Raw genomic sequence first — 68,084 nt, forward strand, 5'->3', positions numbered from 1 at the left:
TCTTGCCGGCGGCCGCAGTCGCTGCGGCGGCTGCTGCTGCTGTTGCTGCTGCCAAAGCCAGCTGTCGCGCCAGAAAATCGCCACCCGTTCCTTCCAGGATCAAGGCAGGTTGGTTGTCGTCCTGGCACCCTGCTTGCGGCACCGATGATACAAACGACGAACGACAATGGCGGACATAGTCCGTTCTCAGGGAGACCGTCCGCTTGTCTTTAAAAAAAGGTGATGAATTTGTCACCGCAATTGCTCCTCGTTTGTCCTCGATCGGGATGATCGACGATGTTTCATGAGTCGCACTTTTTTTTACGTTTACATCCTCATTGATAAAGTTTGAATAATGAAAACGTGTCAATAGGCCCGTCGGCACTTCCAAAGGAATCAATCCTATTAAGTTTTCAATGACGTTTCCACGTTTCTCATAAACGACCGTACCCAATAATCCTTCTCTTAGGATCGCTCTCAATTCCGTCTTCGACAGATTTGGTTGTGGACAGTCGTTGCCGACGGATTCAAATTATCCAACAGCGACGCGAGACTCCTTTCACTAGTCACCGAATACGGTGACTCACTGTTCGTTAATCCACGCGGGCCAGTTTCGATCGGTCACCGATTTGATCGAGCGGTAACGGGTACCAGGTTACAACGCATGTATTATCGTCACACGAACGATCCCATCGTTCAAACGGACAGATTTATAAAGCGGCGTCAATCACCATCGTCACAATTAATGCGCGACGACTCCCACTGATCGCGCAAGTCGGGAGCACGTTCACCACGATTGAACTGCTTCTGACGGCGTGTCAGACGTCCTCGCGATCGCATTCCTAAATCACTACCCTCAACGAACGAACGTTGAAGCACGGCGGTGATCACTGTCTGCCCAGCAACAAATAACACGCGCGACACTTGAATTTTATCCCAGAATTGGTGCACTTTGACATTAGGTTTTCACTGTCCTGTGCCCCGGAATGCAAACGGTTATCTCTATCCCCTTCATTTCGGATACATGACAGACCGTGTCTCCGACGGCGCGGGGATGACGAAAGCTGTCCGCTTTGGGAAAGGCACGAGTCGAAACGTGCATGCGGGCTCTGTCACGGTGCTTGTGCTTTGGCGGATATGGCGGTACTGAAACTCCTCCACTACCACCACTACCACCACCATCACGGCCATCAAGAGGGAGCATGGTCAAGAAGGAGAGAGGTCGGGCGTGTGGCAGTGGCTGTAGTTGTGTTCTTGGGTAGGCGTGCGACAGAGAAGCTGCGAAGATTCAGAGAGGAAAATTCGATGTAAGAAGAGGGTGGGGAAAAGAGAATGAGAGAGAAAAAAGAGAAAGAGAGAGCGAGAAAGTTACGAGAAAGAGGAACGGACTTTGTGGGACGATGCGAGATAGAAAGAGAGGCGGATCAGTCGGCAATGGTGGGAAGAATCGTAAGGAGAGAAGGGAGCTTATGGGACGAAAGTTAAAAGGAGACGACCGACGCGACGATGGCGGAACGAGGAGAGAGAACGCGTGTCAGCTCGACAACTCAACTAGCACCAACCGTCCCTGACTCCCACCCTCAGCCCTTTCCGATCTTTCGTCTCGTTCCCGCGGCTACGAAGGGAAACGCGTGGGTGTATCAGAGAAAGACGAGTCATTCTCTCTCTCTTTTCTCGTTCTGTTTTCTCGTCTCTGTTTTCTCGTTTCCTCTTCTTTTTTCCCCAAATGTCCTTTTATTGTTAGATGGAAGTGGACATCGAAAACTATCATGAAATCGTATGATTATCGCACTTTGGCTCTTATTTAGGAGGTTATTCTCGGATGTTATATTATAAACATTTTGTAAAAATAAACTATATTACATTGACATCGTAACTTTGAAAAAGAAATCAGTTCTAATTTGCTTAATCGCGCACATTCGATTAAAATTCAGTTCTATATCTTGTTAATATTTTTATTCGAGTTATTATTAACAACAATGCTTGATTTCTATTTATTTATTTATTAGTCTACCGCAATTGATACTCAATCTTCTTAGGAAAAATTATTTTACAACTATAATTTAATTATGCACAAACGACTATCACATCCATGATTTGTTACTACATAGTATGTATATTAAAATTCAATTGGAAATGTTTTTCTCAACTTGAAAAATTTATTAGAAGAACACCATCGGTGATCGTGTGCAAAACATATGCGTCTGGCGCAACTTACCAAAGTGTTCAGCTTCCGGTGACTCCGCCTGAATTTTCACCATATGCCTGGTATCGAGTGTTTTCTTCTTAGCCGGCCTTGTTTTAGAACGACCGCGCGGATTTCTCAAAATCATAAGCTCGTCGGAAAAAAATTTGGTCACCCGACAGTTCTATAGACTTCGTCCGCCTTTCTTCACATTTTTCGGCCCTTCGGTTTTGTATTCCCGCACAGCACGTGTGAAACAACCGAGAATCTTATACGAGGGTGCGGCTCGCATCTCATCAGTTCTTATAACAACCCATTTTTTCCCGAGATTGATGAGCACACGTCTCGAAAAACCATTTACTACCCTATCTATCTTTATTATGGCGTCAAAGCTTTTTTACACTTATTGTTAGAAGTAGTGCGTAAAGTTTTGGCCATCGAGTCTTCTTCTTCGAAGATTCAAATTTAACAAATTTATTCCAATAATACTAATTAAACTCTCTAATATCCAATTCTCATGACACGATGTCATTTAATATTTATAAAGTTCTCGAAACCAATTATGCATGAATAAAAACACTTGACTATGAAATAATTAACGAACATGATGGAGGTATTTAATAATTGTGATTATTCTCGAAACATGAAAACAAAGATGGCATCTTCATACCAACTTTGAATGAGATTCCATTACGACACTGCGTCTCGATAATCACCGGTGCAAGAGGGATGAAATGCATTAGAGAGTCATTAACTAGCCGTCGACTCGTGGTTGTCCTCTTCAACCTACTCGTCGTTTGTCCCCCCTCGACACGTTCGTGTAATTCTCTGGCGTGGATCCTCCTCATCAGCCTTGAGCCGCGTTATGTTCGCGTTTGCCGACAAACACCCGTAACTGCTCATTATTTTGTTGACTTTGCTGGTTCGCCGTCGTTCTCTCGGCAGCAAGGAGGAGGCGAGATTCTGTTCCGCGGGACCTAATTATCGTCAAACGACCGGCCAATCTACGGTAGGCTTTTAGGTATCAGCTCGAGCTTGCTTGTTCTTGCGAATCAGTGCTACCTTAATCATTCTACTCTCCGACATTGTTGATGGTCCACCGTTCCCTTTATAACAGGCCGAGTGCATAATATTCATCATTTTCTCTGTGGGATTCATAAATTATTAGAATGATATTCACTTTCGAATATTTTCCTTTAAAAACTTTAAAAAATTAGCAGAAACGAATAAATGTTTGTTATGAGTCTCGTTTATTTATCTTGGAAGAAACTATAAAATTAGGAAATATTAATGATTATGTGTCGAGCAGCTTAAAACGTTTATCCGCCCCGAACGTATACTTACTTTAAGATATCGCGCGACAAGCGTGACTTCCTGTCTCCTCCCTTGCCGTGTCCGATCGATATGTTTTGTCGACTTTTTGAATCGCCGTGGCCGACGTCGCCAGCTATTTAGATGGTGGTGAAGTGAACGGACAAGAAATAGAATTGTCAAGCGAGAGCGCTTTGTACGGCCGGCCCGGAGTGAATGGACCGTGCGGTCGTTAAAATCGACAGAGTGCCGATATGCGAGTGCGGCTACGTCCAATCGATCCGTCTTACAGGACTGCTCCTGAGAGAACATGGCAAAAAGCAGTTACCTCGCTTCATGGTAGTCGTGTTATCCAGTGTAAACAAAAAGGGACGCGTGTTACATGCACTATGCGAGTACAGTCAAACTGGCAACAACGCTACGCTCGTTATGACCAGAGCATAAGAGGATCTCCTTCCGTCTCTTTCTACCTTGGATCTCCTTTCGTGGGAGATTCAGAGGAGAACTTCCAGCTCTTCATCTTGCTTTTCATCTTTTTCCATGTCTTGAATATTATCAACAGCATTACCAGTACTCTTCTATTAATCAATATATTGATATTTCCATAATACTTATACTGCTCAAAAATTGTTTACAAGAGATGGAGATTCTGTGAGTGAGATCAGAATGATCAATGACTGCAACGCTCGTAACATCGAAAATTTTCGAATTATGAAAAGTGCTACGAACATGGAATAACAAAATAAAGTAATAGTATCTCGTAGTATCTCAGTCTCGTTATTCACATTTCTATTTCGCTTGGAAGGAGTCTTAGCAGTAAGATGTTGGGTGATTGTAGAAAGGGAAGACTGGAACCCTTTAGAGAGAAAGCCCCCACGTGGTAGTGGGAGAGTGGGCCGAGCCAATGATGGGACTGCTTATGGGGGACCTCACCGGGTACCTGTTGGTCAGGTGTACCCCACTCTTGCTGCATCTTTTCTCTCATTCTTTCTTACTCTCTCTCTGTCTCTCTCTTTCTTTCATCGACATTTCCAATCTCCTTTCTCTTGCTGTCTTATCGTTCCGTCTTGCTTATTCCAACCGTAACTTTGTAAAGATTATTTTCCATGATCGTTATGAACCTTTCGACACTACCGTTCTGAAGAACTTTCTTTCCAAATCGAAAATTTGACGCATTCATCTTTCGACTGAAATAATTCATATCATCTTTGAATATATATCCAATGTCTCTTACTGTTTCTATTTACGCGAATCTTATCGATATTCATTTAAGTGTAATTAAATTATCACAATCATTGTGTACCAAAATACGGTGAAATAGATGTTAAATGACAAAACATCAATCAGAATGTCGACCATCGTGTTCGTTTGATTAAACAAAGGTTGTTCGGAAGTTGCTATTTGCTAGAGTCACAAATAAGGGAAATGGAATGCGTTCGCCGTAAACCACGCGTGCCTTCGGCCTGACTTAACGACAGAAGGCGAAGGCGAGGTAAAGAAGTGGCGGCTTTTACGCGGGAAACGTAACACGAGCGGCCAGGAGGCTGCGATTCGTGACTTCTCAGAAAGCCGATGGAGCCCGTTGCCTCACAGGTCCGTTGCCAAGCCCCCCGTGGTTCTAGCTCATTAACCAGCACCCACCCTCCATCCCCTCCTACCTCATCATCCTCTTCTGCACGTCGTTGGCGTGACGGCTGATCTCACGAACCGCGTGCGTGCGATGTGTGCGTGTGTGTCCGTACGCACTCATCAGGTAAGAAAGAAGCCGCCTGTGCCGACACGCGGGGCGCTAGGCGTTGGGTCAGTTAGTTATCGGGGACGAGGGACGGTTATAGATAGAAGAAGATAGCGATATTTCGTTGCGAGCATATGGTGAGATGTTCCGAGTGGAAGAAAGACGGCCAGAGAAACTGACTTGTAGGTGAGGGGTCGCGGGGGGGAGGACTTTCTCGTTCCCTCGACGCCCCGAGCCAACGAGCGATCCTCTCGTCGCTTCAAACCGGTGTGCGTCCGTCTGACGAGATAATTTGTTCCTCGTTTCCTGGGATTCCATGAGCTGGAGGATTCGATACACAACGGAGGCAGAGCGCGGTGGCGGCACGACGCGGCGGTGGGGCCCCAAAAGGGTCCCCACGAAACGAGCCGTCGATGTACGTTCGCGGTCGGTCGCAACGCGGCGGCGCCTCTTTATTATTACAGGGCCCCGCCGACACTTGGGCGTGGGAAAACGACAGGATCTGCACGCGCTACAGATGACTCGGGGATTCAATGACGATTGAAGTCCATTAACTTCAATACAATGGCGTTTAAGCGAAGCTTTTTTCTGGCCTTTCTTATGCAAAATCTGAATGTTCTAAAAAAAATGTTATTGAAAGAAAACTTATAATTAGTTCGATTGACTCTACAAAGAAACGAATATTCTTTGACGACTACAAGTAAGATAAAGGAGGATGAAGAAAGGGCGATGAAGAAAGAAGCGAGAGGCTAACCCCGAGAGGATCAAAGAAGAGGTGGCGTAAGGCAGATTGGTCTGTTCGCCACCCGGGGGCGCCCCAAGGTGGCCGATGCTCGCACGCCGAGTCCAAGAAGAAGATGAAGCGAATGGATCCTCGTTAGAGGAACGAAGAGGTGAAGAGAGCCGCAGAGTCTGGGAGAAACATGGTGGCCTCGCCTCACGCGAAGACCTCCCGAAGACGGAGTCCGAGAGCCGCGCTTACTCTTCTCGACAAGGCTGCCGACATCTTTGATAAAACTCGCGCACGCTGCTACACAAAATTGCGATATTTCTTAGGATAGGAAACATTAATTGATTCTCAATATCTATGATAATTACGTTTAGTCTCTGTCTATAAATTTTAATTTTAAGTAGTAATCATTTCCCTACTTGTTTCTATGTTTCGCGATTTATAAATTGAGGGCTGAGAAGAATGTAGTATAGAAATGTAGAAAGAGTCCTCAATTATAACGTAAATAGGAAAACGTCAAATCCGATACACGTAAAATTATTGAACGCATTCTGGTCGATACGGATTATCCCTTCTTAAGGATTGAAAAATGCACCTGTCTTTTATTTATGTATCCTTTCTGTGGTCGCTCGTATCGGCATCTTTGTAGAGATACCGATGCCTCTGGCATCATCGAGGTCCTATTTACGTCTTCCTTCAGTCCTCTCTAACCGCAAGCCTAATCTCATCTTTATTTCACCTTCACCTGCTGATGTCTTTTTCTTATGTTAACTCGCTTCCAAGGCGACACTCGCGACACAGCTAATTTCGAGGTTCCTCGTGTGGTCCTAAAATTACTATGAATCACATCCTACACCACATCCCACAGGCAAAAGTTATAATTAATTATACACCGCCCGATGAATATTTTTATTTGTCATTGGTACTCCTCGCCTGTCTTTAATTCTTCTGCTTAAACTTGAAGGTTCTATAAAGTAAATCACCCCGTGCTAAGGGAAAAGAAGCGACAGATTATGCAATTATCCACTTCTCGCAAGCGTGACTTGTCCTTGGTTGATCACTAGCGTCGCATAAATATCAGGTATTACGAGGTTGTCACGCGTCGAAATTCGAACCGACGCGTTTTGCCGCTTCAGGCTGTTCCTCGCGGATGGGAGGGGAAAGATGGGGAAAGAAGGGGGAAGCAGCGTGGAAGAGACCTTAATCTCGTGGTGGACGGCGTAGGGCCCTTCAGCCGGGCCCCCACCGCGTGCGTATGTCCTCTAATCATGGCTGGGAAGGCCGCCGCGGCTTGGGATAGAGACGTTCCACGGCCTAATTGCTATATATATGCCAAAAGGGGTTGGGGGGAGGGCCCGGTCGGTCTCGGTCGGTTATGCCGGGACCCACGGTGTTATTAAACCCTCGGGGTCCCTCGCTCCACCTCCGTCACGGGGAAACGTTCGGTGGGGCCGTCAGTGGACTCCGAATATCCAGCATGCTCGAAAAACTCAACGCTCCGTGAATCGAAGTAGCCGCGCGAGCAGAGAAGCTCGCTTTGAGTTAACGCCGAATAATTACTGCATCGTGATTTACAAAATCGAACGATTACGGGGCAACTTACTTCCGTAATCGGAATGCGAGCAGTCTGGTTTTGCGAATTCTCATAATACAAGTATAATTCTAAAAATTCTTAGCATATCGTCTAAATTTTTAATGAAATTAAAATAGGAAAATTATAACTATATATATAGACATATCGATTTGAATATATTGTTTTTAATGTATTTATTTTTATTCATTAATCCTATTATTTAGCGTTAATTGAGAAGTTATATGACATGTATCTACAGAATCGAATCTTTTCCTACTACCGCGACGGATGCTGGTTAAGGTTAAATAACTCGAAAGCCATAACAATTTTTTCCAGTAAACTAAGATAACTAATGACCTCTAGTATATAGCACCGTCTCCTCATTCCTCTTTTCTCTCTCCTTCCCTGGCAGGTACTACGCGTGTGTGTAACAGGTTTTGAGTTGGACTCTTGGCTCGTATCCGAAGAAGTGTCGCGCGTCGAGGAAAGTCGGTAATAAACTTATAATGGGTCTGCCCTCCAGATTTACAGCCCCATTTACCAGGTTTCTCTCGTCTTTCTCATTGGCTCGGCCCGCGTTCTTGACTCTTGTTCCACGTTTGTTCCTTTTTTTCTTTTCCCGAATGTAGAAACGCCGGCCATGTCAAGAGGAGGAAAGAAGCCGAAGAGAAAAGAGCCGCGCCGAAAAGTCGACGGGGGGGCGTCGACCCGCGCGCTCCATTTTCATATCCCATGCGCGGCTTGATACAAAAAGCGATGAATTACGATTTACGGCGGTACCGTACGCTTTCCAGGATACTCTTTGGATTCTACCAAAGTTCAAGTCTCTTCGCAGAGAAGACGTTGGTGGCTCGGCCTATCTGCTCGACCGATCTGCACAGTGGAAGTTGAGATATGTTCGCGCGCGCGTATATGTATGAGAAAGAGAGAGAAGTCTCCATCTCTTTCCTGTGTCCAGTGGTGCGCTGCGTCTCTGTAAGAGAAAAAGAGAGTAACGGGGCGTCAGCGAAGGGCGTCCGAAATGGACGAGAAACGACCGAGAGCGAGAACTTACCACCGAGGTGTCGAGAGTTAGTAGCTTGCTCCCAAGTGAGATTCCGAGATAAGATCGTTTACGAATTAGCGAGAAGCCAAAGTCTTGGAGAAGCCTCGTGAAGCCTCTTCACGCTTCATTTGATTCGCACGCATTACAAAATTTCAAATGACAAACGAAAAGATGAAGAATGTATTCGCTCTCGCTTTCCAACTGATTAAATAAGCAAATTTAAACGGCTTTGCTTATTTTCTTAAAAACCGAAGATCCTTTTTTCTATTATCGCACGACGATTAATCGCGAAAGGAGCTCCATGCGAAACGCAGAATCTCCGGTTTCTCGACAAGACGGAGAACGTGAAGGAGAACCCGTTGGCGCATCGACGGTAAAAGCGAGAGCAGCCATCGTAGTCAATTTCTTGTTGGCTTCATGGCGAATCAGAGAGGCTGCGGAGAGAGCCCGAGCCTGATCGGGCCGCCTCATTGTTTTTCCATGGTGAGGCCCCTAGCGGGCTTTATGAGCGCTGAACGGGCCCCATGACGCTCAGGAGCGTAAGAAGCCGCCGTAGGGGACTTTCGCAAGTCACCCCGAGGAGGCCTTTGTTCCTTGTTTGCTCTATCTGCCGTTGCTTCTTGTAAGGGTTACAACGATGACTATGACGACAACAACGACGCCGACGACAACGAAGACGACGACGATCGAGAGGAGACGAGAAAAACCAAAATTGATTCTTCTTTGCTTCTCGCCTTTGCCGCTACCTGCTGCCTTCGTTCTACCTATCGTCGTCGACACGATCATTATGTGCGCGAGGCGGACCGCTAATCCACCGGAAAGTTGGGCAACCCGGGTACAGCCTCGCCGATGAAGATGAATTATGACGTTGGAGGTCCGCGGTTGATTTCCTATTGGCGGCGCTCTCATCCCTCATTTCGCCGACTTCTCCACGCTCTCTCGTCCTTCCTTGTCCTGCTTGCGAATTCGATATCGTAATTATTACCCACACGTTGTAGTAGCAAAAGGATCTTCACGCTACTTGCCGTCGCGCTTTATGGCCGACTCATCTCATTATCCGTAGCATGCGAACATAACAAACGCTTTTTGACTGTCGATCGTCGAAGATTCGTGCATCTGTCTGATATTCGTAAATCGAACGAAAATAAATCAATAAATCCTGCTCTCCAATTGTGTATGAGTCTCTTGCTTCTCAGAAATCGCAATACATTTGCATATGCGTAAAGTCTATAGAGTTATTTAACAAAAATGGAACTTGTAGATAGCCAAGAATAGGAACTGTCGGTTTCCTCACACACACATACACACATACCCACGCACGCACACAACACACGTATATAATGAAAACGGATTATATATTGGAGAGAGATGCTAAGGGAGAAATACAATTTTTCATTTTCGAATGGACGACGGCTGCGCCAGAATCCTGCCGAGAGCCGGTAATCATCTTGTTCTCAACACCCTGCGAATAATATAAAAGGATCGAACTCGCGCTAATTAGATTGCCATCCGCTTATACACGATACGGCGTTGCGGTCACCGGGCACGTGAAGGGAAGTGTTTCGATGCCACTATAACGAATGGGGCCGGGTTGTAGGGTGGACGAGTCAATGTTCCGAGGAAATTATCACCGTTCGAGAATTCGAAGCGGTTTTGGATCGCTGTCGTAACGATTCGGGCGTGAAAATCGAGGGAAACGAATGGATCGTACGGATTCTGTCACGCCTACGAGCCCTACGATTTCCCGGCTAATCAGCCTTACCAGACACTCCGCTCTGCACGCGTCTTTGCGCGCGACACGTTTCGTAAGTTGAAAGAAGAAACAAGAAAGAAAAAGTGAGTGGCAAGTAAATAGTAGGCCGACCAGGAAATTCAACGTACACAAAATTCGTGAGGTGTTAGGCGTTCCGTGACCGTAGAAAATCGGATTTCGTCGGTCTTTAATGATTCCATTGATGACATCTTTGACAAAGGACACTTGTCACATAACCCATCACAAGGAAGATTAATCTTTCCGATTGAAGAAAAGTTTATGCTATTCAAATATTTTATAGCAATACAGAATCACACGATTCGTATTTCTAAATTTCTCATGCTATATTATTTTATGTCACGCCGAATTAAGACCGAGAACTATTTTACGAATTTAATTTACAACAAAACTCTTTATAGAAACAACATTTTTTTCATTGTTGGTGAGCGTTTTATTGTAGCCTTTAAGATTATATGGGCTGTAAATTCGTTCCCACTACTTGTAATTTATCGCGGTTGCATTCTACCGATTTTTATCTCGGCACAATTTATGACATTTGTGACCACGCGATAGATTTGTCGTGTTCGGTCTCGCGATGGAGGCTCGGGTATTTCCTGTTTCGATTGGTCGACCGACCGAAGAACCATGTATAAGCTTCTCGGAAATCGGTCACGCCGCTAAAAGATGTTCGATCGGTTAGGCGATCGTCGACTACGGAATCTCGCCACGAATTTAATTAGGTGTGGGACAAAGTTTCTCCTGCACGGCTTTACGGCTGAAGCGTTAAAATATATTGACACGCTAATCGTTCGGATCCTCGAGATTGTTTTGCGACTTTTCAAATGAAATTGTTACGATGTGAGAAGGTCCCATTTTACGCTTCATTATGAATTTATTTGTGTTTATGCAGTACATATACTCTCTCGAAATCTAGCAAAGTAATAACGGTATAATAGCAATTTATTCTATAAGGACACACAATAATATTGAAATATTTAAACAATTATAAGTGAACCAACTTTAAACCAACAAGAATAAACTAAATAAAAAGAAAGAATCTTATTTTTGATTAAAAAATAGTTTATAGAACCGAAAAAAATATTTGCAAATTTAGACGTGAACGTATCAAATACCAAGATTTGTTTTGATCAAAAATAGGATTTCTTCTCTTATTTGAAACATTTAACTTGTACAAAAGCAAAACTCATTTTGAATAATTCTATGCTCGGCCCTTCTTAATTATCTTCTTTTAATTATGATAATTGCGGTAATAAAGCAAAAGCGATATTATTTTATATTATCGTAATTTGCGTTTAACATTTTGAAAATTTCCGAAAAAATCGGACGAAGTTGACGAACCATATAGGGGATACTGATTAGATGTAATATCTACAACGGAAGCGATGAATTGCGTGCCAGGGCGGATCTGTCGGCTTTAGTGGTGGAAGAGAAGCTGCCATTTCGAACCTGACTTGCGACGTCTCACGGCAGGAGAAGGACTAAACGTCGTATGGAAAAAAGACCGAAAGGCAGGTAAATCCCGGCAAATGACAGGATCCATCCGGCTAATGTCCCGTCTTTGTGTCATTCATCGCTCGAACTCCACTGTGAATGTTCGCAAATTGTATGAATTTCCTTTGGAAACTCTACTATGACTTGAGAAATTTGCGGAATAAAATTTTTTCAATCTTGTTTATTGCAAAATCCTTCACAAATATTGCATATATATATATATATATACATATATATATATATATACATAGATAGATAAAGGTGTTTATTGATATTTTAGAGCAAACCCTCTGAGAGAGAAAAAGGAGGAGAGAGAGAGAGAGAGAGGGAGTTATTAATTGTACTCTTTTAAGAATACATGTATTCTTCTTGAGATGAAATTTCTGCTTATTGATTAAAGTTTTATATTTATGTAATTATATTAATATAAAGAATTGTCAATAAAAATTATGTTTTAGACATTTTATTTTATTAAATACCTATATTTAACGCATAAAAAAATAATATAATAAACAAGTTTGTTCTCTGCAAAATCAATAAATTTGAAAATCAATAATGGTCATCATCATCATCATGACCAGCCGTTATTATTAGTCATTTATTAAAGCACGTAAGCATTTTGTATAGAATTTCGACTTCGTCATGGCCATATTCTCTTCGATATGTTTTTCAAGATTTTGAGGAAAGAAGCAACTCTGTCTGTGTTACACAATTATACGGTCCTTATTATCTAAAAAAATCTCCAGAATGCGCAACTTCCCTCGCATCATACCACCTCCAATTCACGCTGCTGATTCTCAAATGTTCAGCTTCTCTTCAGAGGGTCGTAACAAGCCGCACTTCTCTGTATATCCCGGAGCGGCGAAATGGGCCTAATGAAGACATCTCGGTAACTCGGCAGAAAGAGGGAAGGCCTCTCCGGTCTATCCCAAGGTCCCAAATCACCCGCACAATGGCCGACTTCGCATCCATTGTCGGGACAGGGCCGCGACTGGATCGGCTCTGCCTATAATGGCAGGCAGCATCGGTACCCAGCATTGTGCCGCTTCCTGAAAAGAGGATAGAGGGAATCCACCGTGATCTATGGGCCACAGGATCTCGTGCTATCAAGCGGACCCAAAAGAGCGGCCCCCAATACAGGGAAGACTGTCTCGGCTGTCATCTTCACCCTCGCTGAAACTACCCGTCCGGCCGTCAATACCGATCGTTCGCGGAACCAATCGTGTGAAAAGGATTTCACAGAAAATTCGAATACGAAGAACGTTGTCGGTTTACGGCTATTCGGACCGTTTAACCCGTAAACATACCGCAATGAGTAGTATTTCGTCTTTTTCAAATACTTTTACTTTTCTAAAAAATAAAAATCAGGCGTAATTTACAGGTAAATACATCTTACGGATGTATTTCGATATATGATTATTGTTCAATCGTGTAATTTAGAATAACATTTATACTTTGCATATCTCACATTTACAGCTTTGTTTTTATTTTTTTTATTATTTTTCATGATTTTGGTAATTTTTGTTTCATTAATTTATATATTTGAAAGAAAAACAGAAACACAGAGAGAAAATATTGCAATCATTATTATAAACTAATCGTTTCGTTGTTATTCAGTATTTGATAGATTAAGAATATTTATTTAAATGTCAATTTAACATTAGTTTTATGCATTCCTAATAGAATCCTTTTCAGTTCTAATATTCTATGATGAAGCTCGATGCGTTACTTTGACGGATGAATAAGCATAGTACGAGACGGCAGGCCACAAGATGATCATTATGAGTAGTTGATGGGCATGATCACGCCTGGTTTACAAACTATATAACTATCATGGGGGAAGATTTAATGGAGCGGTTGCGAGCGCCTCAAAGATTCGTCCGCGTCGTTGTAGTTTCGTCGGAAATACGTTATAAATCCGGGTGGTAAATATGTCGATGAAGTCACGTGGTGCGTGATAGGTGGTAACTTGTGACTGGATGACCTGATGATTTGTAACTGGTAGCCCGCCGTTTCTTGACTAATCCCACAAAGCGAGCCGACCTTAGAAATTTTTGGACAATTTATTCTATAGCATACGATGTGTAAAAAGGACATCGTTTATTATGCGACCGGTGTGACGACATTGTGACTAACTACTCGTGGAATTCACGAACTAAGTGAGGAAACTTGAAGCATAAACGTGTACACAATTAAATGTAGTACTCTGATACTGTTGACCGATAAATGTATAATTATTCATAATTATGTAGATACTATTCTTTCGATAAATTAATCCAAAAAGAATAATTTTCAAAGTATAATTTCCAAAGCGTTTAAAAAAAAATTGAGGATGCGTTTAATAGATAAACACTGTTAGATATCCAAAGGGCAATGTTAACCCAACCCCTTGAGTTAAATAACATTTTGTTATTTTCAATTTCTATGTATATCAAAATGTCAATCAATCTATTTCTGTATAAATTAGTTTCACTGTAAACAACATCCATATTAATAAGCACTTAGTAAATAACAAATTAAATTTGGATCAAAATTTATAATAAATTTTTTTAAGTTAAATTATCAAAACTCTTATAGAAATAATTAAAAGCTTAAAAATTGGATATAATTTTGGATATATAACATTATAAATTTAACAGTGAAGTCTTTTTTCTCCTTAGAGGTAGAAGTAATTTAACAAATAAAAAATCACTTCGCGAAGTATGATGTATGCAAAGGCATAAAAGCCAAAGCGAACGCCACCCGCGAAATCGACGTTCATTTATGTATCGCTCGCGGATGCGTCCCTGGCGTTAGCGTCGTCTCCGTCTTCGCTATTGCCTCCATCCTCTTCGCCATTCCTTCTTTTTTACTCCTTCGCCATCTCTCTCTCCCTCGCATCTCAATCTAGACCCCTCATCATGTTTTAATTTCACGGCCGGCTTTCCCCTCGCTCTGGATCCCTTCCGCGCTGCCAGCAGCCGGCGGTACCAGATAGAGAGATGGAAAGCAAGGACAAGAGAGAGAGTGAGAAAAAGATGGAGAACGAACTCTCGTTGGTAACGAAGACGGGATGTAAAGAGATATGGGCGCAAGGAAGATGGGATATTTAGCCCCACCGATGGAAGATTCACATCCAGGGGGGCGTCACCCTGATCTCCCTTCCTTACCGACAGAGAAACTCCCTTTATCCAAACGTCGATGACTCGGAAGCGGCGGGGTGTATTGAGAGACGGGGTAAGGTGTCTTAAAGAGGGGGACGAATGATCCGAATGATAACAGTGGCTAGTCCACACACGCCGCGAAAAGTTTGCCCCCACTATTTCACCCTCACAACGTGCTCCTATTGCGTTGCATATGCTCGCATACATTTTCTTTTGGTTATCTAAAGGACTGTAAGTAATAAAATGGCGTAAAAAGACTCACTTTGACAGTCGAGATGAAACGATATAAAATTTTCGATTAATCTGCAAATTGATGCGTTATATATGCACGGTTTCGCCAATTTTTACGTGATTATACGAACACGTGCGCGATTGAAGCAAGCTATGAAAAACGTCTGCTTTCTAATCTCCTTCATAAAACGAATTTCTCACTTTTAGCAAATCAATTTTAAAACATCGAGAAAGGCATAAAATTTGAAAGAACATTATTATCTGTAGTAATTTTCAACATTTCTCTAATATTTCGATTTAATGATTTCTATACATACGATTTTTAATCTCTAGATACATAAAAAATAGTTTTAAGCAATATTTATTTAACTATATGATATTTTTAAAATATATATTTCCTATAAGATATCGTTTTCTATGTAATTTCTTAAAAAAACTTTACGGCTCTCTATTTTTCAATAGTGTTCAATTTAAAAAATTATCGAAATTTTTCTTCTTTTATTGAATTTGTATAAAATTTATTAGAAAGTCATGTGTTAAAGGGTTACATTAATAAACGCAAATTAATTGGTATTCTTATTTAAACTATATATTTAAACTGTATATATTCTAATAGATTGTCCTTTTTTACCTAAAATTTGTGAAATAGGATAATATGATAAATTACATCTCCTTTATCATGTTTTGACGAATCGAAAAATCCACACGGAAAGAACAGTTTTGATAAAGTATCTAAAAATTTAGTTATATACAAATCTGAAAATAATTTTTTTGGACTACCAGTGCTGCAAAAAAATGTTGATATTCCAGCAATCGTTTTGTACGTCCTACGTAATTATTTTAATGGTTTGACAAAATTATTTTTAAATTTTTATGTAGCTAAATTTTTAAATACTTTTGTAAAACTATTCGTTTCATATATAACTCCAGCACCTATCACAGATATTCTTAAGCACAAACGCAGGGTGATTATCTCACGACAACGTGTCGCAAAGGCTTCACGGTCGACGGACTTTGTGAGAATAATGAATAATAAGAGCTCGCGCTAAAAATTAAGTCATTTCAGGTCGTTGCGCAGTAAAGAATTTTTTTCTTATTGTCTTATGATTGAAAGAGCATGCCATTTGTACTTTTCCGCGAGCACCTTATTTTATTCATATGCTGATGAAGTATAATATTTCATTCTAGTGTAACGTAAACTGTATCGAATTCAAGGCTTTTACCATTTATCGCTTTGAAACATCGTATAAACATATATAATTTTATAGACATATAACTTTATAAATATGTTTGCAATAAAAGGTGTAAAATTTGATATCCTAGCTGCAAAAAACAGGTAGTTAACCGAGAGAGCGTCGAATTGCTTTTGTGGTTACCATGCTTGACAGAATCCTAATAAGGACCGGTGGCATAAATAAAGTCATTTGCGGTAGGTATCATGCTCATAAGTTTTTGTTGAATCAATTCTTCCGGTGATTAATGAGAAATGAATTTTTCACGGCGATGAATATAGTATAAGTGCACGCAACTTTTCTCATTCAATTTTTCTAATAAAAATGTAATATCGCGCGCAACATTTCTACATTATTGCAATCACGTAATGAGACGCAATCTCTTTGCAATGTTTTTGCGACTTTTCTAGATTATATGGATCGTAGCTTAGAGTGATCGTTAGTGGCAATCGCGTGACAATTCCGTCGGTTACAAGCTATAAGTTAAACTGCTATACTCTATCGTCCACTAAAGCTGATGCTCGGAAACAGGTTTCACATAAACTGCATTATTTTCCCGGTGAATTCACGATTACCACGGCTAGTGTCCTAATAAGGAGTCCTAATAAGGAGTCGAGGGTATAAATAAAGTCATTTGTGGCAGTTGCCGTCCTGCGCTTCGTCGGGGCCCTTCGACGAATCGGGCCTTTCGTCGTGTATGAGAACGTAGAAATCGCAGCCAAGGATCGCGTCTCGAATGGGACTCTGGAGGATCGGTTTGTTTTGCGGATTAGGCTCATGTTTTAGTCGCGGCCCGCGACGAATCACGAAACGCGGACCGGCGCACGTCGCCGCTTTTTCTCCCAGCGAGAGTCGTCAGGCCGTCGACTCTCAATACCACGACGGGGTGAGCCGCGAAGGGCTACGTCCGAAATTGCTTCCATAAATGTTCAGCGCACATAATCGAATTTGCGAAACAATAAACCCGCTGATTGGAAATTAATCAAGTCACACCGTTTACGAGTTTACGGTGAGCCGCAGAAATGCTCTCGCCGTCAACGAATGTGTAGACTGAGATTAGGTTGAGACATCAAAACTTATATGTACAACGTTAAAAATTTATTATAAGAATAAATAATTAGTTTATATTATCTATGGGATTTACATAATGTTTTAATATATAAAAACGTTTTAGTAACTTATATCGATGAATGCCTATCATATAATAAATGATAATTCTCTACGCACAATGGTTATAGATTAATTTGCAATATAGCATTCGGCTAATCGTATTTTATCATCGATAACACCTTTATTTCTCTTTATTTTGAATTGTTCTCTGTTTTTATATTCTATAACACCTTTCTCTTTTTCAAACATGCTTTCAATTTATAACAGTTAATTTCAATAAAATTAAAAAAATCTTTTTAGGATATTCTATATATTACAAAACTTTGAAGTTTACGCAAATAGATGGAAGTTAGAGAAAAAGTTGGTTAAAGATAATTCACGCAGTAGGTAAAATCTCAGTAATGGACCTCGCGATTACAATAATAATACATAAAACGCGGTTAATATATCTCGTTAAAATATTGTTAATTAGATTAGCTTACGTACTTAAGTTGATTATAATTTCTTGAGTATGACAAACAGGTACGTTTAAGACATGCCGTTATATTATTGACTTTTATTAAAAGTACGTAAAGTATACATGCGCTCTAAGTGTACAAAATTACAATAGCATTACGTAGAAGAGGTTCCGGTGGAGAGAGTATGTACAACAGGGTAATACATCTATATTTATATGTATATCTATGCATATATGTATATGTATATGTATAAGGAAAGGTTGATGTTTTGGATGTAAGGAGGACAAAGTTAGTAAAGAAACTTAAGATATATGAGCATCGTCATCTTCGTTTCTTAAACCGGCAGAATTTAATCCGTCTCGTATAATCTTTCGATTAAGCGTGGGCTTACAAGAGGATCTCGATATGTGATACACCTGTCCTTCGTTACCTCCGCTTACGCTATTTATTGAGCTAACAGTAAATACATCGCGAACTTTAACGCATCTCGTTTGCTCTTTCTCGAGTTTGATATATAGCGACGTTGCCGCGGCTTCGTCCCGAATGAACTGGAAGACGTATGTCTCTCGAATGTAAAATGTTAAAATGCAATTATCTTTTGCAGTTTTTCAAATATATTTGTAAACTAAGTGCTAAATTTTTTTTTGTTTGCGTCAAAATTACCATTAGGATTAAATATGTACCCCGAAAGCAACGTTTGTCTGATATAAATATATTATAAAGACTACAAATGTGTAGCGTAAAAATATTCTGTAATATAAGACAAACAATTTGCATTCTAACAAAATTTACATTCGAGCAAATACTAAAACGACATTTATCGATCTCGAGCGCAAAGTTCGATCGCTTCGAAATAGCCTTGCAACGAAGCCGGGCAACATGACACGACTTGTCGGAGAATAGACTAAACAAACAAACAGTAACAACAAAAATAAAAAAAATGTTCTCTTTTCGTGATCAATGTAAGCATCGAGCTATTCCGTCGTGCTGTCGACACGACGAATTGGCGCCATCCATTATTTATGACACTGTTGCACCATGCTTGCACGTGCACGGTAAGCTGTGCGATGATCGAAATATTATTTCCAAATTTAAATCTACATAAACACTTGTAATATTTTTCTAATTCTATGATCTATAAAAAGATACTTTTTAATATTCTTAATTCTCTCTTGACAATTCCATTTGAAATAATTAATCATTCGAATCATATTGTATTTAAATTTGTTAATTAATAAAATAGTCTAATATTTCGATCAGCTGCAGCGACGAGTTGCTCGATCTCGTGAAAATAATAGGGAAGGCAACAAAGAGCTTCTTCGAGTCTTCCCTATTTCATTGGTTGTATTTTGGCACGGGGTTGATTGTGAGTCACGCGCGCTTATCTTTCGTCTTGAGGCAAAATTACGCGCAGAATTTTAATTTGAAAAGTATTCGCTTATCAAATATTAAATTTAGAAGAATTCCTTCTATGAAAACGTCATCAATTTTTATAAATAGCCAGCCCTATAAAATCATTAATAAACGTATAACAAATAAATTTACCATAACAGAAATAGAAGAGAAACAACATAACAATCGCGATAAATAAATAAATCAATATCATAAAATGAAATATGTTGCTTCGCCTGTTTTGATAGCAGCAGATTTCAATTATTTCGACATACAATGATTCATAAATCTACGGAGAACACCGTCCAGCGGCTTCGTTCGCAATCAATCTTCCCATACGTCGTGACTCGTTCTCGTTTGAGCGTCTATAGCGAATCGAAATTAGATTCCCGATCGCTAGTCTGTGAAAAGTATCAATTAATAGAAACCGAAATAATAATTTCAGTAGGATATTAAATATTAGTGATCCATAAAAAAAATTCGGATATAAATCCGTAAGACACACTATCTTACCCTATCAGGACTGTATAACGGCGGGTGTTGCGCCGGAAGTCTCAGTGTGCTTCCTAAATCGCGCTCAGCCATGGTGTGACCCTCACTGGCGCTGTCTCTGGTGTCCCTGTTGTCTCTAGTATCCTTGCTGTTTCTTCGGGCGGCGGCGACTTTTGTCGGCGGTTGGATCGTCGTTTCACCGCACGATCTCGCCAGAGTAGAACCAGCCTCGCCTAGATCCAATCTAAGAAGCTTCGTCGGAGCTTGAATGGTTGTCTCGCCGCACGAGCGGGCTAGAGTCGAGTCGAGATCACCCTGAAGATCTCCGCTCCTTAGTACCTTTGTCGCTGGTTCCACAGTGGTTTCACCGCATGAACGTGCCAAGGTAGATTCAGCATCCACAGTACGGGTCACCGTCGCCGATACCTGTCGATAATTAAAACCCTACTTTTTGTACACTTTCTAAACGTCTTAAATTGAAATGAAAACAGAACCGTACCTGAAAACCAGCACTCACAAGAGCACCCGTGGGTGTCATCGGGTTTCTTGTGCCTTGCAAATCAGCTTCCTTACAGTCTTTCGCGCTAGATATACTTTGTTTCCTATTGGCGGGAGAGCTCGTGCCATTGTCGAGATAGTTTATAAGTTTATGTTCCTCGGCAGCAAATGTACTCATGACGGTCTTATTGTAATTTTGTGGTGATTGCGGTGCCGATCGATATTTCGCGCGTGGAATCATAACTGTCAAGGAACGATCACGCTGATCGTCGTTGACTGGTATCGCTGCAGAATAATTAAATTTATTGAATTAAATTGATTGAATTTATAAGCATATATATATATGCATATATATATTATATATATATATATAGAGAGAGAGAGAGCACGACTTTAGCGTGTTATATTTGTAATCAACATTATACGAACGTTATATTATATGTTACACATTATACAATAATATAAATATAAAAATTCTGAATATGAAAGAGGTTGTTTGAAATATAATAAATAAGAAGTGGCAATAGTAAAACATACCGGCTGCAGGCACCATAGTAGCTTTTCTGGGTGAATAACGAGGTTTCGCGCTGATCTTACGAACTGGTCGTTTGTTTGGCGGCAAGGGAGCTATCATTTGCGGCGGCGGTGGCAAAACGTGCGGTACGTGATGCGGTATCGCTAAGTCAGTGACGCTACCCTCGCTGCTGGTATCACCACCTGTTCCGGGGATCATGGCTCGTCTGTCGCCACGCTTTCGATCACGTCCTGGGCGCGAACAGATTGCTAGGAGACCCAGCAAGATCGCGCCGGTAGTCACTAAAGCTATCAATAAGACTGCAAATATATGGAAATATAATTGTTTAAGAGTTTCGTTTTATATGATATTGGTTTGATTTTCTGATTCAATTACAAAATTATTATACTTCATAAGAGATGCTTTTTTTCACCTTTGAGATTAACTTGACATCGTTGACCGCTGTGCCAAGGGAAGCATTCGCATACTTCTTGACCGAGAGAATTGGTAACGCAATGACCTTTGTTATTGCAGCCAGCGCATCCTAGTGGTGCTTGCGAGCATACCCTTCCGGGATACGCTGAATTTTCTGATAAATCAGCCCAGCCTTCTCTACAAGAACATTGATAGGATCCTCGTAAATTGAAGCATGCTGCGTAGGGTGAACAATCATGATGCGGACCGTCTTCCTTGGAAGCGCATTCATCGAAATCGGTCGCCTCGATCTGAATTAAATTGAAGAATGAAATATTAAAAATTCATAATTATAAGAATTGCCTTGAACTTTTGTAGTTATTAATTTATATGTCACGATTAACTTACTGAATCAAGGTTCTTTGAAGCATAGACCTCGGTTCCACCTAAACTATAATTGCTTCCAACTAAGTATTTCCGAAGGACTTCTTTCAATCTGGTTTCATTGGTGTTATCACTTAGTTGCACGTGAAACTCGACCTTTGTAGGATCCGGAATGAATCCAGCAATTTTGAGGCCTCTGTACACATCTCTCAAGTCACTCTGCATTAAAGTTCTATCCAAAGCTTCCTTCGTCGGAACTACCAAACGTTTGTAAGTTGCCGATGTAGAATCGTTTAAGGCAGTGTCATACGCCACGAATTCATGGCCGATACGATCCAAACCAACGCGCAGTGTGTATGTGTAGGTCGCTAAAAATTATTGCGCATTAATTTAAGCATATTAAACCGAGCAATAAATAAGTATATTCGCAAGCAAAATATATCAATAAAAAATACATACGGATTCATTTGTGAACTTACGTTTGCAAGGGCGATCCAGAAACATCCTCGCAAACCCTGGCCGACAGACGCACCTCATCTCGGTTCCTACTTCGGCACATATCTCAGATTTGGATGATTTACACTCCGGTATGCACTGATTCGCAGTTGGTGTAAGAGGTACTATCGGCGCACCAAGTATTCCACCCGTCAGTACTCTATGGATTTCATTACCCATTAGATCCTGCTCATCACGAGAAACTTCCTCCCCATATTCAGCCTCTACCTAAAATTGAAGCAAAATATGCCCGTCTAAATAAAAATTATTTCTTATAATGTTTATTAATTTTTAGTAATTGATAAGAAAATATCGACTTAAGAAAAATCAAAAAATGTCTTGAGTGAAACGCGCTGATGAGAAGCTTCTGTTTATTGTGATGAAAGTAGCACGTAGTATTTATTTCATGAATTAGTACCTCTTCTCCCCCGGGCACAGGTGGTTTCTGATCGCTCATCACGACAAATATGGAGTCATTATCCGCTATGTCATACGTCGAAGGTATCCTAGTAACAATCGGTTGTAAGATTGTTGAAGTTACCGTAGACACTACGCTTGTCGGACGCAGCAGCGTTTCCGTCACAGTCTCGACAGTCGTCGTGGTCATCGTGTGCGTAAGTAAAAGCGTCCTCGTCGTTGGCGGCGAACCCAACACTGATGTTTTAGTTCTCGTCACCGTTGAAGTTTTGAATCTTGTCACCTAATTTACGAGCATTTATATAATCAGTACAGTTGTATATTAGTCAGGTTGTCTATTAATCAGTAATATAATCAATGCGATTATTCAAGAAATAAACAATTTAAATTTATATCGAGATACTCGTACCTCTTTTGGTTGCGTGTGAATAGTAGCGTTGGATTGATTCTTGGCGATGGTACTGGTCGCCTTTACAATATTCTTCGTAAACTGCGTATCCGAGTTGCTTACCTCGGGACGTGTCTTATTGCCCGGTGTTGGTATCAATGTATTGGTTACTTTACTGATTGAACTGTCAACTCTGGTCACAATTATGGATGACTCTTTATTCGCCGTTTTATTCACGACGCTGTATTCGATTATTTGCGGTTTTTGTGTCTTGACATTCGATACTGTCGAATGTTGTTTCTTTTCCGTTTCTATGATGAATGTTAAAGACTCGGTAGGTTCCAATCTTGTCGATGATAGGATGCTTTCTCGGCTAGATTCTAAGAATATCGGATGCTCGGGTCGCTTAACAGGATTTGGTGGAATGTCCAAAACGTACGATCTCGTCGGATCGACATCGCGGTGAATTGTTGACGATTTACTCGGCTGAATATGATCTATTTGAAGTGGCCGCAGTTTTGTCGGTATTACCATATTTGTCGTCAACGTCGATGTTGATTGAATGGCGATTCTAAAATGCAACAATTCAATTATTATAATTTGTTTTAACAGAGATTAAATAATTTACGTACCTAGACACGTGTCTTGTATCAAAAGGTCGCACGGTGTAAATGCTAACATGTTCGCTCATTCGCGTTTCTACAGGTCTGAGGATCTCGGCGACGTCAACTACGACTGGTAAGTCAACAGTACCGTGAATAATTGGGATTTTCGATTCGATATCCTGGATTACTGGGATATGAGACGTCGCGACGGCAGTGGCTATCTGTATGGAACCAGAAACCGCGACAGCTGGTCTCACGGTAGCTATCTCAAGCGGTCTCGTAGTTGCCAATACTGGTGGCGGCGGCACCATGTCCTAAAATATAACAAATATATCGCTAAATTATGCGACTGTTATAAAGACAGATACCTTGTCATCTTACTCTGCCACTGGTGAAAATTTTTTTCAGAGTTTTTATACAAATTAGGACACTTTTCAGAAATATTGAAAAAATCTATATCTTTTTTTAGAATTTTTCACATATATATCAATTTTGAAATATATATTCTAAAATTTCTCATTCTATAATTTCTGAAAAAAATATTTTGGACATCAAATATTTTATAAGATTATCAGATATTATAGAATTAAAAATTTTTGAAAATCTTAGAACATTTCCGAATTCACATATATGACAAATTCTAGAAAAGATGCAGACACTTCTATATATTCTAATTTGTATTAAAAATTCTGAAAAATTTTCTAAAAAGTTATAAAATTAATCAGAATTCTGAAATTTACATAAAAATTTTGAAAAATTATATGAAAAATTCTGAGAAAAATTTTCACCAATATATGAACTGCAAATCAAATATTTTAAAGTTTTACCTGCGACAGTAATTCTACGAGGAAAGGTCTTGTAAGTGACGGTCTTGGGCTGGGTGGAACCATATTTGTGTTAGGCGGTGCAACCGTTGTCGATTCTTTTGAAGGTACATATTTTGGCGGCTTCAAACCTGATTCGTCGGTCGTCATTAAGGCGAATCTATTGTCTATGGGTATATGAGTGGTAGTGATGTCTACCGGTGGTGGTGACAACCCGAGCACATCGCTTGATGGCGGTGGCGGTGGTTTAAGTCCTTCTTGCTCTTTTTTCTTTGATTGATTTGATCCGATCTCCCCATTTAGGGGTGGTGGCATCATGTTTCTAGAGGGAACGTCCTTGATTTTATCCTGTTCGTTTTGAGAATCCGCGGAAGCAAAGTTCGTCTGGTAGGCTGTGTCCAAAGTTTCATCGTTCTTTTTATTTTGTGGTAGATTATGTTTCGTGACTAGCATGCTGGGCGGTCGCTCGGTTTGCGTCTTACTGTCTACCTCTTCGCCCATAGCCTCGACCGACATGGAAAACTTGACATTCGGACGACCATGTGTTTCTAGTCCCGCAGTACCGCTCGAAATGATTACCGGCTCCGGCACTTGAGGTTTTGGTTTTGTCAGGATATGAGGATATTCCGGATGCACTCTCGTGAATGTTCCATGCTCTGGTCGAACAACGACTGGTCTACTCGGACGTTTATTGCCGGTCATAATCGGACGAGATGTGCTATTTTTATTTTCAACTGTTTTCTGTTGAGAAATCTTCACAATATCGGGGACTGCTACATCCGCGTCCCAATTCTGAAGATTATAATTTATTTTTATTCCATGATTCAATGTTTGATTGACAAAAATTTCCGCATTATTCGGTTTGACATTCTCCGGACGTCTTACGGAGTAATCGGGTCTAACTTCTAATTTAATTGGTGGTTTCGTTAGTATCTCTGGCTTAATCCGGGTTAGACTGGGTCTAGAGTCAGGTCTAATCGGTCTAGAGAACGGTCTTCCAGGTCTATCTACCTCAATGCCGAATTGAGGTATGATCGCTGGTGGTTTCAAATCGATGGTATCGTCGCGTTCGAGTGAGTTCAGCGTTGTGACTTGTCCACTTTGCGTCTTGATCGTAACTGGTCTTGCATCTTCATTATGAGGAGCAGGTATACCGTGAACTATTTCATAATCGGGTTTATAGCCTTCTTTGTATCCGTAAGGAGTAGTGGGATCGACATGATTATAAACACCGAAAGGTTTGCCTTGTACCACGGGCAATTCGTAAGGTCTCGTATTGTACGGATCGGTAGCATGAGGTCTTTGCAATAGTGGCTTCCCATCTGTTTCGCGTTCATAAATTACGTCCTGTTCTTGCTCGACTTCCAGCGGTTTGCCTACAACCGTATTGATAGAAATAACTGGTCCATATAAAGTTTGTGATGTCAGAGTTTGGTTGATGCTTTGAGAATTCATTGTGTCTTTTTTGTCCTGACCGTCGGTTTCTTGGCTTCTATTTCCTTTTCCATGATACTGATTCTGATAATTAATGTACTCCGAAGCACCGATGTCAGAATCTAATTGTGTCTGCTCTGTATGTGTATTAGTCTGCCATTTTTCAAGATGATCTGGCAATACATGCTGCGTATTCGTAGCGGATACTTGAGAATACTTGTTTTCTTCCGATATCGGATTTGGATGTAAAGGATTGTGGTATTCTATTGCACCAGTGGGCACGTTATCGTTCTGCTTATTATCAGTTGGCAAATTCGGCGGCGCAACATTACCTATGTTTGTCTTATCCGGATAAATATGCGGTCTATTTTGATTGTTAATTTGAATAGTAAATACATTAGGTGTTATCCGAGTAGGTTCCTGATGAGACTGAAGACTCATTGGTGGACGATGCGGTAACATGAAGGTGCTGTGCGTCTTTATTGGAGGTCTCTGTGGTCCCGAATATATTGGTTTCCTAATCGGCGGATATCCAGTAGGTCGCTCCACGAAGACGTGTCTATCTAAGGGCCGATTGGTCGTCGGTCTTGGTCGCGGTCTCGGTCGATTATTTAGAGCGAATCTAATTGGTTTCTTGTCAGATTTCCAATTGGTACCTAAGGTTATCTCATTTCCAGAATCTGGTTTTCCTAGGAATATATATCGATGTGGAACTTCTGTCGGCGTGACTTCCACACGCCTCGGCGGAGCTTGTTCCATCGAAGTTTGACCATTCGGAAAATGACCACGCACTGGCGGTTGGTGAACTGAATATACGTGAGAATTGACAGACGGATGAGCAGGTTGGGGTCGAACGTTTATTGTCTCTGGTTTGTGATGTACAAGAATTTCTGTATGAACGTGGCCTTGACCGGAACCTCCGGATCCATCGGGTCGTTTGATGAGATGAATCTCCGATGGTCTTTTATCGGGTCTTAGTACAGACGTCTCTGGAATTTCTAGCGGTCTCTCGCGTACGGGTGACAAAATATGCGGACGACTGGAAAAACCTGGTTTTGAAGAAACTTTAAAGTTGGTAGATGGTGATGGAGGAACCATGTAATGAGCTGGATTTTTCTCGCTTGAATATTGAGGTATCTCTTCAACCTAAACATATATATTAGTATAAGAAACAATACTTTACGCGATGACAATCTAATAAAATCAATACACATACCTTTTGAATACCAATGAAACTTGGTCCAACTTCAGGTTCTGGATAAGGTGATGGGTCATCAAAATATTGGCCACTTATATGAGGTTCATTCGTATCTCCAAAAATCAGAGCTTGCGTGCCGCCTTGAGGAATTACTACATTAGCTACTTGACTCGGTTGGATATTGACTAATAAAGGTTGCCCCGTTGATCTATCAATAACGTGTGGGACCTGATGGACTATCGGTTTGGTAGAAATCAGTTTTGACTCTGAGCTCTGTATAATGATAGAACTATCCGGTAATAGAGGATCTTTTTGTGCCCACGGCGGTCGTTTCTGTTCTTCCGAAGATAATATAACTGAAGTCGGATGTGGTTTTTCGATCAGTTTATCCGAATGAATCTTGAAACAAATTATTATATATTACGTAGGTACACATACACTGCATAAATAAATATATATGGTGCATATGTATATAATACAAATAAAACATACTTCATCATGTCTTGCAGGTGATATTAAGGGATCTTTAGCGCTCCATGGTCTTCTATATTTCTCCGGATTCCACTCTGGAACTTTAGGATTCATATTAGGATTCGCATACTGTTCTACGTTTGGTCTGTTAGGTGGTTTAAGTAAGGGATCATTCTCTAGGATATCCTGTTTCGATGCGATTCTCTTAGGCGGTGATGATTGAACGGAAAGCAACTTTTGAGACTGTTTAGGAGCCGTTGGATTTTTATCGAGAGGAATGGAAACCGGTACTTTCAGATGTTCCTCGTAAATCTGATGTGCCGGTAAAATTTGTATTTGCGGATCTTGCGCAGTTTGTTGAGTTTGCACATCGTCGTTGTTCTCCAGCACCTCTAATACAGGATGCACTGGAATATTCGGTACCGGTAATGGTGGTGGTTTCATACCAATGTGCTCTTCGTCCTTCAGAAGCGTTTGCGGCGGTCTCGGCGCCATTTTACCCGGTTTTCCTATGATAACATCGCTATTTGCGGTAATTATTTCACCCGGGGATATCGGTATACCGTCGGCAAGACTGCTGGTCACCTTGTGGCGCGTCTCGGCAATGTAATTATGATTGAGATTCGCCAGATGGGCAGCTAGAAAAGACAATCATTTCATATTTGAAATGCGCTAAATGAAACATAACAATAATTATTATTAGTTTTTTGATAAGAAAGAAGATCATTACCGATATGTTGGCTTTCAGCGGTTTCTATATCACCGTCAGCAAATTCTGCGACAGGTATGTAGATAGGCGATCGTTGTGTTGTGACTTCTTGAATCTCTGCGAGAGGTACGCTGTCGTTTCTACGAGAAGCCGCAGTTTTTCCTTGTAATAATCCGGCCATTGCTGTGATTACCGGTCCCAGAGCGGATAAACTATTTATTCCTAAAGAACCCAGACTAAGAAGAGGTTTGCTAACTGAATCATCGTCTCCGGATTGAGAATTCGGCCTCTTATTTTGTGATACATCGCTTAATATCGTAGTACCATTATTATCCTGTACAAAAATTACAAATCTCGTTTACATATAAAATATTCGCATAATTTAATACGTTCCAGTATATAATAAATATTATGGAAAAAATTTTTTTTCTCGTAATTTAGAAAAAATTTGTAAATGAAATATACCTGTTTATCAATTGAATCTGCTGGCTTCGTATTAGAGTTAGTATTCTCCGACGACGTTTCCGTTGACATTGTAGTTGTCGAGTTGTTCGTGGGACTTTTCTCTTGTTTTTTTATTTCTGTAATAGAGGTTGATTGTGGGAGATTCGAGGTCGCGGTTGGCTCGATCTGATCCTCATCGTCGAAGAAAATAATGGTCGAACCCGTGACGACGTTTTTCACCGGATCAGAATGATGCGCGGTCGTTAATAGAGCGTTCATATAACCGGCGTCTAATAAACTTGGAGCTATTGATTCCGTTACGACGTTTTCAACGATATGTGAACGAGATGTCACAGTTGTTGATGTTTCACCATCTGGACCAGCCTGTATGTGTGTGTATATATAATATATATATATATATATGTATATAACAGGAGAGAGATTTTAAATGTACACTGTTAAATTCATAATGTCAAATTAAATTCAATTTGAGTTATTTTTAATCATTTCTATGGGTCACCACTTCTCCTACTTAATATCGCTGTTAATTTAACTAAAACAATCGATTTAAACAATTTAACTCAATAAAATATACTAAATTTGATTCAAATTTAGTTTATTATTTACTAAGTGCGTATGTTAATATAGACGTATTTACTTTGGAACTAACTATAAAAATGAATTGATTTACATTTTGACATTCATGGAAATTAAAAATAACAAAATAATATTTAATTCAAGAAAGGTTGCCATTGCTCTTTTGATATTTAACAGTGTATATAAGGCGTAAATACAAAGTACCATATTTACCTGCAGTAACGTCGTGAAGTAAGTAAACGTGGTAAGGTATGTTTTAGTAGCGAAGATCTGTATGGGCTCCGGCGTAGGACTAACCGGAGCGATTTTCATGGTTGTTTTTCGCACTGGCACTTTCTCCAATACCACATCAGTCGATGTGGCTACGTTTGTGCGAACTACCGTGCTACCTTTCTCCAAAAATGTGTTGAAATACGTGTATGTGATATAATATGTTTTAGTCATATCCGTCACGCTACTGTCGGTGTTATCTAAAGCAGTCAGGGTAGTTGTGACACTGGTTGGTCGCGGCGGAGGTGCTGATTCTGTCACTATTAGCTAAAAACAAAAATCGAAAAAAAATAAATGCCGTAGTAAATACCAACATAGAAATTTACGGTAAGAAAATAAGCTAACCTGAGTAATCGTGTCGCTAATCGTCTCTATTTTCGTTCGACCTTCTTCCATCAACGTTTTTTCCAACACTGTGGTACTGAGGTATGTATTGGTTTCCGGTCGCGGAGCTTCTGATGGCTCGAGAATCATGTCTAGGTAATGTTGCGGCGCGGTAACCGTGTTCGTTATGACTCTCGTGCTACTTTCTAAGGCGTCATTCACATCCGGATGATCTGTGTTCAAAGTCAAATATGTATACGTCGTTTTAAATACTTCGGTGCGTAAGGTCGGAGATGCATCCAGAGTAACAGCTGCTGTTTCGGAGCCAGGTTTTCTGTGTCGTTCCTCTGTTGCTGTATTCGCTACCACCTAGAAATAATAATAAAATTATTATACCAATGAGAATTTTTGTAAGTCGTTTTAAAAACTGATTATTGATTATGTGAAATCTGTTGTATTGATGATATACATATATATATATAATATATAAAATGTGTGAAAAAGAGATTAAAACTCAAAGACATTTAATTTAACATCAAAGAGAGATTCAATATCGTAATCAAACTTTTTTGTAATAATTTTTCTTGATTAATGATAATCAGATCTTTTTAAAAGAAACATTATATTAAAATTATGGACCACCGCTATTAATACCATTTTACAACTGACAAAAAGTAAGTCCAACACGTTGCAACCTTATCTATCTTCTTCACAGTAATATCTTTTGTAAAGTAATATATTTCTTACACATTTTTTAAACATTTAATTTGTAAATGAAATATTATTTCATATATTTTTAAAATTGTTTATAAATTATAAAAGGGAATAGAGAGTTTCTATTTAAATATATATATATATTTATATATAATATATACAAATACGTTTGCGTAAGCACCTGCTGCTCCGTTGAAACGGTAGTCGTTCCATCCTTGGTGATTGTGCTGAGGTACGTGAAAGTTGTTGTGCAAGTCTTCGTGACAAACTCGTTCGGCTTATCCTGCGGCAGGAGCATGACCACCGCTTCTGACAAGGTGAGGGTAGGTTGAGGATTTGAGTTTTCCCATCGTAGAGCCGGAGTTGGTCCGGCGACAATGACTTCTACGCCGTTTGACATTACGCGGGTCGCTAAATTAAATCTGCGCCCTTCTTCTTCATCCTTCGCCTCGTACTCTCCTGTCGTTACGATATCATAAATAACGTATTGCATATATGTTTAGAGATATAAGAGAAGTTGCTTTGCAATATCGATTTAATTATTGTTTATTCGAAGATATTGAAAAAAAATATTGTAGCGATATGAAAGATACTGTCGGAAAATTGTAATCTTACCTATTGTGGTTTAAATCAACGATCAAATAATATCTGTATTAATGTAAGATTAAAAAGAATCGTATACTCGGATTACAATCGAATATACGACAAATTTTTACAGAGAAAGATACAACTGATAAAGTTATGTAATTATAATATAGGGGGGATTAATATTCATATGTATCGTACATTTAAAAAAACGCAAATTCAGGTATATACAGCGTCGTTTTGTCCATATACAGTATTTACATTTCATACAGGGCTGTAATGTACAGGAAAAAATTTAGAATACCAAAAACCAATTGACACAATATTTAACAGAGCATTTACACAGTCCAACAGTCCGTTTCGTACAAGTTTAACAGAATTCGCGTAATCAGGAAGTCTATAGCGAAAAAAAGTTTAGTCTAAGGATTATATTACATACGGCGATCACCGTGTGCACTCAACGTTGAAATGGCTATCTCGTTGTCTTTTTTAACAAGTTTATGTATCTCGATTAATATTATCTCGTTAAAACATCATTTATGTTTTATGTATCGATTTATTTCAACGTTTTTGTGCACTTGTGCGATCGACGTGAGAGAGAGGTCTCAGATGGGTAAAAGGTACTACTCACCGACAACGGGTACTGGATTATACACAGATGATACGAAGCCGGCTGACGACTCCACGGTAGGAGTAACAGTCACCGTGACGGGCACCGTCAACGTAAGTGTCGTCACTCTCGGTCGTACGGTCGTCGACGACGTCACTTTGGTCTCCAGTCCGTTAAGTTGCGTCACCACGTACGTATACGTCCTTAGTCGCGTCGACGTCACTACCGTTTCCGTATAATAAACGCTCGTACTGGGCTCCAACGCGAGATCCGGCGTGGTTTTAGTCTCTAGATTAATCGTGGCTGATTTCGACGGTAAGATCTCGGGGAAATCGAGGCGAGATAATGACAAGTAAAGATCATCCGCTAGTCCGGCCTCGATCTCCTCCGGCGTAATCTCACTCGTGACTTTCGTCGCGGGGACTGTTTCGCGGGTGTAATTTGCGCTGAGGGATATCACGCTGGGTATGTACGAATCATCAAGATAATTGGTATCAGTGTCGCGTATCGATGACTTCGTAGTCTCAAGCGGTATAACGCTCTCGAAGCTCGGTGCGATTACGATTGTATCAGATGGAAGGACCGTCCCGATTAGAGAAATCTGGGTCGAATTAGAGTCAATTATGACATCCGGTTGGAGAGGTCGTACTGTTGGAATTTCTTCTGAGTTCTCGCTGATCGTTTCTGGCATCATGCTGCGTTCTGTAGTATCTTCAGCAGCTTCGGTTGATTCTTGCTCTTTACTTTCTTTACCGAGCATTATTGTCTCGGTAACCGAAGTAATTTCTTCCGTCGTGATGTTTTCTTTATCGGGAAGACTCGTAGATTCATCGGGCACGTTTAATGTAGTGATGTCCTCCATGAAAGTAGTTTGCTCTTCAAGGGTGGCAATGGTAGTAATTTGTTCTTTCGTTGTAAATTTATCGTCATCATCTTTTTTAACAGTAAGTTCAGTGGTCGGTACATATTCATTTAAAACAATGGTTTTCGTTGATATCTCTGTATTATTAACATCTTCCAAAGCGATCGATTCCGTTATATTTATTGATGCATTATCAGATCCTTCAGGCGCTTTTATTGTTTATCTGGTTGCATCTCAACGTCACTCTTATTAGGTACAATATTATCTTCATCCTTAGGAGAAATCGTGAGATGCTCGTCTTCCATTAAAATCGTGACTTTGTTTGCATTTTCAGTCGTAGTAGTCGTGTCATCATCTTCGTATTCATCTTCCTCGTCATCAGATAGAGGGAAGAAGAAATTGTCAGTAATAATCACTGGCGAGTTTAATGTACTTTCTTCGGATATAGTATAGCTGCCATCCGACGATACAAGACTTGCTTCCTCGTCAGGTTTGTTATCAATAAGATTCGGTGTCTCTTCGAGACTGGGCGTAATGACAGAATGATCTTTTTCTCTAACAATTTCACTCTCATACTCTTTCTCGTCTTCTTCGTCTGAATATTCATCGTATTCGGAAGAAGGTGCGGTGAAGAATCCAGTAGTGATAATAGCAAGAGTCGATGTCGGAAATATCGGACGCACCGCGACCAATTTTCTCCTGGTTACTCTGACTTTATTTTTAGTCGATGTCGGCGTAGATTGAAGTTTTCTACGTCTGGTTACAGTTACTTTGTGTCTTCCAAAACCAGTAGGTTGATAACTTCCATAGTCTGCCGGAATGTCAGTCGGATTAATCGAGTTTCCCGATCCAATAGTTCTGACACGCGTCACCACGATTCTTCGTGGTGTATGCGTTGTAGACGTAGTATACGCGATATCTTTGGTGCGAGGTATCAAGGGTCTGCGCCTGACGACCGTAAATTTATGTTGTCTAGCAGTTCTACTACGCACCACGGGTACTCGAATTCTAACACGCTTCCGTGGTGTTTCCTCGAAGGCTTCGTCATCATCGTCGATCCTTTCATTGTTTATATAATCCTCGTTTGTGGACCATGTATCATCAATGTCTTCTCTCCTGCGATCAATATTCCTACTTCCATATTGCACCGATTCAGCGTAGAGATTACCTGCAATGGCGATTGTTCCACTCGATTGTTCGAATCACATCTCGCCTTGTATTTAAGTTCACTCCGCGATATAATAAAAATCTATATTATCAAGCAGAGTGCAACGATAAAGCCGTTCTCGGGTGTTGCTTTTGTGATGTATTGATTGATTGGAGTTAAATAACGCTGCCGTCTCGTGTTCGGTTTTTGTGTGCTCATCCGATTGAATTTCGCCATATACATTTTGCGTTTTAATAACGTTATCAGGCGCTTGCACGACTGTCTGTTTGTTGTAATGTTGTTGGCGAGACGGAAGAGTATCATGTCCGGTTTTGTCGTGTGGGCGCGCGTGCGGCGGCAGACCGAGGTTATGTTAGTAAAAGGAAATAAGGGACGACGCTCAAAGAGGATATTTTTAAGAAGGAAATAGAGAAGAAGTTCAAAAGAGGTTGGGAGAGAGCGAACTGAATACGGGACGGCCATTCTCACGAATGACTTTTGTTTCATCGAAGTCAATTACCCATGACCTTTCCTTTACGCAATTTTAAGGAAAGGGATCCCGGCAGTCTCGGGATTTTCTATATTACATACGCAGCAACTTTGATTTTTATCGACATTGCTCGTTTTCTTCCCACTATGACGTGCCCGAAGAAGCTGAACCGACGCTCTCCGGATGAAAGAGATTCGGAAAAACCGGTTAGCCTTTAAGGCGATTCTCTAAGTGGGTTTCAATAACATAATGGACATATAATATAAGGGTGAAAGAAAGAGGAAGATGAGGAGCGGGGAAGGATTTTTGTATAACACAGAAGGAAATAAAATTAGGTATAGATGGACGTGGAAATATGCCGTCCGACGTCACCCACTACGCTCTCGAGACTTTGTGTTGGTGCGTGGTCGATAGGGTCTTCGCTTCCCGCCAGAATGGCAACGGCCACCGGTCCAGCGTGCAACGACGGTGGTATGGAAGGTCGGACTTCGACGGCTCTTTCCGAAGCGTCTCTTCGTCTTCTCGACGCGGTGGCAGAATTGACTTTCACAGTACTCAGAACGGTGCTGAATTCTCCGGGTCTACGGCCGGAAACGTAGAGCGTTACCACGCTAGATTCAGCCTTTGCGGAAGCTTTGGATTCTTTTTTCTTGTCGTTCAATTTACCGCGTCCGCGTGGTCTGGATGATTTTTGGTATTCTTCCGCATCGTCCTCATAATATTCGTAGCTATCGTGTTTATAATCGGAATCGGCCGGCTGATGTCTTCTCTCGACTTCTCCCGGTAAGGTGTTACTTTGCGTGAATGGAGCAGCCGCGAACAGAGGATCTAGCAACGGATTGAGATTCTGTGGCTGCGTCTGCGGTTGTTGGAGTAACAACAAGAGGGAATTTATGTTGGCCGCCGGTATCGCGGCTGTTGGAGTCACCACAACGGTGTCCGTTATGAATTCCGTCGCAGTAACGACGTTGGTCGTGGAGTCGACCAGAGTCGTCAGAATCTCCTTACCGCGGAAGGTGAGGGGAATGGTAGTATTTTGATGTTTCGTTATTGTAGTGACGTAGGAGGTGGTGCGTATGTTATACTGCGTGGTGGGTGTGGCTTGGGATAACAAAGAATTCGGTTGACCTAATTGACCCAGAAGTAATTGTGAAAGAAGAATATTGGCGAGGGGAGCATTGCCAGGCAAGGAAGGCTGTACCGTAGAAACTATGTTCTCCACGGAGAACATCGTTGTGGGTATAATAACCGATTGAGAGACGCGACGGCCATTGAGGCTTGTGAGGGTGTGCGAGATACGAGTAGTAGGTGTCTCGTGCAGCAAGAATCGTGTAACCTCGGTCTGACCTTGATTATTGGTACCCGTCACTTCGCTAACGATCACTACGAGCGGTTTTCCGTCTCCAGCTGTTACCGTGGTATATTGAGAAGGTCCGAGGATTTCAGTGCTTGGTTGCTGCGTTATAATATTTCGATGTTCTGTAACGCCATTGTTCAGCACAGGAATTGTCACTTCCGTTGGTACGTAATGCGTCACAGTTATGGTGCCGTCGAAATTTGGATATATAGTAGGCGCTTCCCGGATATCCTCAAAGGTTCCTCTACCTCTTGTAGGAACTCTTCTGTTTCCATTTCTTCCGTTCGATGATCTTGAGCGAGACGATGGTACTCTTCGAGAATTCGTTGAAGATTCTGTCGGTTTAGAAGATCCATTTCGTAATCTCGGTGGTCTCACTCTTCCGTTGTCAGGTTTACTAGTAGATCTACTATTCGTTCTGGAAGGAGAAATCGGCCTCTTGTATCCCGATCTGTTAGAAGAGGTGTCCTTTTCTCTTAATGTAAATTGTCTTCCATTGTTCGAGGCTGGAGACGGTTTTATTCTGACAGATCCATTTCTATTTCCATTAGATGGTTTTGATCTGGTTCTAGGTTTACTTTGCTGACTCGACAACTCTGATGTTTCTGCCGTTTGGTCGGGATTAGATAACTTCTGCGATTGTTGAGGCGTTAAACTACGTGCACGATTATTATAACGAGCGGAAGGTTTCGGTGCTGTTTTTATAATATCTTCTTTATTTGCTATGGCGTCTAATGAATCGGATCTCTCTTCCGTTTTTGCAAAAGAGGATTGAGCGGGTCTACGGAAACGATTACTGTATGCTCTAAGCTGGCTAGCCTGACGTCGAACTCTTCTTGTTCTGGCTCCAAAAGGTCTAATTTGTACGACAGATCCAACAGCTTTTCCAGAACGACGATTTCCATTTACGTTAGATCTTTTATCTTCATGTTCGGATCCTTCGTAATCATTGTCTGATATTTCTTCAACGGGTTCGTCTTCCAAATCTTCGTTGTTTTCGTTTTGTCCTTCATTTGGCTCGGTCGATTCTTCAGTAGTTGCTTCTTGCTTCCTACCAAGAAATCCACGTGGTGGGAATAGACCTGTATTACTCGGTCGTGTTCTCGTAGATACCGGAGGAGTTGCTCTGTTATTTGTTCGTCCATTGGTTACTCTAGGAACTGTTGGCGCGCTCGGTCTGTTTAAATTTCCCGATCGTCTCGGAGTTGTGGTCGTTGATGGTCTTGAAGTAGTTACCGATCTGCCGTTGCTAGTTAAATTAATGGGTCTGCGGAATCTCAGGAGCGGATTCGTAGATCTCCTAGATGATTCTGTCGTAGTTTGCAGAGGAGTGGTAACGGTTTCACCATCGACATATTCTGTAAACGGTGTTTCATCCGTTATGAGGGTAGTCGTGGTGAACTCATTGGCATCGTTTTCTTGATCGTCTTGTCTGACGGTAGGTTGTCCTCTCAATAAGGTTGATGATGGTCTAATACCTGCACGGAATCTCGATGAGGCACCGGGAAATGCAGAACTTGAAGCGCGAGTTGCGATCCTAGCAGAGGATCCTCTTACAGACGTAGGACCGCGTCTGTTGCTTTGAAACACGGATGACGGAGTTATTCGCGGCGGTGCTCTACCTCGAGTACTGCCCGCTGGGAATGTCGAGCTTGAAGTAGTGGCGGATCCGCGTCTGCCCGAAAATCTTCTGGAACCTGAAGAAGATAACGTCGAAGAGTACGGCCCGATCGGCGAAGTGACGCGACCCCGCGATGATGCGAACCTGTTACCCTTGCCAGCTAAAGTGGCAGTTATCGTCGGGGTTATATCTGTTCTGGTAATAGTCGTCGCGGCTTGCGCGCCTTTGCGTTTCGGATTAAAAGTCGGCCTGTTCCTGGAGGCGAACGGTCTGATGACTGGCGTGAAGGTTCTCTTTCTTGTCGAGAATGTCAAGCGTGATTTCTTTTTAGAACTTTGCCCGTCATCGTCTTCCTCGCCCTCTTCATCATCTTCTTCATCCTGGCCGGAGTCCTCGTCTTCATCGGAAGATTCTGAATGATCTTCGGAAGATTGAATAACGGCGGGAGAAGGTGATATTTCCTGTATACCTGTCGATTGACTTGGAGGTAGAGTAGAAGTTGGCGCGATATTCCTCGTGGAACTCGGCACAAAGAAGCTAGAAGTACTTTCAATAATCTGAGCATATCTTCCCTCAATGCTGGTGCCAATTACTTTTGATTGGTAAAATGTAGTGGTACCGTTATTCTCCATTTGACCTTGAATCAAACGTACTAGGCCAGTTCGATGACCTTGAATCGGCGGAATGCTTGCTTTTCTTTCCTCATCTATCTTCGTGCTTGACGTACTTTCGATCACTTTAGCGTAAGTACCCTCGAAAAGCGTACCAATTTGTTTAGTCGTAAAGTAAACAGTGGTGACTTCGTCAGCGTCTACTACGCTTCCTCTATTCAAAGATAAAACTCCTGTAGAGAGGACCGGTGTAGCTATCGACGAAGAAGGTAATGGCGGTGTTTCTATTCTCGTCGAGCTCTTTTCCACTCGTGCGTAATATCCATCTATATAAGTACCGTATACATCCGTCGTGTAATGAGTCGTAGTATCTTCATGTATTTCACTCGAACGTATTGTCGAAATCAAACCTGTTTTGAAAGTTTCAGGTATCTTAGACGATGTCACGGTTTTATCATCGGTATTTATTGTCTGAATTGACGGATACACAGGTCCACCGATCGCGCGACCGGTTGCCTGTTGTGTCGCAATATCTGGTATCGATACGCTAGTTACGGTCTCCAGTCTGCTAGACAAGATTGTCTCATTTCCGACGTAAGATGTAGTGAAGTAAGTGAATGTTGTGTAGAATGTTGTGGGCTCGGGTGAAAATGATGAAATGTTCACTGCGTTTTGATCGTCTGGTCTGGTTGTAATTGGCGATGGTTCATTTATATTTTCGGTGATAGATTTTTCAGATCCAGCACTGCTGACAGGTGTTACTTCGTTATCCGCCGTAATCTTGGACTCCTCTTCGTTGACTGATTCCTCCTCTAACGGTGGATTTACAGTTGGCGTATAAGTCATTATTACTCCAAGCTCTACTGTAGGCGTAGGCGAAACGCCCGTTGTAACAACGTTGCTGACTGTTTCCTCACGACTAGTGGTTATGGTGTCACCACCCTTGTAGAACGTCGTCCAATATGTAAAGGTCGTGAAATATGTCACCGGCAGGGTGCTAGTTGGAACCGGCACTACGATGGACGGCCTTAAAGTCTCCGTGACGACATTTGTAACTGTCTCCAGACGACTGGCGATATTAGTTTGATCGCCCTTATACATTGTCGTGAAGTATGTGAAAGTCGTGTAACTAGTTTGTAGAAGCAATGTTGGCGCGGGTTCTACTTCGTGGTTGTTAGATTCCGACAATTCCTGATCTTCAGGAACGATGTTTCTCTTGTCCACATCTAGAACAGTGCCGCCACCAGAACTGGAAGAGGATACGACATCCGTGATCATGGACCCCAGAACTTCCACCTCAGTTGAAGGATTAGGAGTTACTTGCGCGCCTACTTGGAAATTACGAAATAGACGCTCAGTGGTGGATTGATCTTCCAAAGTGGTAGGTTCCTCCGTTGTAATCTCCGTATTATTTTCAGTAGTTTCAGCATGTATTACTTGATCGGTGTTATTTTGCTGAATTTTCTTTGCTAATAAAAATGCCTCTTCTTGTGACTTTTGACGTTGAAGAGCTTCTAAATAAGCCAAAATTTCTGGAGGAGGCGCAGGCTTATTTTCGACAGATTGAGATCTCGGCGTCGTTGGTCGAACCGTCTCCTGCGGAACCGATTGAACCTTGGTAGGTGTAATTGTCTCTGTGACGACGTTAGTGAAAACCTCGGTTCGCGTCTCGATTTCCGTTTCATCATCTACAAAGATAGTGGTAAAGTACGTATATGTCGTATAATATGTCTTCACCTGTTCCTTTATTTCTACGCTCGCCATAGCTGGCGTGGGGCTTGGTTCTAAATCGGTGGTCCAGCCATCAGATGTTTCAAAATCATCAATAGTCGTGATGGATTCCGTTGGAATGTTCTCGTGTAACGTGGTATCCTGCTGCTGGAAAGTGGTTAGACTTTCCTCTGTCGTTTCATCAGGAACTTCTTGCTCGATACCTTCATTGAATTTCTCGGGAGTGCGACCATTTGTTATTACCGACGGCAAGACATTTTGTGATATCGTCGTTGGCGATATCAGAACAGACTCGTCTTTATTGAAGAGACCGGCAACAACGGCAGAAACACCATTTGGTCCAACAGTTTGCGTGATAACATTAGTCTCGACAACTCGCCGACTGGATACACTAGATGTAGTTTCTTGAAAGAATGTCGTTAGATACGTATACGTCGTGTACAAAGTTTTAAAAATGAGCTCTATTTCCTCATCTTGTTTGGTAGTTTGCTCCTCTTCAGTTTCATTAGGCAAGTTTGGTGTTTTCTGCTTTGAGCCTGGCGAGGTAGTAGGACGAATTAAATTTTTAGTCGAGGTAGGTCGAATTAACTCTGTCAAAAACGTTATCTCAGAAGAGACTACCTCCCGAGAACGTATCGAAGTCGTAGTCTGATCACTACCGCCCGGAATGAAGAAAGTTGTGAAGTATGTAAACGTCTTGTAAACGGTAGACGGCAGTAATCTAGTAGCCAACGTTACTTTTTCTTCCACGTTGCCTGAATCATGTTTATGTCCGGGTTGGAGATTATTTTGAGGAGAGCCGCCTTTGATACTACGACCCTGAGGATCTCCTGGCACAATATCGTTAGGAATTTCGTCGTCTAAAGTCGGTAGCACCGATTCGGTCGTTCCTAATACTCTTCTTGCACTTTCTAAGATGTCCTTTAGTGTTGTTAAGACACTGTCCGTTGTGCCTCTCAACGGAGTAGTCAGTTCATTCTCTTCTTCGCTAGTCGTGATGGTCGTCGGCGTAGTAGAAGGCAGTGCTTCGACAGTAGTATCCTGATCGTCGAATTCTGTTTCAGTTGTATCGTATTCCGTAGTTGTGTCGGCTTCATATGTTACAGTGGCATCATCCGGGAAGAAATACACGTTTGAAGATGTATGAATTATTTGCGCATAATTCGTGCCGATATATGTACCATAAATGAGACTTTTGTAATGTGTCGTCGTACCGTCTAACGAAGTAGTAGAATCAACGATCTTCACAAGACCCGTTGGCTTCAACGATCCCGTTTCGACATCGGGTACCAGCAGTAACGGTTCCGTGGATCTCTTGGATGATTCGACGTCAATTTCCTCGGTGACGCTTGGCTGAATATTATCGCGATTGATAGAGCTCAGAAGTTGATCGTCCGAACCGTGTTTCCGGTCCCCTTCATAAGGTCGATCGGTTCTTGCGTGTTCCATCACAGTCGTTGGCTGAATCTTTAATACTGCTATACCATCATCCGGACGAAGCGTGGCATCGCCTTTAATCGTGGTGGCGGGACGTCCTATGGGTGCGGGTGACGTGCTCGGCGAAAAGACGATGACGGTATCGCCGACCGTTGTCGTGAAATCCGCAAAGCCATGGTAGGTCACTGTAGCGAGAGGCTTCATATCTAACTTTTTTTGCGGAGGAGTTTTCACCTGCGGTTTAAAAATCTTCGGTGTTCGAAGTCTAAAGTTTCTCGATTGTACATCGTCGAACGAATCAAAGTTGTTTGACACGTACTCGTGTTTGACGGTATAAGTAGGCAGATCGGCCGGTCGAACCTTCTCTGGCTTCAATCTCTGCGTATCCATATTTAGCTCTCTTTTATTGAATACATCATTTTCTTTGGACAGTTCGTCCAGTTTCGAGATATCCTTTTTCTTTTCATTTGATTCTGTATTGATTTTATCACTCAGCGTTTCACGAGCCTTGAACGGCGCATTATCAAGGGCCAATCGAAGCTGCCAATCGTCTTCCGGTGTTCTCGAGGGATAAACGACATAGGGACTCGCCGAATCCGGCGTTGGATTTTGGTAAACTCTGCTGGATGAAGATAGAATTCTCGCGTAGAGACGACCGTTGTCCAAGGTCGTGCCCACAACTTGAGTGGCGAATTCGGTACTCGCGCCATGTTGCACGAATGTCCGTGCCGTTTTCGTCAATAATCCAACTGGTGGTAATGACTTTCCATAAGGAATTGCCGATACCAATAGAACTGTGGTCACTCCTGAGTAGCCAAGTTCAAAAGAAATATACGGAATAATATGTTATAACGGCATAGAAACATGTCGCGTCGATAATTTGTCAATGGAATTGTCGGCAACGAATAAAGAAACAGGAGAGAGCGATTACATCAGCAAAACGGGACGCGAAGTTATAGAAATGTGATTGATTTGGAATCAAGCGTAAATATGTGCAACGAATTTGATTCGTTCAGTCGCATTTCACGTTTACGAGCCGTCCATGTCATAATCGTGTACCGAAATACGTCAGCGTCGTTTGTTTGCGTCAGTCAATGTTCACGCCGTAATATTGTATTTTTTTTTATCGTAATGTAGGTCGTCAGAGAGACGGAGTGGCGGACGGACGTTGGAGGCAGACGGCATCCGTTGTTGAGAAGAGTTGAAGGCGGGGAGCAGACAGGAGCAGTAACAGAAACAGAAAAAAAGAGACAGACGATCTTAGTAGATGAGCCTTCTTCTTTCGTAGCCTAGAACACTTGTTGCAACACTATCCGCGGTACCCCGCTTAATTTGCATCGTTACCTTACTTCTCAAAAAAGTGTTCCTTGAAGTAAGAAAAGTTAGCATGCTTACGAGGAAAAGAAAGAAAGATATTTTATAGCCATTAGTTAAGTTGCTTATGTACAACCCCTAAGTCCTGAAAATTCTAAGATCACGCACATTGAGCGCAGTTTTCTTTATTAAAAAGAATTGAAATATCTAAAATAATTAAAATAGCATATTTTTATTTTATTGTTACTTCATTATTTTTAAAGAACTTGAAATATTTAAAAACTTTCCGCACAACGTGATGAATTTTCATGTTTTGAGGAGGAACATCTCGCAATTAATTGTATTACAGATCTCAAAGCCAGATACCAGTGAAACGAGATGATATATGCATATTATATTCAACTCAGCGATAGAAAAGTGTGTATAACCGCTTGAGAAATTTATTTACACGGCCGCACCTCGCGTCAACACGCACATGGATAATTGAAATACGCAAAATGATGTATCGTGAGAAGAGATAAGTTATATAGAGAGCAGAGACAAAGAACAAAAGCGGAAAGATCGTTCTATGTTACAGGCTTGTACTCAAACTTGACACAGAATCGTTAAATCTAAGATGTAAAAATAGATATTTTTATCAGACAACTGGAAAAACTCATTTGAAAAGCTCAATTTTGAGTGCAATCCTTGTCTGCGTGTATCGATGTGATTCAGGTGTCGCAAATGTGTCACGATTAGCATACATTTGTTAGACACGTAAACATTTACGGAGAGACTTACCTTCTAGATCCCTTTCTATCCTGGAAGCTCTAATATTATCTGATAAAACTTCATCTGTAAGAAAAGAAAAAAAAATATTTTTAACGCACATGTCTTTAATCGACTTAATTAATATTAATGCCTAATTTGTGCATATATAAGTGAGATACAAGGTCGCTTCGATGCATTCGACAGAGGAAGCGTGGGTGGTGAAAGGAAATTATTGAAGGATGTTATAAAAGTAGGAGCGCGCTTCATTTGGTCATCGTCATAGTTCCTCGCGAAATAATTGCTATGCGTCATACGGATGTCATCATAATCATAGACATTTTTTATACTGCAACAGCAATTTCGCTTTTGTTATTTATAAAGAGAGAAGAAGAACGTGGAACCTGGAAGTTTCAAGTATAACACTCATAAAATTTTTCCGGGTATCTCAAGAAGTAAATTGCGCATTTACTCACAATTTAGGAAAAAAAAACCGAGAAGAAGCGGATAAGAAAAAAAGCGAATGTAAATGCAATCTTCGTGTCTAGGAAGGTGCGTGTCTATAGGAATGGATATAGAGAGAGAGGGCTCCAGACGCCGGCGACACCGAAGATGTCGTCCGGAGGCCGCGACGTACAGTTATCTGACCGACTCCTTTTCTCGCAAGGAATATCTTTACGTAGTTTACTTCCCGCGTACACGTGATCGCCTGTGCACTTGCGTGTACACGTGACTGCATATGCTACATCTTGAATAGCTACAAGTGCCTTTCTATATTATAGCGTCTATGATTTGATTGTAGTGACTGGTTGATCCACGTAGAAAAGAATCAATAACAAATTGAACCTATCATGTATCATCAGACGTTCTTTTACCAAATACGATTGTTTACAAACATTTTGTCACGGAAATATTTTGGTTTCTCGTTGTTCAATCCTTGTTGACATTCAATGAATAACAAAGATACAATAACATTTGTGTCTCCTAGAAAAGCAGCTTTAGAATGTCGAGGAATGGTGTATCGCGATCATTACCCAATGATCCTGTGGCGTTGAACTCGCGAAGCTACCGGGGCAGGTGACATCCGGTTTATTCGACGACGAGCATTTCTCCGTATCGTGGTAATCGGGACCGACGTACTGAGGTCATCCTTGTCCCCGGCCACATTGGGTCAGCTGGTCGACTTCGCGTCGCCCTTCTTTTCCCGACGTCTGGCCTCCGGCTAACCAAGCCGTTTCGCGGCAAACCGGTCGTCGCGTTTCGCGGCAAGCGGTCGTCGCGTCACGTTACCCAACAATCGGTAACGATCGCGGTCGCGTCGACGTACGTGGGAGAGAGAATTCGTGTTTGACAACGTGCACCGCGTGCACACGTTATTTCGATGCGACTTGAATCGCATTATGAAATCCGCTGCGTCTCATGATTACACCAATCTGTCGCACCAACTCATCATGCATATTAACGCTCAGGGATAAAATTTCGCACAAACGGAATAAATTTATTTGTATGTAGGTATACGTTTCTTAACGAAGCTATAACTGCTACGTAACGCGAGATTGTGAGTGAACGTTGAATAGGATTACGAAAGCATTCCGGATGGCAATGTGACGTGTCGACGAACCATTTCTGTTACTTTCGAGTTGCATGATTTCACGCATAATTTTCCCGCATAGTTTCCCGCGTTTGCACGACATCGTAAAGTTCCAGATTCTGGTATTCGAAGGTGCGTTTACTCACGTTCGTAAAGTAGTAAGGAGATACTCGGGGCCCACCTGACGATCGACTTCCACGTACGCAGCTGCATAATCGCGGTTGCATAGGCAAGGGCTACCTTGAGCTCGTTTTCTTGCACGATACTCGAACGAAGAGAAATCCTCCGGGAATTACGTTCGTTTCGTAAGAATAATTCGTCCATTCATGTCGCGCTGTCTGCGACCCGCGGCTAATACCCGAAAGATTTTTCTCGCCATAAGAACGATGATTGCTCCCGGGTAATCTCAGCAGGGCTTGTTTAATAGCGACGACAAGTGGCGTATTGCGCCAACGAGATTCCACAATGATGGATAGGGTCATCAACATTCCGCAATAAAAAGAGCATTGCGAATCCATAAATACGTTTGATCTTACTGCTTTCTAGGAGTTAGAATTTGATGCTTAAAAATACTTTATCCTTACTTACGCAACTCAAGCGTATTTTAAATCAGCAATTATTTATGTTGATTACGAAGTTGTTTTATCATGCGAAATAATGAAGACTCTGATGTAGATATACGAGTATAGCATTCGGTGGGTGTCCATGTTAACCCTGACGATACGTGTCGTAAGTTTTAAGTGTATTGTGAGAGCGACGCGAATATCAAGGTAACCCAGTCGTCGACCAATGCAAGACAGACGATTTCAATCTCACTTTCAGTAGTGGGCGACATATATTACGAACCGTACTTAGTAAACAATACTATGATATGCGAAATGTGTGAAATAAAGAGATGTGTTATGAAGATTAACGAAGATATATCTCTTAAAACGTTTAGAAGATAAGTAATTGCAAAAAATTGCAGAGAAAGAACGGTTTTGCTGAAGTATTTAAAAGTTTAATTAGATACACAGATCTGAAAATATTTTTGTCGAGCCATCGTAATTATGTAAAACGCTCAAGCTGGTTATTAAGATGTCAAAACTTTTGCATTATTCATCATGTTTGAACGTTCTACATAATTATTTCTATGGTTTAACAAAATTATTTTTAGATCCTTATCTAACTAAATTTTTAAACACTTTAGCAAAACCGTTTTTTCTACGTGGGATCAGAAATCGATTTCAAGTAATCAGGATTCTTTACGCTTTTTTATTAAAATAAAATTTTTTAATTACGTGTTCAACTTTGCGATGCTTGCGTCAGGAAATGACGAATCACATGTCGTTTTCCGATGAAAGCCCAAAAAAGAAAGAACAATGTACGATGAGGAAGCAAACGCTCCACGCAATTTGTCGAAATCTGATTTCGCCGCGGCAGTTATGAATTAATTTCTCACATTGCGAGTAACGAGTTAACTAGCCGTGTAATAGTCGATGCGGCCATTCGGGAATATGTGTTTGCTTTGAGACACGCGCAGATACATGTAGTAAACCAAGAATAATGATGATTACTTTCGCTTGCTCAATGATTTCTTGCATCCGATCGGCAGTATCTACAACGTTTCGCATCGGTACTCTCCTTGATCTTCTGTCATTTAATTACATTTGCAAAAAGCGTCGAAGATTCGAATTTCAAAGGGTTGATTCCCTTCTTGGTGAAAACGGTTCTTCAGAGAAACCCAATTGTTCCAAAGTGTGTACAATATTACGAAATTTTCACAGAGAAGATGTTTCAATCGCCCTACAACTCCGCGCGCTATTGTTTCGTGTTAATTGAGAACGTATCGATCTTTCACGCTAAATCTCGCAAGCAACATAAAATCTCGCGCTTCAGGTGCCACGGAACGGGTTCGAGAGAGAAAGCGTTCGATCGTGGGAATCGGTAAAGGTGGCACCAACGGATACGCGCAAATAAAATTGTTTAAATTATCACTTTTGCCACACCAAAGACCAGTGCGGGTGCACGCATATGTTTGAAACAATACATTAGGCATGTTAAAAATGCTGTAATGAATGCTAATATTTCTGATAAGACTGTTCCATATGCAAATGATACTCTTTTGACTCTTCTGCTGGGATATTGCGAATAATTGGGATACTGCGGGAAATCGAAGACCTCTGAAGACACTTACTGAAGAATTTACGTAATAAAAATATTGTTTAAGTATTCGTTGCTGTTCGTTGTAACCTCTATCGTGCGTAACGTCGCGTTCATTCGCCGTTTAAATGATAAGTCCACGGTGAGATTTGTGAGTTCAATATCCATCGGGTAGCTTTGTCCAGTCAACCAACCGGAAAATGACAAGTTGCTTCCGCAATACCCAATCTTTCTTGTTCTTTCATGTCGTATAAATGTCTTTTGGCACGGCTAACATGGGACGCGCTCGTGCGAGCGTAAAAGAAAGTAAACTGACGGGAGAGAAAATAAGTGCGCTATATAATGCATTATATTTACATGACGCACAGATTGATCTTATTCATTTTATATAATATTGAATTGTTTCGTCTAAAATGGAATAGAAAAAGGTGCGGCCTGTTTTTAAAAAGAAAGAGTATATCTTTCTCTTTTTAATAACAATTTGAAAACTAATGATTAAACAGTCATAAATACTTTTAGAAAAATTCAAATATTTTTTTAATATAACTATTTTCTAAGAGAAAGAGATATCTCTTTTATTCTAGTCTTTATATGTGTGCAAGCTTTCTAAGTTCCTGTTTATTTGACGCAATTTCGCCATGCTCGGGACGTAAACATTTGATAAAAAGCAACAATAACAGGTTAATTTGCATAATTGCTTTTGTGTGTCAAAGTAAGATAGATTTTATTTTTCAATTAAATATTTAGTATAGTATTAAATTTGTAATATTTAAAACTGCATTAATTCATCATTAATATTTAATCTGTAATATTTAAACTGCATGCAATGAAAAAACGCAAATCTTCATTTAGCGTCTGCGTTTGCGAACTACGTTTTGCGATTTGCGAATTGTATAGAAGAAGCATCTTAACGGCATTTGGCGCTTGATGCTTAGTATTGTTTTTCTGACGCACCACGCACTCGCGCCATTGTACGTCGCGCCCGTTATACACAGTCACCTTATTATCCATTTACACAACGACATTCGAGATGATAGACAGTGTATATCCTCTCACATGATCACAAATAGCAAGAGTATGCCAGACACAATTATTCCTTACATTAGTGATTATCATGAAATATTTTGCGCGATTCATTCATTTTAAATCGAATTCAAGTAACCAAAGTAACAGAAGGATATGAATTAACATTTTTATCGTGATTTTCGCGGACGGTTATCATTTCTTTAGATGCCTAAATCTGAATAACTATTCTCTTTTTTAATAACTTTACGAACTTTTAAATATGCAATTCCAAATCTTGTAATAAAAAAGCATTATATTAATTTAAATCTTAATTTTTTTAAATACTATCATAATAAGCTACTTAAAGTTCAATATTTAGCTTTTACTAACTTTTTTCGGAAAATTATGATTAAATCTGTATCTCTCAAATACTAATAATTGGAAAACAATCAGTGATAGGTTGTTATATATAATAATAATGATTTTAATTGGGATATAAAAATATTCTAGGCGATCGTTTATGTAAAAAAAAAAAATCAAGTGATTCCCGAGTTAACAATAATACTTCACGAGAATATACGTTCGAAATATCTTGCAAATAGAATGTTCAACTTCGATCATATATCTTTTAACGTCGGTTTTAAATATTTTTATCCTTGCCGAACGAATCGACATTGTACTTAATTAATGAGCAGAATTTTAATTAACTTCGTATGTTAATATTTATAAAGTACATAGCATTAACTTGATATTCAAAACATCAGTTATTTAAACTCTATAATCTAATGTTCTCTTCCGTTGCGAGACGTCGAGCGGATCGTAGCTTCCTACGATCGTACTTTTTCCGCATTCATAAGTATTCTTCCTTCCGTCGCAGTACGGTAAAGCGCGTGTCATATGCGATTAATGTCGGGAGTGCCGTGCAATCATCGTATTCTACATTCCGTGAACATAACGTGACTAACGTGCGAAGATAATTAACTGTATTTTCGCGAGTGTTATATAAGTGTAATGAATTAGGAACTTGAGAGGAGGTCTGGAAGATATCGGATAACGGCAGGGCAAAAATAACTATAAATAATAGTTTAGGGTAAATTACAGTTTACACATTTGTTACTCACAGAATTAATCTATTCCAATTTATACTCCCCGTAATATTACTTATATTGTTTTTTTCAATTTATATAAAAAATACTTATAAAACTTTATGAAAAAAATACGTTGTTATAAAGAAAACTTTTAATCACACATTATATAATTATTTTTGAAATGTTTATCTAAAAGGCAAATAGAAAATTCGATGTAATGATTGTTTTTTTAAGTATATTGGAATTATATTTTGAATGTTGTATTATAATTTAGATTTTATGGTTGTATTTTACAGATCAATATAGTTACAACTCCGCTGCAGCGCGTCGTGTCGGTGAGTGTTCAATTATCTTTTATTTTAATCAGACAATGAGGCAATGAATCTGTGAATATAGCAGCTAAATGTAATACCTTTCTCACAGATTCATTGCCTTGTGTAGAGTACGACAAATTAATGCAAACATTTAATGATCCTATGTGTAAGACATGTCTGTATATTCATTATGTTATCCATGTCGGTCACATGCTAACTCACGTGCCAGCAAGCATTTGTTAGAAGAAAATTTTCGGTTAAAGATTTTTAATAAAAAAATGTAAGCAACGATAATATTTTTGGATCTGAAAATTCCCGCGATTTTTCTTCTTTGTGCGAATTGTTCCTTTATTAATACTTATTTTTTACTGAATATATTTCGATAATATTAAAACGAGAAGGGCTATTAGATTTTCTAGCAAGATAACTTATGCTATAATAAAACTTTATTGAAATGTATTTATTATAGCATAAATTATCTTGCTAGGCTCTAATAGTCCTTCTCATTTTAATATTATTGAATTTATTCAAATTGAGCCGAGTCTTATAATATATTTAATTATTGAATATATTTTGATTAAATAAAAAAATATGAATAAATAATGAAAATTATAACTTCGAATTTTTATATGAAAATTTTTGCTCTAATTAATTTCTAAAAATCGGTGTTAAAATATTGTTCGTGGTCGTAAGATACTATGTACTCGCGTTATCTTCTAACGCACGCCTGCTGCCACGTGAGTTGGCAGTCGGACGCACGTGACCGACAGCGTGTCCGACGGTTGAGAGAATGGTCGGACAAACGGATATACGGTTCTTGCTATTACAAGGACCACCTTTTACATCTTTGTAGATACTGCTTGATAGTTTGCGTCATACCTGCGTGCGAAATATCGGCGATGAAGTAGGAAAACGGACACCGCGTACTCGAAACATCTTCGTTGACAAAACCAATCCGCACAAATTTCTAATAACATGTAGTGAGAGTAAATCCCGGAAAACTGAAGAAGCCATGAATCTTATTTGCTTTATAATAACGAGTAATTATTATTTTAATTTCTCCGTTTCATCGTATACGTTTCTCTATGTCTAAAAGGTGAAACTACACTTAAGAGGGACATGAATCATCATAACTGTATATTTACAATAGCATCAGAAAATAACTGTAATTTGATTCAGCACGCCGAATTCGATGAATCCCAAAAACGTGCCTTTTCGACAGTATACTAGTATTAAAAGATAACATAGCGCAACATATCGTTATTATAAAATTTCGTTATTACAAAATACTCTTATTATTCTAGACTACAGCTAAAGGAAACGCTATTTATTACTTCATTGTTAATTTGTCACAAATCATTTTATCATACAGCTTTCTATTACATTATTCAAATATTAGGTAACATCTAATCGACAAGATTGTCTAACATAAGTATATCTTGAAATTTTTCTTAAAACATATGACCTCAACGTAATAATGACACTTGTCTTTAAATTAATGATCAGCTTAGAAAAATTATTTCGCGACTGTGAAAGCGTTTCGCAATCGCCTCTTTCGCGCCGAGAAATTTCCGCCGCCAAATGAATACTTGTATTATACGAGGCTATATACAGCGTTTCAGTTTTGCATATACAGTTATATTTAGCTAAAATATTTTATAAGCACAAAGGCTGGAACCACAGATCTTTGCATAACGTCATAATGCATAAATCTCTCTCTCTCTCTCATAAAAAAATCATCCAATTAGAGTCCTTCATTTCAAAAGGAAAGGAAAGTTTCTGATTAGTTGATTTTCTTATATGTTATACATTATATACATTATGTAAAAGGCAATGTTCCTACTTTTGTTTATTAAAAATTTTATTTTTTTATGTTTTAATTCTAAGACTTAGAATTTTATTGAATTTAAATATTTATGAACATTAGAATTTTATTTAAAAAGATAGAGCAATTTTTGGGTTAGAGATTATAAATAATTTGTAAAATTGTTAAAAGTTTTTCATATTTATAACATAACGTGAACAATATTTAATCTTTAAATGGACTTTAAACTGCGTTTGAAAACAGTCAGTTGTAATGAAATGGAATTAATTTGCGGGAAGAACTGACGTTGAGATCGTGCCTCGAATGACATAGCATTTAGACGATACCATTGCCGTTCGACAAATACGTCACGTACACGTAAGTTCGTCCTAACGCTCGAGTAAAAGTGTCGTCCATTCGAGAGTGAGGGTGAAAGTGCGAGAATGGCGAGAAGTTTCGACCCCGCCACCTTCCCGCGAGGAAACGTTTCACTTCGTTATTCGCCTATTAATTAATCTTTCATTTGACATAGCTGCGAGTATATATTACTGTGTAATTATACGTACAATAATTAATATTTCGTGTAAACTCTTCTGCAAACAAGGTTTGCTTGATTGAATTTTAAGAAAAGTTTTGATGTTGAAGACTAATTAAAAGACAGATATTTAACTGCATTGTACATAGATATTAGAAGCCTTTTTACCTACTTAATACTCGGATTTAACTAATAACACATGAGATAAAATATAACATGTTATCATAATATTCGCTATTATTAATATTGCTATTAGTATAACTTACGCTAACGAAGATTCGATGAAGTAATCGATTAAACGTGCGCTGGGGATATAGTAATTAGTCGTAATGATAATTAATTAATACCTTAGCATTATGTCTCACGCAGTGTTACTAACACTATAAGTTTCTTATCGCGGTTATAAATTAATCATTATGCTGGTAAAGTCAATCTCTGTCGGAAATTCACTTTCTAATTCCCTAAGAGGATCCACCGCTGTTGGCGAGTCGCCGCGAGAGGAAAAAAAGCGTATGCGTGCGGATGGCGAAGGATTATTAATGAGCCGTCCCGTCCAGTACCGGTCGAACTTCGCCGCGGAGATCGCATTCGATATCAACCATTGTTTTCCGGAGGCAATAGGCGTACTCGATGTTTCTGTAGCAGTGAAAATCACCGATGTGCAATAGCTCCTACAAAGTACCGGTCAAGGCCGGAACTAATCCATCCGAAGCGAGAGAGATTACTTTTCTGTTCGAACAGAACGTATTTATATAACAAACTCTAATGAGCTCTCTCTCTCTCTCTCCCTCTTAAATAAAAGTAAAACTTGGTAAGTTATTAATATTGTTACTAAACGTTAGTTATTAATAGATACTTCCTCGTAACTATATGCTTTAACTTTGACGGTTTCGCAATTCGGATATGATATAAGCAAATAATCGCAGAATCAACGATCCGGAAACAATCAATAATAAGCCTAATCAACAATAATGATAACGTCGAGCTATTTTCTCTTTAATCATAATATAATTTTTTTACGAAGAATTAAGAGCCTTCTCCTGGGAGAAGGAGAGTAAGCGATACCGTATAGGCTCTAAGTTAGACTATAATCTTACACTGTAATCTTCGACCCCGACTATTTGTGTTTTAGCTTCTAAACGGTATTACGTGCATTACGGAAGAATTAAAAGGTAGTATGCAAGTAGGCTGAAGTTTTACAAGTTCGTAACGGGCTTACAATAATCTTCTAACATTACGCCGGCTTTTACATATCGCACGTTAAAATATACCGATATTGATATATAATATTTTAAATAAAATTTCTAACATTAAATCAACAAACGTAAGAAACTCAAACTAAAAGATTATGAAAATTTACCTAAATAAGTAAATTTATCTAAAGTAAATAAATTTATCTAATGAAGCCAATTAGAGTCGTACATTTCAGTCTTTGTACGTCAATTTTTTGATCGAGAACAACAATAATATTCGGAATAATTTAAGCTGTAAAATAATTGCGCCTTTCTTCCTTCTTCAATACGCATAATTGTCTCATTGTTTCATTGTTGTTCCTCGCTCGGAGGTTCCTATTCCAAGTGGATACACATAAACGGATTCCCGCTTCCGTCGTTGCCCCGGCACTGTTCGTGCGCTGGATATGTAACGTACCATGAACTAATTTCTTATGTGGCGACGAACGATGAAAAAAGGAGACGAAGGGAGAGACCCGACAACGATACGGCAGAAAATGAAGAAGAGTCGAAGAAATGCGCGTGCGAACGAGATACTCTCGGGCGATATTCACGCTCTATCGCAACGCCAACCGACTTTAAAATAATTCGCCGATTAATTAAGATTCGATTAATAATTCAATATATTAATGAAATACCGTATCGGATATACACAGAAATTCGAATTCATTCTTGATATTGCGAATCCAGCGTTGTAAAAAATCAGTGATTATCGCTTTTAGATTATTACAAGTCTATAATTATTATACTATAATTCATATAACTGTCAGGATAATTATTACGATATAGCGTTTTAATTTTCCCTGTCATCATCAAGTCTGTCTCGTCCTTATACTTAAAAAAAGTATCCTGTATTTGCATATAACAACCGTAAATTACGCATATAAAAGTCTTTCTGCGACTAATGGTATGCAAAAGCGAACTTTTTTTTTTATGTGAACTATCTTATTCGACATATTCTCACAAGTTACACGGTCTGATTCTCACGCAATATACATATAGTATATAAAAAGACTGTATACAAAAAGACTCTCTTTTGCAAGTATATAGTATTTACAGTTAATTTTATATTATTTTTTGGTAAAATAATAACATAAAGTGACGACTGGCATCGCGAAAGCTCCGACTCATTTTTTTCATTGAGACGTCAAGTAGATAATTCTGCGAGTAGTCAGACAGGATACAAATATATTCGCGCCGCAGCGACTTTCAGAACAATCAGTGGCATGTCGGGTGTCAACAAGCATGTAAACACAATGTTTAATGAAACGTTTACTTAACACTCGGCAATTTCTTCTTCCTACTAGCCTACTCTCGCTAATTTCGCACGTTGGGACTGAGACCGGTAGACATGAGCGACGAAACGTGAAAGAATGTGGAAATTAAATGTACGCATATGCATCTTTCATCCTAAATGGCAAGTCGTGGTCGTCAATAAAAAATAATAAATTGATGTTCTTCATTATGATTTCTTCTACATCGTATGTTGGAGACGGGTGTCGTATTACACTGTCGCTTGTCGTAAAAAATTGTTGAAAGTCAGACGTCGGTGTCGCAACAAAAGATAGTCATTCCATTCTTTTACAATTTACGATTAACGACTAAGAGCTTAACCTTTATTTTATACTTTGTATCATGAATATTGTTGCTGTTGTCTTCTTCCTAAAAGTAATCTAATTCGTGTAGTTATACGAGTCCAAATGAGTTCAAATTAATAATAAATTGAAATAAGATAATACTAAAATTACATTGTCTATTATTATTCTCAATTTATACCGCGACTTAATTGTAGAATAACTGTCGTATTAAAATATAACATATGACATACCATAAATGACTAACGTTTGACACCGACATACGACATATTGTGGAACGAATCTAAAAGCAATTTAATACGCTGCAAATTCAAGTGTGTAAGAAGTGACTGATATATGCTTGTGATTAGCTTTCCGTGTAAAAATAGCACTGTACTGTATAAAAAAATGGATTTACACATTTAAAAGCATAACCCCGTCATTTGTACAGAAAAAACTAAATTATACACATATATTGAAGTCACTTTTTATACACTTGGATGATTTGCAGTGTACTTCGTAGAAATCTCAGTGTTAAACTGTTCGTAATCGACAGAACCGTAACTGAAGCAATCACACATCTTGCTCTTACAATTAGATGCGGAAGATAAAGATTAATAATGCGCTGGAAAGAAACAGGAGCAGTGAAAAGAAAGAGTGAAAAATTCCGTTTTCTGTGTAATGAAGGAGGATATCTCGAATAGCTAATGAGATGTATCGAGGACAAATTCCGATATGCATGCGGATCCAGTTTATCTCGAAAGTTTCGCATATCGAGATCACCCCGCGGTTGATCTACGATGATCTTTTTATTCTATGATTTGGATCTTTTGGCGGCTGTTATCATTTTTCGAAATCGTCGTGTTTCTCAATAGAAATTTGGAAAGGGATAGCGTGTTTAGACCTATCCATTAAGAGAGACGATTGCAAAAACGAATGGACGGAAACTCGCAAAGTCCATCGAGAGTAGCGGAGTTGCGAGAATAGAATTGGAACGCAGAACGGAAACGCGAAGCGGCTTATTGGTCGCGCCTCGTGTGCATAAGTGTCGAGTACTCGCGTGATACTGATCGCAAAACTTGACATTCTCAATACTTTTAACTTATACATAAACACGATGTGACACTTTAATCGACGGAAATGCGTATAATGAAGTAGAACATCGAGAGATAATGTCAGATTTTTTTGTGTTTTTGAACACGATACTACAGTTATTACATACATCGAAAGATGAATAGAATATCATTTTTCATTTCACTTTCTAAGTGAAATCGTATTCTAACGGAATTTTAACTAAATTGTTCAATGTATAATAAACATAATTCCCTCTCGTGTAAACGTACATTACAGACTGAGTTTCTGTACCCGTAATGAAATTAGCCTACCGCCAACATGTACGAGTGTTAATTATTATCTGTCGCTCGAGAAATCGTCCCCATCGAACGATTTTGCTTTCGATTCCGCGTCGTATCGCGTCTGGACGTGGAGAAAGCTGCAGCAGAAAGCGGGGTCCCGTCCACGTGCCACGGATAACCACGTTGGATGCGGATCTTGTCGCGATTGAATTGATCTCTGACCGCGATCTAACATCTTTTTTACGAAAATATTACACCTAAGAGATAGAACCTAAGGAGAGAGCAGGGAATGGACTAACTAGTTACTGTAACTGCCATTACTTTGTTTAAAATTTGACACACGAATTTATATTTCAAATTTATTAAATTTTGTACAGTATCATTCTTAACAACCTAACGAAATCTAATACTGCGTGGACAACACCTCACCTTGACTCACTTAATCAAAATTTTAACATTGGACTCTACTTTTTTCGCTATTGAACGAAGAAATAATTATTTAACAATTGGACTGAAGAATATCACTTAACATGTCCATTTATCATGCAGGCTTCGTAGTCACTTGTAATTTAATTCAAAATTATTTTCTTCTAAAACGATTTATTATAATAACGTTTGTGTCATATTATATTATTCGATCTTTTATGTTGGCTGATGATGACTAAGTAAGTCGAAACGTCCCTTGCAAGGTATCGTATTGTGAAAAAACTAATATACTTTTTATAATTGGAATAAATTAGTTTTATAATTGCGATCTAAATTTGCTCTAACATTAACCTATTATCATTGAATTTATTGCATTGCAAAATAGAGCTTGACATTATTGATTACTTTGTTTAAAGTTATCTTGTTGTAATATAACGATTTGACGTTACGAATTTATTATGATAATATGAATGTAACGCCGAAATTGGAACAGTCAATAGTTATAACGGTTTGGAAAAATCATTCCTTACTGAAAAAAGTAACTCGCAATTTGTAACTCGTTACTTTTTAATGTAACTTGTAATTGAGTAACTTTATGGTGTCACTCGTTACTTATTACTTTTTTTAATAACGCGTAATGATGACAATTTACTTTTCAAAATGACTTTCTTAACCTTAGCGTAACCCTCAGCATTTAGTTAGTCATCATTACAGTCATAAAAAGTTGCAACATCATTATCAAATTGTTATTACAAGAAGTAACTGTAAAAATAACGGAAAAATAACTCTTCCATTCCCTAGGAGTGTCGTATCGAATGATACTGCGCGAATAACAAATGTTTATGTATGCACCGGGAAAAAAAAACATGTTCGATTAGCATGCGAACTACGATATGAGTGGGCAAGGTGTAAATATTTGCATAAAGCAATTACCGCACGAGAAGGAAGCGTAGCCGAAGGAGGGAGTTAGTATGCCGATCCGTTATGAGCCCGAGGCTATCGAGAATTTGGTGGAACATTCGGCCCACATCCGGGCCTCGTCGTTGGATGCGCTCGATGAACGCGCGTAAGTTTTATACAGGGCCGAACTACAGAATTCGGTGAATTGAGAGGACGCGCCAAGGAGATAGTGATATCTTGAGATGCTAGATGTTGTTTCCGACGCAACGCCAAGGCCAGATGAATCGCGGTGCCTTTCGCCGATGGGAGAGGAAGAGATCGTTTGCATACGTAGCGCGTCTCTCGTTCTCCTCCGTTCCCTCTCTCATTCCCGGATCCGATCCTGCTGCAGGTGAATTGCCGGCACGGAGGAACGGCCGATGGGCCTGCGAATTGGGTCAGCGAATCGAGCGGGTTAAACTTGTGAAAGAACAATAATCAAGTTCGCCGGGCCTCTCAAGTTTCACATCCAATTTCGTTCGAAAAATTCGCGCGATGAGAGCTCATTAAAATCTCAATTAAACACCGCATACCAAAAAGGTCGTAAAGAAAAAATTGGAAGAAATTAAATTGCCATCGTGGAAAAAAAAGAAGGGAAAAGAAATTTCTATATTTTTGTATCCTGCAGTCGGAGAAAAACTTGTATCAAATAGTGGCAACTATGATCATCGGATAATTTCTGAAATGAGAAAATTTTATAAGATATTTATTATGCACAATTTTCTTTGATCGACTTCGCTTTTAAATTGCGTCAACGTTCGCGCTTGTGTTGTTGAATGCTGTTAGGAGAATGTTTAACTTAACCTGTAATTTTCGCAAATGATTTCCGAGTGAACAAACTGATCTGATAGTACATAATGTAATAGAATGCCATTACACTATCTTATTAGTCTTCTAGACGTTTAGCTTGCGAAAAATCACTTTTAATCTCTTAAAAATTTGTCAATATTTCAGCATTTGTAAAAAGAAAATCAGCGCTAATAATTGCGCAAAGAATTTATAAGCGAAGTTTATCAGATAAACTCTGGGAATGAGTCTTATTACGATATTATATTTTTTCATTCAACGCATTCTCATTCGCGCTCACTGAAACCTCGGAAAAGCAGCGTTGTGTAATTTCACTACATTCGTATTAATACACCTTTTTCACGTTCTGAAGCACGGTTAATAATAAGATGAATCTATCGAAGACTTTTCCACGATTCCCCCCCTCCCCCCCGTATTATACCATGTCTATGGGAAAGGAATGGATTAGTCGATGTGACTTTCATTCGCACGTTCCCAAGAAGAAACTCTTGCCTTCTCCGCGGGAGCAGGTGATGGCAACGTAATCAAGATGTATTTTCTCGAGCGCGATCGAGCCCCTTGAAAAACGAGACGGTGTGCTCTCCTCCGTCCCCTCATCCCCGATCGTGTACGTACGTCGCGTCGCGCACACAAGAGGCGAAAGATAAGTGTACTTTTCTCGAGGTTGGAACCTGTGCCATTGAAACGGGCCGACAGGCAAGTTCGTTATTCGCGCGAGTAATACATCGGTGTAATGCGGCGATCGGTCAGAACGTAGAAAGGCGCGGTATCTGTGTCAGTGGGTCGTCCATGGACCAAGCCCATAGAGGTTCTAATAGCAGGATCTTACGGGGACGTCTGACCATCTCGCGATTTCCGTCGATGGAAATCTCTCGCTGATTTAGCCGATTATAATTTCAACCGGAGATGCACTTTACTTTTCCACAGCGGATATTAGAGAAACGAAAGGAATGTAAACGAAACATAAGTTTCATTAAACATAATTTTCTTCAGCATCTCTTTCCTGTAATCATGTAGTATGCATGGAAAGGACGGTTTTATTGGACTATCTAAAAATTTAACTAGATACAGATCTGAGGATAATTTTTCTTGAACTATTAACCCTCCAGCACCACTTCGTGCCATTTAAGGCACAGTCGATATTACGTTTTCTCAAAATTCTTATTCAGATTTCAATATGTAAAAAATAAATAAAATACAGTCCAGTTTTTATTATAGTAAAAACTTATTGTTAAAGGTTTCACAAGTGTACAAAAATTTTTTTTAATTTTTATATAGTCCGTAATAAATTCATAAAAAATATATGCTATTTTCTTCAATAGCCCAGAGTGTAAATTACGGAATTGAAAATTTCGGGGTGGTGTTGGAGGGTTAAAATAATTATGTAAAATTTTCAAATTGATCGCTAAAATATCAATAATTTTCGTAACATTGCTCATCATGCTTGAAATATCTATATAACTACTTTGATGGTCCAACAACGTTATTTTCAGATCTGTATCTAGCTAAATTTTTAGATACTTCAGCAGTCATTCTTTCCGTATAACAGCTGCGATCATTAGTAATATCCAATTGGCATTATGCCAAACGGAAATTCAGACAACAATGTTTACGAGGTTTCACGCAATGACGAATATTATGCTCCCTGCGGGTTAGTATCGAATAAGAATGATGTTATAGGAACGCTATAGATTCATCGAAACTTCCGCGCGCGCGTTTGCTATAGTGTATACAATTCGAGAGTGATTTCAATGCAAGGCGGAAAAGTGAAGAGCCCATAATTCCGGATCCAGGAAATAGATGTTCGCCCACGATGATTTTCCATTACATCGTTGCTCTTGTCCGAGTAAATTGGCACTTTCACGTGTGGCACGGCATGCTTGCACGAGCAATGCATATAACCAGGACGTTCAACCGCATTTTATTGACATTTGGATCTAACAAGTACCTATGTTTTCCATTGAAATAGAAATTTGTTTTAGTAGAGAGATATCACGCGAACGTTTCTCCTATCTTCATTTTTTCCATGATTTTAAGGCATCCAAAGGCAATCGCGATTATCGAAATGAGCTTCAATTCGAGGAGGCAACCATTTAATGTAATCGTGGGACAGAGTCCTCGAAATCATTATAAAATTCATATGAAATCTCTATATATAATCCGATAATTACATATTCAACTACGAGAAATCATTGTATAATATTAAATAAAATAGTACATTTTATCAAATTACTTTATACGTAGTGAAAAAAATTATTTGTAATCAGATGAAATCATATGAAATCATGTAATCTGTGGGACAATATTTCAGTTAGTAGTTACCCACTCGTTTCAATTCTTTAATTATTAGAAATACCGAAATGGCCGCGCGAACACGCCGTACTCGATTTCATTATCATAACATGCTGCTGTTATGCATATTACCCGAGTATCGTGAACCAAGTACTACCTGAAGTGAAAACGCTTTCTATTGGGAATCATTTAAATTCCACGACTCTTGATATCCCCTGATCATGGTGCTTGTCCTCTCGACGGCGATCTCGGCTGCAAAGTTTTTGCAAATAACCGCGCAAACAACACTTTTGTAACCATTCTCGGTTATAAAAGAAATTCATGGCATACATACATTGCTTATTATAAAGTGCATATAAATTTTTAAGGATTTTGTGCACCGTTATTAATGCGTTAATAATGAGTGAATCCATCGATTCCTTTATTAATTAACGCATTTATAACGGTATGCAAATTCCTTAAAAAATTACATATATATAATATAATATAATCTTTATTAATTCTTAATCTTAATTGAAGGCTCCAAAGATTTCTTTTACCTACTGCGATATAATCTTTATTACACTAGAAACGAAATTTGTTGCTTTTAGTAAAACTTGCATTTTTTAATAACAACTAAATATTTTGTTTGTATTTTAATTTAGTTGGTATAATTTAATTTAACCGGAAAAAGTATTGAGCATATTATTATATAAATATTGTTACATGTTGTTATATAAAAGTACTGAGCATTTTGTTATATGAACAAAATATTGCTGTTGAAAAATGCTTCAACTAAATAAAAGGTTGCTGTTAAAAAATGCCTCAACTAAACGATTTTCTTGAAGATATTAAATTTTTTTAGTGTAATATAAATTAAATATATCATTATGGTATGTGTAAGTGAAACTAATATTCATTGTTTCCTTAATGTGATTAATATCAGATGTTTGCAAATTACTTTAAAAAGGTATCATATTCTTGTGCATTTTCACAGAAATGCTCAATTACAGGTATAATTTACACGATTATTCCAGCTTCATGAATTTTTGTATGGGAGGCAAACTGTAAAGTGGTACGGGACGTATTCATGCTCCACGTTTTCTCTCTCTTGTATACACTATCAAAGGTCGTCATTTCTCACGGCAGAGGAGATCGATCCTCATGCCGATGCACGTGCTAAAGTACAAACCGCAGTCATTAACGGAATAAAATGTCAGACGTGAGCGATCGAGACGATTTTATCTTGCGACCACTTCTGAATACCGTTCATTTTACAGATCACGCATTACGAATCAATATTAGCAGAATTATTTATATACATTAGAACTGATTTATGAAGGATGTCGGTATAAAGACCTCGGAGGCTTCTATATGTTCGTGCGTCGCTCTCACGAAAAATTCTACCGGCGCGTGTTCTCCGAGTAGCTCGTTATTTAAGGCAAACATGATTCTTAATAGCGAGAAATCCCAATCGTGTGGAGATGTGTCTGCCAGCAAAAGTTTCGACTCGTTGCTTTCACGATCGTATCCCGGAACTTTCTCGCAGGTTGAACTTTGTCTTGATGCGGCATTGATGCCGCGCACATTTGCGTACGTCCGGGTGTAAAATTCCCGTCGATACGACAGAAAAAGATACAGCTGGTGTACCGCTCGTCTCAGTTGTATAAACGGTGGATATTTCACGCAGAAATATCAAGGTATGAAGGAATGTAATAATTATCTAGTAGATGAGAGGGACAATGTCTCTGTCAATAAAACGTGGCATGAAAGCGCATGAATCTTTTCCGTGATGACGAACAAAAGTCCTTTTAATATTGCAATGTTATAACATCGTATATAAGAGAAAAAGAAATAGATAGATAAAGTTCTTTATTCTAGGACAAATTCTCTAAGAACATATAGCAAATAAAAAGAAGGAAAAAATGAAGGAAAAGGCAATATAGAGATATATAAATAGCAAAAATAATAATAACATAAGAAAACAAAAATAATACAATATAAAAATAAAAATTATATTCACAGATTATATAAATTTTATAAAATTAAAAAAAATGTAGCATGATGAATAATCTTAAGCAAGTAAAAAATCGAATTTGTAATTAGCCTATTTCATGCTGCAAATAACAGAAGAATTTGCGTTTAAATGTATTCAGAGACTCATGGTAAATTCTGTTACGTTCTGTGGACTCCACAATTCTTTTCTTTTGTGGAAAATTGATCGTCGTTACTCTTATTAGTTACGAAACATAATTATCAACGCTAGACTGTTTACGGAGAATCAAAGGGTAATAAAACTCCTTTTTCTTTCATATAAAAATATCAACCACGAAGAGTTGGAAACGATAAAATTTAAGACGTAAAGACGACGGTCCGCTCAAGATAAAGGATCGTAGTAGACTCTCTTTGTAATCTTCTCTCTCCTTCTCATTCCTTTTTTCTTTAAACAAATCCATTCATATTCGGAGTTTGGACGTAACAATTCGATCACTTGAATTATTACACATTAAAGGCTGTTTCATATAAAGTATCTAAATGTAGTGCAGGTAATTCAACTTTGACAATGAAATAATACATACATATTCTATTAAGTAATATGATATTATAGTATCATTATTGAGTATATAAGCGTTTAAAATATTTATATACTTTTACATTAACTTTATCAATTTCACAACAGCTTTTAGTATGCACTTAATCTAATATAATGCAAGTGATGGAATTCACTATCAGATTTCTTGATGGAGAGCGAGTTCCACATTTTGATGTCGACATAGTGAAAAGAGCAGATACAAGAAAAGAGAAAGAGAGAGGGAGAGAGCGGTAATTAAAATCTTATTAATTTTGTAAATTTTGAATTATTAGTAAATGTCTATTTAGTTGCACAATACGATCGATTCTGTATTGATTATTAAAACTTTTCGCTGATTGTTGAATAACGCGTAAAATATCTTTCCGAGAAACATGAATACGAATTGCAGGAAATGAAAGAAGAAAGTATATGCGACAACTATTAATTAGACTAATGTAGAAAAGTACCGACTTTTACTTTGCACGAAACATGAGCTTCTCAATGACAAATTATAATCTCTTTATCCTCTTCGCATTCATGTACCTATTCTCATTTTTGTCTTCCACGTTATTTAATGCAACTAATTATAAGTCAAACCGCGCGCTGCGAGTCCCAGGAATACGAGAGCATAACCAACGACATGCGCCTCACGAATCGTGATACATAGTTTATTGGAATTATGTACAATGGTTGTACCCCTGCGAAAAAGGGCGTAGACATACGATGAGGAAAATTACAAGTTCCAGAGAGATCAGGCAACGTATTTTATATTTAACTCGCTCCCGGACAAACGGTTATGGTCCGGTAGTAGTGAGATCGATTGGATGGATCGTGGAGCAGAAGCCAAAGGATTCTGCGTTCTCAAGCCTGCCTCGCCTACGAAATCGAGTCTGCAATAACACTCGCTTGGAATTCGTGACGAACATCTAAGTGAGAAATTCCCATTGGCGATTCAGCGGTGAGCGGCACGATGTTGGCGAAATATCAATGCGTCGACGATTTGTAAGTTCCGAGACTTTTATGACTCAAAAAGTCATATTTTTTGTCTTCATGCTCTTTTGTGTTTAATAACATCACGAATACATCGTTAACTCATATCAGAAACATGTATTTATTTTAACATTAGAGGAATCCTTATGGATCCTTCCTGATCTATTAAACATTTTTTTTTATATTTATCTTAGAAAAGTTTAAAATTTTCATAATATTATATAAAAATTGCAACATTTAAAATTGATATAAATATATATAGCCAATAAATATGTTAATAACCTGCATGAATAAAACAAAATTGTGAAAAATAAGATTGTGAAATATAAAATTATTCCAAGTCATTACAAAATTAGGAAAATGTCCCAGAATCACTACGATCCATATGTTCCAATTATGAATTAATTTATCACGGTGCAGCTTAGCAAGACAGTAACTTAACTCACGTTAATGAGTTTCTTAATAAATGATATTTGCTTTTAAGTTCAAAAAATATTCAAGCTAAAAAGGTCCTAAAGGAATAGAACGATCAAAGATGAGTCTTTAAAGAAGAAATCCAATTAAAATGTTCACTTAATCATGCCGTTCAATAACGTCTGTTGGCGGATCGTTGATCGAGTGCAAAATCATGCCACTCAACCGGCTCGCATTTATGTGCCGTGAATCAGAGGCTATCACGTTCACATTTTGCATCCGAGAGGTAGGCAATGAAAATGTCAGTGGCAGGGCGTAACAACGTGAGACGCATCCCCGAGGATCGTGCACTTGCACTTTCGAAATGCATACTTGCGAGAACACGTAAACCTATCTCTCCATGCCGGCACCAGTCGAATACCTCGCGTAACTGCACTACAATCGTCGTCAATTATGAATCATTATGATCCTTCCATTGTATCGTGCGCCGTGCATATTACTCCCGGTTTCTAATTTAGACGCCTCGAGCGGCGTAACGGGAATCATCGCCGCAACTTTTGTCATCGGCCGGTATTCATAGTTGGATTTTACATCTAAGACCCAAGTACAGTCTTAAGATGTCATAAATCAATCACAAAGCAATATTAACATCTTAAGACGTTACTTAAGGCGAGTCTGAAATAAGAACCGACTATGAATACCGATCATTGTGTACTTTCTATAGTTTTTAGTTGCAAAGAGAGATCGAACGAGTATTCAACCAGACGTTCACAATTGCCGAACCTAGCCGGTGCCTTCAGAGAAGGATGATGTCTTGAGGGAAAGCCACGGAAATTGCGTCATCTCGCAGCAGCGGATCCTCGCAGTTTCCCAGACACTTTCTACGCAATCTTTCGTCCCGAATTATGCGTCGCTTCGCATGATTAAAGCCTAATCTACAACATGCTCTTTGCTTCCTGTTTCTTACCTTTTACCATTTTTTACATCTCTTGTCTTTTTGTCTCTTATCCTATTTCTCCGTTTTCTGTCATCCGAGATAAATTGCCAAACTTCGAAAAAGACTAAAAACACGTGGCAAAAAACAACGATTGTCGATAAAACGGTCGCAAAGAGGCAAAAAAGCAAGAAACAGGAAGCAAAAGAAGCACATCGTTGATCAGGTATAAGAGCTCGTTTAACGCACGCATGAAGGCGCGGAACAATTCTATTCAGGAGGGGGAAACATCAGATTATCTCTTTCTCTAAATTAATCATAATCTTTATCTTTTTACAACGTTAAACGATAGGTCGAAAGAAAAGCGAGGAAGAGAAAGGTTCGAGCGAGTGTTATATCATTGTGTTATTACGGATATTAATTCACACGTGCTAAATGTATTCGCTTTAATTAGTAAATAAGATTACTGTTCTTCAAAAAGATAATATTCTAGAGCGTTACGTTATTACTCGAAGTAATAGCGTAGTATAACTGGAATACTGAATTTCAGATCAGTAGGTATTATTGACTATGCATTACAGACAAAGCGCTTTCGCCAACTTGGTGGTATAATCAAGTAACACCGTGTGACATATAAAATAAAATGATATTGCTCGTGGCGACGTGATTGTGCCGATCGCCCCCCAATCAGACCGAACGTTTCTCGGACACAAGTAGCTTTTCCTTATTAGGCTCGGGCTCTTTCAGCCATGAAACAGATACTTAAATAATAAGATGTTAATAATTACGCCGTAAAATTGCTTCAAGATATTGTCTAATTGGATCAACATTATATTTGAAATAATCATAATTAGCATGATAAACGGTTATTGATGCAAATTTTAAAATGTATATGATTATGAATAAGTAAGGATGCATAAAAAAATAGGGCGAGAGAAGTTTGTAAAATACATTATTTTATTTCCACAAACTGGAGTAGGAATAATTCGTTGCGAAAATGGTAAAAGGAATTATACTAATCGCGCGCGGCTGAGTGAAGATTACAAGACTAGAATCTCTGCACAAGCAATGATAGCGGTAATATTGTTTGCGAAACAATTCACGTGCGAAAGTATCGAAAATTGTATCATCGACATCGTGCACTTTCGAAGCTTCGGAAGTATGCTTATCACGTCAGGTAAAAAAAATTTGGTCGTATTAGATAACTCTGTTGCGATAATGCGCGATATGGACATTCGCACGCACCGGGCACTCACCGGATAGAATTTAAAACAATGCGGTTTTGCAATTAAGGTGTGGTACTCATTTAAAACAGAAACAGAAAAAGAGAAAGAGAAAGAGAGGGAGGGAGAGAGGAGAGACGTGTCCTTAATTAAAACGGGTTATTCAATAACAATGCATTACAAGAGAGTCAGTTTTTAACCAAAAAGAGGAATCCCACGGTACCGAAAAGGTGAATAACGTATCGGGGAAGAGAAAAATGAAAGGAAGCGCGCGATGAAAATAAAAGGGAGAAGCTGCGAGGTACACGCGTAGCATGCGATCTCGTTTGCGTGTAAAACTGTATTTACACGGCTCGCGGAGCATCTCTGCGATCTTATCGAATTCATCGTATTTCGTGCCGCTTGCGATCGTTGCGCTTCGCGGATTTCTGTACTGATAGGTCGGAGAGGAAAAAGAAGAGAGTCACCACGCTCTTCGCAGACTCACTCTTTTTCCTTTTTCATCGCGGAAGCTGTTCGATCGATGGCTTATCGAACTGATCGAGCAGATTGATAATCAGATTTTTAAGAACGTTACGAGAACGCACTGATCTTCGAGAGAAAGCAACGCGTTTCATAATTTTATATATATTTATATTTATATTAATGCATGACACTTCTCCGGCCTTAGTGTGTGAGAAATTAATTGTTACGTCTTATTTTCAAAAATATTCGTAGCAGGATAGAATTTTTTATTTTTACTCAAAGTATCTAAACATTTAGATACAGATTTGAATATAATTTAATTAATAGTTTTATTGAACCTTATTAAAGAAGATTCATTGAATCTTATTAATAGAGTTCTTAATTTTCCAGAAAAATAAAGTCGAGGAAAAAATACTGGGTTTCTTCCGGTTTTTTCTGAAGAATACGGAAAAATTTTAAAAACACTTTTAGAGTGTTCTTAATTTTCCAGAAAAATAAAATCGAGGGAAAAACTAAATTTTTACTATTTTTTCCAAAAAAATATTCTTTTAATAGGTTTTTTTTCGCCTATATTTGAATTTAATGATAGAATGTTGCTTTAAATTATTTTAAAAAATTATTTTATTTAAAAAAATAGAAGATTTGTCTCAAATTTCAAATACAATGATACGATTGATACGAATTACGAATAATACGAATGAATACGAAGATACGAAACGAACGATTGATATGATTACGATATTTACGAACATATCTGCAAACTTTATCGTACAGCACAGCGACGTATGTTAGTCACGTTACGTGGTTTCTTTTCTTAATTAATATTCAACGTCTTTGCCATGAGAGAGAGAGAGAGAGAGAGAGAGAAACTTATTCATAAATTCTAAAAAAATTTCTTAAAAATTCTTAAAAGTAAAAGAAATTAGTAATTTAAATATAAATAAAATTATTATAAAGAAAAAAGGCTGGAAAAATATGACAAAGAAAAAAACCGAAAAAAACCTGTTTTTTCCCCAAATTTTCCGCGAAAATTTATTCGGATTAAGAACACTACTTATTAATAAAGTTTCCGAAATCATACTTTTTCACAGATCTTACAGATTCACTGAGAATTCTCTGTGTATGTCTAAAATGAGCGAAGCATCAATGGCTGTGAGCTCGTAACAATTCACCGCGTTTCTCGCGCGTGCAACATGGTAACACACGTTGCTGAAATAATTGTTCTACGTGAGTGGCAATAATCAGTACACATTGTATAATGATCAATTGTGCCGGTTTCGCGGCGAGTCCCACGGTACCAGTCGGGATGG

General features: G+C 39.2%; 1 protein-coding gene across 1 annotated transcript; it reads right to left on the bottom strand.

The window, feature by feature from the left end:
- Positions 1-19,172: 19,172 nt before the first annotated feature.
- Positions 19,173-45,172, bottom strand: LOC108726298 (uncharacterized). The gene is given in 24 exon segments (XM_018453769.1): positions 19,173-19,790; positions 19,903-20,307; positions 20,381-20,664; positions 20,917-21,213; positions 21,327-21,618; positions 21,716-22,059; positions 22,171-22,414; positions 22,605-22,886; positions 23,013-23,562; positions 23,624-23,910; positions 24,424-27,000; positions 27,071-27,451; positions 27,545-28,161; positions 28,254-28,566; positions 28,698-29,060; positions 29,487-29,810; positions 29,889-30,236; positions 30,763-31,040; positions 31,798-32,856; positions 32,859-33,826; positions 34,263-34,269; positions 34,648-41,838; positions 43,127-43,180; positions 45,043-45,172. Coding segments are annotated over 24 exon segments (17,631 nt in total). The 3' UTR covers positions 19,173-19,754.
- Positions 45,173-68,084: the final 22,912 nt, after the last annotated feature.

Source organism: Mycetomoellerius zeteki, unplaced genomic scaffold, assembly GCF_001594055.1.
Source record: "Mycetomoellerius zeteki isolate Tzet28-1 unplaced genomic scaffold, Tzet1.0 scaffold41, whole genome shotgun sequence".
NCBI classification, from domain to species: Eukaryota; Metazoa; Arthropoda; class Insecta; order Hymenoptera; family Formicidae; genus Mycetomoellerius; species Mycetomoellerius zeteki.